General features: G+C 40.1%; 7 protein-coding genes and 1 long non-coding RNA gene across 16 annotated transcripts in view; 3 read left to right on the forward strand and 5 right to left on the reverse strand.

Annotated features, from left to right (window-relative positions):
* The window catches only part of LOC114251368 (pancreatic lipase-related protein 2), a 7,695-nt gene extending 5,136 nt beyond the window's left edge, over nt 1-2,559 (reverse strand). The window contains exons 1-2 of the mRNA XM_028185595.2: nt 2,354-2,559; nt 333-492 (exon numbers count right to left, since the gene is read on the reverse strand). Of these exons, the coding sequence (XP_028041396.2) occupies nt 333-492; nt 2,354-2,384 (191 nt within the window). The 5' untranslated portion in view covers nt 2,385-2,559. The remainder of the gene's footprint in view (nt 1-332; nt 493-2,353) is intronic.
* A 10,724-nt stretch (nt 2,560-13,283) lies between these two features.
* Nucleotides 13,284-17,855, forward strand: LOC114251362 (5'-deoxynucleotidase HDDC2). The gene is made up of 4 exons (XM_028185590.2): nt 13,284-13,623; nt 14,840-14,987; nt 16,233-16,387; nt 17,050-17,855. Exons 1-4 carry the CDS (start codon nt 13,573-13,575, stop codon nt 17,284-17,286), a joined length of 591 nt encoding a protein of 196 aa, XP_028041391.2. The 5' UTR covers nt 13,284-13,572; the 3' UTR covers nt 17,287-17,855.
* Nucleotides 17,856-20,406: 2,551 nt separating this feature from the next.
* Nucleotides 20,407-22,777, reverse strand: LOC114251371 (putative SERF-like protein). Of its 2 annotated transcripts, none has more exons than XM_089727768.1 (3): nt 22,711-22,777; nt 22,111-22,225; nt 20,407-20,878 (listed from the first exon to the last, which is right to left on the reverse strand). In XM_089727768.1, exons 1-3 carry the CDS (start codon nt 22,760-22,762, stop codon nt 20,794-20,796), a joined length of 252 nt encoding a protein of 83 aa, XP_089583894.1. In that variant the 5' UTR covers nt 22,763-22,777; the 3' UTR covers nt 20,407-20,793. The 2 variants fall into 2 exon arrangements, with proteins under 2 accessions (XP_089583894.1, XP_028041402.1); XM_028185601.2 differs by having other exon boundaries at nt 22,505-22,745.
* Nucleotides 22,778-24,176: 1,399 nt separating this feature from the next.
* LOC149502987 (uncharacterized) lies at nt 24,177-26,432 on the reverse strand. Its single transcript, XR_016323160.1, has 2 exons — nt 25,822-26,432; nt 24,177-25,542 (listed from the first exon to the last, which is right to left on the reverse strand). It is a non-coding gene; the product is annotated as an uncharacterized LOC149502987 (long non-coding RNA).
* Nucleotides 26,433-29,097: 2,665 nt separating this feature from the next.
* On the forward strand, nt 29,098-33,088 carry tun (N-terminal glutamine amidase tungus). The gene is made up of 5 exons (XM_028185587.2): nt 29,098-29,277; nt 29,358-29,511; nt 29,778-29,926; nt 30,237-30,361; nt 30,641-33,088. The coding sequence occupies exons 1-5, from the start codon at nt 29,159-29,161 to the stop codon at nt 30,748-30,750; spliced, it is 657 nt and encodes a 218-aa protein (XP_028041388.2). The 5' UTR covers nt 29,098-29,158; the 3' UTR covers nt 30,751-33,088.
* On the reverse strand, nt 33,086-38,759 carry LOC114251359 (methionine aminopeptidase 1D, mitochondrial). 7 transcript variants are annotated; one of them, XM_028185584.2, is made up of 7 exons: nt 38,369-38,759; nt 38,162-38,253; nt 37,650-37,866; nt 36,840-37,031; nt 34,138-34,245; nt 33,898-34,051; nt 33,086-33,519 (listed from the first exon to the last, which is right to left on the reverse strand). In XM_028185584.2, exons 2-7 carry the CDS (start codon nt 38,206-38,208, stop codon nt 33,329-33,331), a joined length of 909 nt encoding a protein of 302 aa, XP_028041385.2. In that variant the 5' UTR covers nt 38,209-38,253; nt 38,369-38,759; the 3' UTR covers nt 33,086-33,328. The 7 variants fall into 7 exon arrangements, with proteins under 7 accessions (XP_028041385.2, XP_089583895.1, XP_089583896.1 ...); XM_089727769.1 differs by having other exon boundaries at nt 38,454-38,625; XM_089727770.1 differs by having other exon boundaries at nt 38,348-38,625.
* Cdc10 (cyclin-dependent kinase 10) lies at nt 38,661-45,540 on the forward strand. Its single transcript, XM_028185598.2, has 8 exons — nt 38,661-39,048; nt 39,135-39,253; nt 39,343-39,415; nt 39,859-40,033; nt 42,077-42,279; nt 42,915-43,142; nt 44,356-44,574; nt 45,276-45,540. The coding sequence occupies exons 1-8, from the start codon at nt 39,039-39,041 to the stop codon at nt 45,461-45,463; spliced, it is 1,215 nt and encodes a 404-aa protein (XP_028041399.1). The 5' UTR covers nt 38,661-39,038; the 3' UTR covers nt 45,464-45,540.
* LOC114251370 (uncharacterized) lies at nt 45,191-48,092 on the reverse strand. Of its 2 annotated transcripts, XM_028185600.2 has the most exons (5): nt 47,837-48,092; nt 46,972-47,720; nt 46,277-46,465; nt 45,820-45,928; nt 45,191-45,748 (listed from the first exon to the last, which is right to left on the reverse strand). In XM_028185600.2, exons 1-5 carry the CDS (start codon nt 47,972-47,974, stop codon nt 45,644-45,646), a joined length of 1,290 nt encoding a protein of 429 aa, XP_028041401.2. In that variant the 5' UTR covers nt 47,975-48,092; the 3' UTR covers nt 45,191-45,643. The 2 variants fall into 2 exon arrangements, with proteins under 2 accessions (XP_028041401.2, XP_028041400.2); XM_028185599.2 differs by lacking the exon at nt 46,277-46,465.
* Between the last annotated feature and the right edge of the window lie 16,804 nt (nt 48,093-64,896).

Consider the following 64,896-nt stretch of genomic DNA (forward strand, 5'->3'; position numbering starts at 1 on the left):
TGTTTTTGTTTTCGCAAAAATACTTTGAGAAAAAGCATGTCAATCGTGTCGTACATTTCTCAATACACGTATTTGAAACTTTTAAAAGAAAACATTTAGAATAATACCATCATAATTGACATTATGTGGATGGTAAAACTAAGCAAATAATAAACAACGCAGTCACGTAAGGAATTATCATTTTGAAGCAATTTAACAGACGGTCCCAGAATGCGTTGTTCAAGGTACATAGGAGTTCCTCTAATTTTAGGTACAGAAAATTTCATTTCACTCTATTATAAGCGTCACAGTAGAGCTTCAGACCAATAAAAATTAGAGTATTAATTTATTACCTAGTAAAAAGTCTGAATTCCACATCTTGCTGGTACACCCAGCCCCATAGTCTAGTGTCGTTCAGTATAGGGGCTGGCGGGAACTTTTGAACACTAGCCAGCCACACAGGATCATAGGGCGATGGAGCATCCCATTTTACAGTTCCACCCGAAGTTATCGCTACGAAAATATTATTCACATTACTTTAGGAAAAATCATTGTTTTCGTAGTTTCAAATTGTAGGCACGATTATTGGTTACGGACAATTATTTAGAATTCAAACAACTCGCGTATTGAAGGGTACTTCACGTTTTTCCAATATATCAATTTTAAGGCACATTTCTTGATCTTCAGACAAATCGGTGGTAGGATCTCTTTTGAGTCCGCACGGAATAGGTACCACCACCCTACCTATTTCTGGCGTGAAGCAGTAATGCGTTTCGGCTTGAAGGGTGGGGCAGCCGTTGTAGCTATACTGAGACGTTAGAACTCATATCTCAAGGTGGAACTCATATCTCATTTACATTATAGATGTCTATGGGCTCCGGTAATCACTTAGCACCAGGTGGGCTGTGAGGTCGTCCACCCATCTAAACAATAAAAAAAATCATATGCTACATTTTTATGTGAAATAAAAGAAAGCTTCCTTATTTATTTAGACTGACAATTTTGAAAGAGAATTCAAGAGAGTTTCTAAGTTCTACAAGAGTCTGTCTATAGTCTGCATAAGGTGAGGGAGCGCGAGGTAGGCCTTTCCGAGATATTATTAATAGTGCGATTTCCTCAACCACCATCAAAGGTATTAATTACTCTCCTTACCATATCTTCCTACCTCACTTTCTCGGTAAAATTTATCACAAAGCAAGGCATATTGTACTGGTTCATACCACCGTTCTGCGCATTTTTGCGCGAAACAGTAATTTTACCGGGCAGTAATCTTTCTGAGGCGGTTAAGAGTTTGACCTCACATTTGAGTAGCATTCGGATTATGCGATCAATGCATTTGGTATTTTTTTTTAAATCACGTGTGTCCTGAATTGTCCTTCTTAGTTAATAAAAAAAAGTAATAAATTATATTAAGCACATATTATAGTATTTAGGGAAAAGTAAATACATACGGAAAAGTATAGATATTTTTCGTCTCATGTAGAGCTACAGGCTCCATGACATTTTATCATACGGAGGCATAGCAGGCAGAAAAAAAATGTTACTAAAAAGTTAGTTTATTACACAATATATCTAATATTTCTTTCATTAATACGATTTTTACAGCTTAATCTCGCATTTTAAAATTATCATTATAGTAAAATATAATTAATAATATTAATATTATTTTTGACTTCTTTTTCCCTTGTAGGCAGACGAGCATACGGCCCACCTGATGGTGAGTGGTTACCGTCGCCCATGGACTTCAGCAATGCCAGGAACAGAGCCAAGCCGCTGCCTACCTTCAAGTACTCTCCACGAGCCTCTTTTGAAGAAGATTTTGTGCGATTTACACGTAAAAGTTCATTATGTTTGCGACTTGCGAAAACCGAAGAAAATACTTTATCTAACTTTATTGTTAAACAAGGTGATGGTAAAGGAGGTGAAGATGTACAGAAATATAAGCGAATCTATTCGAACTAGCAACGTGATTACCTTAATTATTTTGCAAGTCACACACCGTTTTCAAAATAAGCGCTTAAGTAAAAGTCGAGTAATTAACATTCTAGAGGCTTATATTCTCTGTCTTCCAAGACTCCATAGTTAGCTTCGAGTTTAAAAGGATAGGTACTGATGTAGATTTTATCATAATTTTTTTACGAGTCACGTATATCAAGCAAATTGAAATGAAAGATTCAAATGACTAATGAATAATATTAAGGACCTGTACACAATTACAATATTATTTAATTCGACAAATAATACGTTCTAAGAAAAACTTATATACGTTGTAAAAGTCTTACTTAAACATTTAAAGAACAAAGACTGTGTAATGTTCTTAAAATTTAAGGAACAATTAACGGTTAATGACAATCAAACAAAATAATAGACAAACCTGCACAAAAGAAAACGAGCAACGGAATCATACCGTTTCGGTTTCCTGAGAAGAAACACCAGTACACGAACGGGAATAACCAAATTTCGGCACACCGAACGTAACTTGTTCAAACTTTAAACGTGTTAGAATGCTCATTTTGAAGCTAAATACAATTGGAGGACCGTCTGCGAGGACTCCAACATTTTCACTGGTCGAACGGCGCAAAGATAGAATTTAAATTTACGTAGCGGTATATCGCGAAGCATTACGATTCACAGAGCGGTCCACCTGCCTACCATCGATCATATTAATCAAACTGTGTCCCACTAAACTTTCTTGGACATTGTAACACGAGTCCATCTAGTCCATTAATTGGTCGAACTTATGAAGGTTTCTATTTTATAATTAAATCGATTACATTAAAATTCAATACCTAACAATAGAAATACAAAAATCAGTATCAAAGATTTCCGTAGCATTTTATATTAGTTTTCAGCTTATCGTATGTACCAATTACTTATATCACATTAACTTTTATGTTATGCCTCAATTAATGTCTCTTGTCCGGTATTAGTAAAATCGAAAAATTTAAGTGTAAATTGTAATGTAAATTCGTAAATGATCTAATTTAATATTTTCATTTTATAATTTCCGATTTTATTTTGACGCGGATAGGCTCAGGTTGTTTGTTATCAGCTTATTTTAACTTCCTCAAGCCATTTGGAAACGTGAACTCGAAATCATCGTGGTATAATAGATATGTAAAACTAGATAGCAATAAATCCAGAAAAACTCTCAAAATAATTGGTTGGTTTAAAAATGAGAAAATAATAATAATTTTGTGAGAATCCTTTTTTTTTTTTTTATGATTGAAGGATTACTGGTGGCCCGGAGGCCTTTCCAGTTTCACCAGGACAGGTGGGCGAGCAAAGGCTCAGCCAGGAGGGGTGGGATTTGCTAACAGCTACCCGAGCGCCTCCGAAGGAGACCTAACAGCTCAAGAGCAGCTGCTTCGCGAATGAATCTACTACCGGATCGGAATCGCGACCCGCTGAGAAGATCCGGCGAGAAACTCAGCGAGCTGATTCATGGGTTAGGTTGCACGGCGAACTCTTTGTCGAGTTCGACGAGTACGGTTACCGAGTTCCCTAAGCCTGCTCCTAGAGCTGAAGACGTCTAGTGCAAAGGTTATTGGATCTGAGGGATCCGTAAGGACGTGTCTAGGGCGTCGACGGTGACTGGCTCCTGCATGATCAGGATTCGGGGAGTAGTCAGCGGCGGCTACGATAAGGCGATTATCATGACGCATAGCCTTATCGAAGTACCGTTCCGACGCTGACTTCATGTATTTCTGGATAGATTCGAGGCCCAGGTCGTCGTGTAGGTCAACGTTCCTCACGAACCACGGAGCTCCGACGGCTAACCTGCAAAAGCGGGATTGTAGAGATTGAAGGGTGTGTATGTGTGTGCGGGCCGCGTGAGCGAATACCACACTCGCGTAAGTCATGACGGGCCTTATGCAAGTTTTGTAAAGTGTCACCTTGTTCCGAAGGGACATTTTACTCCGCTTACAGATCATGGGGTAGAGTCTACCGAGAATAAACGCGGCACGGTCACGGACTGATTTTATATGCGGGCGGAATGTCATCGATGCATCCAGGGTAACGCCCAGGTACTTGACCTTCCTGGCCCAGGGTATGGATTGACTAAAGAGAGTAATCGGGGGTGTGAGATTCTTCCTCCTAATACGGGAGGAAATCCGTGTGGAGCTTCCCCTCTGAAATAGCACCGCAGTACTTTTCGCTGGGTTGATGTCTATGCGCCATTTTCGGAACCACTGTCCTAGGGCTAGGGCTGCGCTCTGAAGCTTCTTCGCGATTAGGGACTTGTTTCTACTGGAATAGTAAACAGTCGTGTCGTCGGCGAATAAAGCTAAATGGGTCGGCGGCGACCGGGGAATATCGTTAACGAATAAGCTAAATAGGAGGGGTGAGAGGACAGAGCCTTGCTGGACTCCAGCTGTGAGAGGTCGTGGGGAGGAGCGGGTTCCCTCGACTCGATATCGAAAAGAGCGGTTCGACAAGAAGTCCCGTATGATGAGCACGAGACTATCCGGCACGCCCATGTTAAATAGTTTGAAAATCAAACCGTTGTGCCAGACTTTGTCGAACGCTTTTGCGACGTCGAAGAAGAGAGCTCCCGTGTAGAATGTGCTCCGTGAGGCGGTGCACCTGTTGAACGCATGAGTGATTTGTACGGAATCCGAATTGTTCATCGATGAGAATGCCCTTGGATGAGACGAAGTCTCTGAGGCGTTTGTAGAGCAGACGCTCATACAGTTTGCCTAGAGACATGAGGAGGCTAATCGGGCGGTAGCTCGTCGGATGATTTTTTGGTTTACCGGGTTTATGTATGCCGATAACGTCCGCTTCTTTCCACACCGCGGGAAAGATACAGTTCGCCATAGCGGCATTGAAAATAGATGCCAACATCACGATGAGTTGGACGGGTAGAAGTTTAATAACGCGGTTGGATATACCGTCGGAACCGGGAGCCTTGCGAGGACGTAGGTCTTTGATCAAGTCTTTAACTTCCATCGGGGTGACGGGTGGTAACGCGTCCGAGGGTGGCAAGGAGACTCTGCGTTCTACCTCACTGTCTACAAATTCTACATGAACAGGGTCCACGGATTGAGTGCTGGGCGTGCACTGGGTTTGCAATGTATCGGCCAGCAGCTCTGCTTTTTCATCATCATCGAACGCCGCGAGTCGGCCTGAGGGGCCTACGAGGGGGGGCATAGTTACTACCGTATCCGATTTGAGAGTACGAGCTAAGCGGTAGTAAGACCTTTGAGAGGGCGCGAGTCTTTCTAAGAAATCAGACCATCTGGCATCTCGGACTTCGACGATGCGAGACTTTACGTCGCGTTGTAGGGCACGCATTCGAATACGATTTTCCGCGGTAGGATACCTGTCGTAGGCGCGTATCGAGGCGTTCTTAGCTCTAAGGAGTTCCCTAATATCGTCGGACAATTTGAAGCGGTGAAGGAAGTCCTCCGCTACAACTTGTTTCGATGACCTATCTAATGTTGAGGTGATGTGTGACGTTAAGATGTCTATGGCTTCAGCGGTATCCTGAGGAGACGGGGTAGAGTCTGGGTTAAACGGGAGCGATGGTGGATCAGATTCAGCCAGGCTGATGCCCAGCGTCTGCCAATCCACCACAGTCCTCGTGACGGGAACGGAATCGGGAGCGCGACCGAGCTTCATAACGACGGGACGGTGGTCTGAATCTAACTCTGAAACTACTTCGATCGAGTCTAAGCGCAGAGTTACGTTTTTTAATAACGCTATGTCGAGTATATCCGGGCGATGCGCGATATTTAGCGGGTAGTGAGTCGGGGTTAGCGGAGCGACGATATCGAAGGCGAGATCATCGACTAACGCGTCAAGCCGCCTGCCATTCGGGGTTGTAGTGTGTGAGTTCCACCTGATGTGTTTACAATTTAGGTCGCCCGCCAGAATGACAGAGCTCCCCATGCCGAGCAGCGCCTCGATATCACTGCTTAGAACGATCTTATCCGGTGGAAGATAAACGGACGCGATAACGATCGGCGCGTGTCCCGTCAGTGAGATTCGGCACACTGATGCTTCGATATTAGCGAGCGCGGGAGGATCGAGCGGGACGCAATGCAGGGCTCTTCTATAGTAAATGACGGTACCACCACCACGAGCAGAGAGCCTGTCGTTCCTGACCATGTTATAGTTCGCGATTTTAGGGTCACGGCGCGCGGGCTTAAGTAGGGTCTCCTGCACTAAAAAGATATCAATTTGATGGTCACGCAAAAAGTCAGAAACCTGATCACGTTGATTTGCGAGACCGTAAGCGTTAAAAAATCCTATCGTTACGGATAGGGGCTTTATTCTACTTATATACGCCATTGATTACCGGCGGAGTGAGGGGAGGACGTACGTATTTAATGACGCGTATACGTCGGCGTATTCTTGCACAACGGCGATAAAGTGTTGTGCAGTGGAGGCAGCGCGAATGGCGTCGCCCAAAGCGTTAACGCGCTCAAAGTTGATCGACTGAAAGAAGTCGATCGCTAAAGCGAGATTGTCGGACGCGGTCGGAGGGCAAGTCGCGGGAGAGGGACGAGTCGCGGGGGCGGGACGAATCGCGGAGGAGGGAGTTGTAGCCGTGTTCGTGTACGGCAGCGGTTTCGCCCAGGCCGAGACACTGGGCACCGGCGCCGAAACGAACGCTGGCTTAGCCTGCGACACAGAGGGTGCCGAGGCTTTGATGTCTGGGCCGGAAGCTCGGAGGCGGTTTTGGCGGGCGACGCGTCGATTTATTTTAGGGGCTCGGGGGCATCCGCGGTAATTTGCGGGGTGACCCTGTGTTCGACACAGGACGCAGCTAGGCGGTTCCGTCGCGGTTTTTTGATCGCGAGTGCATAGGGCCGTGGCGTGATCGCCTAAGCACTTGACGCATCGGGGGCGCGCGTGACAGTTACGGGAAGAATGCCCGTATAATTGGCAGTTATGGCACTGGCTAGGTGTGCCTTTCTTGTGTGGGGTTTCGACTGCGATTCCGGAAAGGCTACAGACCGTTCGGATGTTGAATATTTGCTTACCCTCGGGGGTAGGCTGGAGGGCGACGAGAACCATATTATACGGCTCCCTTCCGCGGCCTGTATGCATGCGGTGTACGGAGTTAACCGGTAGGCCTTGTTCGAGAAGGTCGGCCTTAACGAGCTCGGCATCTAGCTCCTTCGGGATTCCACGTATAACGGCACGGAGTTCGCGCTCCTCCTGGAGCGTATACGTGTGGAAACTTATACGCTCCTTACGGAGGTAAGAAGAGAGGGCCTTATGGTCGTCGGGTGTTCGAACCTTAATTTGAATGCCGTTCGCGAGGTTACGGGCATTCGTGAAATTGATATTTTTGGCCTTAAGGGCCAGGGAAACTCGTTCCCAAGCTGCCTTCTCTTGAAGGATTACCGGGGGAGGGGTCTGGGTTTTATTTTGTGCCACCGGAAGCGGCGACGGAGTGGCACGGGCTGGAGGCGCAACGGGAGTCTGAGGGCGGGGGCGCGACGCGTTCGCGGCTTTGCTAATTTCAGCGGCCGCGGGAGCTCGAGACTCCGCGGCACGCTTCTTACCCTTTTGCACCAGGGTGAATCCATCCGTCGATGAGGCGGGGGCGAGGTCGACCTCCATCTCCGAGTCAGAGTCGGAGGACGAGGAGGCGGGCGCAGGTGACCTACGAGTAGGTGTTTTGGAGGGTGCGACGGAGGCCGCGGATGATCGCGCTGCTGGAACGGTGACCACGGCGGACGACGCAGCAGTTTTACTCGCCAGTATAGGCGACGCGGGAACGGCAGGCACGACGGAGGCTGCGGTGCTCGATGCAGAAGCTTTGTACGCAGGTACAGGCGACGCAGGAGCAGCGAGCTCGGCGGAGTCCACGAGAGGGCTCGCGGTGTGATCGGCCTTGAAGGCCTGAAACTCGGAAGTGAGCTTTGGGTAGCGAAGCCGGAGAAATTCCGCAAATACAGCGTCCATGATGGCTACGTGCCCAGGTGGGGCTATCCTGGGTCTTAGAAAACACTCGCCTTGCGGCGAGGCCCCAAATTCTCGGACCTGAGCGGTTCTATTGAACACAGGTGGCGATGCGGCACGATTACTACAGGACAAAGAAAAAAACACAACAAAACGGAAATAACAAAAAGAAACAAAACAATTAAACACTTCCAGGAAGACAGTTTGTCGGCAGATGTACCACGAACACAGAAATAACAAAAAGAAACAAAACAATTAAAAACTTCCAGAAAAAACACTTGGTCGGCAGATGTACCACGAACACAGGCCGCGCGAACAATGGCCGGGCTAACAAAAGCCGGGCGAACAAAGGCCGGGCAATCGAGTGGTCGATGAGCACGTCCGCACGTGACGGGTGCCTCTATCGGAATGTGAGAATCCTGTGCGCCGCGGTGCTCATACTTTGAGTGTGAAATTATTTTATAATTTATTATTTGAAAGCCATTTATTTAGATTACGCAACTTTCCTGTTAGAACCAAATAGTCTTACCTCTCTCTTTCTTTCAGCCCACAGACGTCCACTACTGGATAGCCCGCATATCAAAAATGAATTTTGAAGTGAAACTTCTTTAGGTGCGTTGATTGTAAAATTTAACTCGCGACAGATTCGTTACGGCTAAAGAGAAAATATACAATTTAAGAAGAGCGAGAATAAGAAAATACACAGAGCATATCTCGAACCACTCAACCGTGGAGACAGGGAAAGGACAAAGCAAGCTAGGTTGTTACTTTTAAGCACAGCATTCCTTATTAGAAGTGAAATTTGATACAATACTCCACACCGCAAAAGAAGTTTTACTTTTATTACGTGCACAATTTTTTAATATATACTAATATTAGGGATTAAAGTATGAAATTGACGATTTGTACTGAAAAATTTAAATTCATTTTGTAACGTGCGGAACCGAAGTAAAATAATTAATCGTCGCACGCTAAGCGGAACCATATAGTGTCGAACAACGCCGTGGGACCGACGCGACCCCTGCGCAGGATTCGTAAAAATACTGAGGGTCGATAAAAGAGAAATATAATAACGCGCACGCGCCGCGCCGGTCGCTGCACAAAATTATTAATTTTATTTAATTTAAATCATCTTACCTCGTTGTACCTATAATAGTTGTAACGATAAAATAAATGATTAACATTTTTTTTTTCTTTTAACATATTTATTTAACCAAAATATCTATTCATCTATTCTATCATTATTATCTATAACTAGTCAGGTCATAAGTATTGTCACACAGTAAAAACTTTTCTTTTAGAATGCTGGCTACAAAAAAGTTTATTGAATTCGAATTTCGAATTGTTCATGAAAATAAAAATAGTATACATTTAGTATTTTACTCATTTTTAAATATGGAGTGGACGCTTAAAGAAGACCGTGTTGCAGTTATTGCATTGCATCGTTGCGGTTACGCGCCAATTCAAATTTTTAACATACTGAAAAATTTGAATATAACCAAAAGATTCGTTTATCGTACCATCAAACGATACAATGAAGACTCTAGTGTAGATGACAGGTCAAGAAGAGGTCGCCTTCGGTCTGTTAGGACTCCAGCAGTGATAAAAGCTGTGAAGGCGCGAATTCAAAGAAATCCCAAACGTAAGCAGAAACTGTTGGCCCTTCAGATGGGGTTAAGCAGAACCACGGTGAAAAGGGTGTTAAATGAAAACTTAGGGCTTCGGGCATATCGAAGAAAAACAGGACATCGTTTGAATGCTCGTCTAATGGACCTGAGACTGAAGAGATGCCGCGCTTTGTTGAAGCGGTACGCGGGAGAAAAATATCGGGAAATTCTTTTTTCGGATGAAAAATTTTTTACCGTAGAAGAGAGCTACAACAAACAAAATGATAAGGTGTACGCACACAGTAGTGAATAAGCGAGCAACCGTATTCCGCGTGTCCAACGAGGTAATTTTCCATCCTCGCTCATGGTATGGTTGGTAGTTTCTTATTGGGGCTTAACAGAGGTACATTTTTGTGAGAAAGGTGTAAAAACGAATGCAGTTGTGTATCAAAATACAGTCCTGACGAACCTTGTGGAACCTGTTTCTCATACCATGTTCAATAACAGGCACTGGGTATTCCAACAAGATTCGGCGCCAGCTCATAGAGCGAAGAGCACACAAGACTGGCTGGCGGCGCGTGAAATCGTCTTCATCGGCACGAAGACTGACCCTCCTCCAGTCCAGATTTGAATCCGTTAGATTACAAGTTATGGCAACACTTGGAGGAAAAGGCGTGCTCAAAGCCTCATCCCAATTTGGAGTCACTCAAGACATCCTTGATTAAGGCAGCCGCCGATATTGACATGGAACTCGTTCGTGCTGCGATAGACGACTGGCCGCGCAGATTGAAGGCCTGTATTCAAAATCACGGAGGTCATTTTGAATAAACTTTAGTGTCATAAGAATCTATGTTTTGTTAAGTTCATTTTGGTGTATGAATGGTTACATAATGAATAAATTTGTTTCAATTATTTTACATTAAACATGTGACAGAATTTATGACCTGACTAGGTACATTGCTGCCATCTAATGGGAAGGTCATTTATGCCTTTGCGATAGAACTCTGGTGATCTAGATTCTCCAAACTGTGTGAAAGCATTTTGTACTGCCTCCTGGGAAGAAAACTTTTTATCACGTAGAAAATTGTCCAAAACACGCAAAAAATGATAGTCCGATGGAGCAAGGTCTGGCGAATACGGAGGCTGACGAATGGTTTCTAATTGCTGTTCCTGTAGAGTTAAAGCGGTTTCTCGTGCAGTATGAGGTCTCGCGTTATCATGAAGCATAAATCGGAGCTGTTTCACTGCAAGTTTTGCTATCATTGTTCGGAGTTCGGCACAGTAGACATCTGACGTTATTGCTTCACCAGATCGGAGAAAGTTACAGTGAATAACACCATGCTGAGACCAGTTACTATTACCTTTTTATTGGTAATCTTTGCTTTAGGAAACTGTTGCGGCGTCTGACCTGGGGTCAGCCATTGCATTTTTAGCTTACGGTTATCGTAAAGAATCCACTTTTCATTACATGTCACAATTCGATACAATATTCCTTCATTTCTGTAACAATTCAACAATGCAACACAAGTTTCAACACGCGTTTCTTTCTGCAGATCAGTCAAATCATAAGGCACCCATTTTTTTATATTTTTTTATTTTTATTGATTTGACGCAAATGAGTCAATATTGTTGGTAAGGTAACGTTAAACCATGCCGCTGTCCTGGATAGTTTGGCTCTGATCGGCTTCCACCATATCTTTCAATTCATTTTTATTCACATGTGTTGGCGGTCTTCCACGTGGTTCGATATTCAAGTCAAAATTTCCATCTCGAAAGCGTTTAAACCAAATCGCAGGGTGCGTTCATTAGCAGTCCCAAATTTTTTTAAAGAAGAACCTCATTAGTAGGTACCATTTGAAAAAAAGGAATGTGTGGTATCGTGGGACACCGAATAGGAACGAAGTTCCTTATTATAAAAATATTAATTTTAAGTTCTTTTCGAGGTATAAAGATAGTAATTATTCGGGTTCTTACTGGTGGTAGGACCTCTTGTGAGTCCACGCGGGTGGGTACCACCACCCTGCCTATTTCTGCCGCGAAGCAGTAATGCGTTTCGGTTTGAAGGGTGGGGCAGCCGTTGTAACTATACTTGAGACCTTAGAACTTATATCTCAAGATGGGTGGCGCATCTACGTTGTGGATGTCTACGGGCTCCAGTAACCACTTAACACCAGGTGGTCTGTGAGCTCTTCCACCCATCTAAGCAATAAAAAAAAAATTGTCAATTCGAAGTACCTATTTTATTAAAACGGCAATTTCATACTTTATTATTGATATGAAGCTGAAGAGTTTATTTGTTTGTTTGGTTGAACGCACTTATCTCAGGAACTACTTACTGGTCCGATTTGAAAAATTCTTTCAGTATCAGATAGCTCATTTATTGAGGAAGGCTATATAAAGCTATATAACATCACGTTAAGACCAACACAAGCGTGGCACCAATAAAAAATGTTCGAAATCGGGGTTATTTTCCCTTTTAAGAGCTGCCGCTGCGTGCGCTGCGGAAATGGTTAAAGTTTTTCTCTTTTAAAAAAAGTCCGCAACAGCATATGTCTATATTTTAAGGTTAACTCAGTATAACGTTTTTTATGGTAACCAAATATGTTCTAAAATAAAGCATTGTTTGTGAAGGTGTTTTTATGAAGATGATATTAATCCCTATCCAAATAAATACGTTATTCATTACAAGTATTTCATTTTAAAGAAATTTCCCGTCACTTGATTTGAATGAGTAAGTATCTCGCTATGAGTATTTTAATGAGTATGAGAAAATATCGCAGTTTTAAAATAGCATCGCAGCAAAATAATGTTCAAGAGCGTAATATTGATGTACAAGGCGCCGGCCAGCCGGAGCGTAGCGGCACAGAATAAGATGAATAACAATAAACACCCACATCACTTCAAGATAGGCTTTGAAAATTATAGATTTTTCTGGATTTCCAGGATCCCAACATCAGATTTTGATGATTACCGTTCGAGAAGTCTACCCTTTCGAAAAAGAATTAACAGAATCGGTTCAAACATTCAACAACATTTTTTTTAAAAGATTTTATGACCTGGTAACTTGAGACCTTTAAGTCATGTCTTATGAAAAATTATATTATGGAGTGAAATGAAATAAAGATGATTAATTTGAGACACTAATCAACTGGGATGAAATTAAATGAAATGAATTGAAATGATATGGGATGAAATATAATCTCAGTAAAATGGTGGTCATTTACTAAGATTTTTTCAGTGGACTTTTTGGAGGATCCCGAGAAGTTACATCCAGCGGCTTTGTTTCATTTTCCCAAATTTGTGCACTTTCACAGATATTAAACAGTTAATAAACCACCATTATTACACATTTAAACCCGAAGAAACACTAATTAGAAAAAATAAAACAAATCACCCAACTTCACTCCTCGCGTTCCCGCCAAAAAGTCCCCTTCCTGTATTGGAAAAACGACACAAAAGATTATACACTAATATTTACCAATACTAGGCCCTGTGCCTAAACATATCTCTATTTAGTCTCGAGCCACTGATAATGGCCGTTTTCCAATTACAGCACAAGATACAATTAACAATTACAATTACAAGACAATTAACCATTACTTAATGGTAGTTTTCCAATTACAGAGCATAATGCGACTCAGTGACGCACAATGCCGAATTATGCTGAAGCTTAGTTGAGCATTATGCCGCATAATGCGCTCTTGTGCTGTAATTGGAAAACGGCCATTAATACACCTGTCCAAAACAGTGTCTCAAATATATTAAGTGTATAATCTATGATTAAGTGTATAATCTATGGTCCAGTCGTCCCCCGCTGAAATCGCTGAATCGGCCTGATAAGTTAATTCATGTCCTTTAAAAGCGGCATGTTTAATATCAATAACTTCTTCGCATAACTAGTTATTTTATGATCTGAATATACATTTATTTTAGTGTATTTTAAAGTTAACACTAAATATCAATAGGCATTTAATTCATACTCATAGTACTTACCAAGCTGTGAAAGACTAATTTTGATCTAAAACAAACGTGGTGGAATACTGTACATAAAACAACGACATTAACGATGGAAAATTCGAAAATATTGGAATTTTTGGAATTGGTAGGGCGCCTTAAGGTGAGACAGTTTTTTATTCCACACGCAGTCAAGACGAGCGGCCCATTTGTTGTTAAATGGCCATCGTCGCTCGTGGACATCAGCAATTTTGAACCCCATAAATGGCTCATTTTAAAATTTTGTTTGAAGAAAAACGACCATTCAATAAGGTATGTGAACAGCACAGAGGCCAGGTCGTGACAATGGCATTGTCGATGTGCATTAACAGGTGACCATTCACCATTCAGTGGCCGTATGCCCATATGCCTATTAAGATAGTAGAAAACTCAGCCTGATTTGGTATTTGGTTTATTTACTGTCCTAATTATGGTAAAAAATATTTTTGTACCATTCCCAATCAATTCGTTATGTAATTTCTTGTTACAAACATTTACATTATCAAACTTCGTTTATAAATACTTAAAAAAATCATCTTCAATTCCTTTGTAAAAATTTTTATCTACCCTCTGATTTAACCTCTATTGACTGTTATTGATTGTTATCTCTTAACAGATAAAAACAGGAATATAGAATTTATAGAGTAGATATTAATAGTGTCTTAACAGTAAAGTAAGTAAATAATGTATTTCCTAAGATCAATTGTGGAGCCGAAGGCAGGTCGATCTTAGTTTAGTATAAAATTTAGACTGAAAAATAATTATATAAGTATTCTTTCAAGCTATTGATGTAATTCTTAAACCAATATCTACACGGTTCTATCAAAATTCATGTTTAACAATTTGAGGGCTGCCTCTGTAGGCAGTGGTTTGGCTCTGCTCCTGGCATTGCTGAAGTCCATGGGCGACGGTAACCACTCACTATTAGGTGCGCCGTATGCTCGTCTGCCTACAAGAGCAATAAAAATAATAATAATAATTCACCTGGCTGTTGAGTGGTATAAAATCATAGTTAAAACAAATTCACACAGGTATTATAGTGAAGAGCTATCTATCCCATTCTCCCCTTTCCATATCATTTCCATAAAACGGTGGTGAGTATCAGCAATATGTGAGTTTAGTATGTGCATCTAACTTCCAGGGCCATGTACATACTCTTCAGATTTGAAATTGTGTATCGTATATAAATTATATATGGAGATAGCTGCGATTTCTCATTAGCATTAATGCATGTGACTACATAACAAAATCAATTAGTACCAATGAATCAAATTAGCAAAAATTAGTAAAGTAACATTATTTTGTACTATAATCAATACAACCTTATCAATCTGTTTCAGCATGTCAAAAGAACGGGTTGGATCCTCTGTGATATTAATGATTGTGAGACAATAGCCGGCCACATGTACAGGATGGGAATCATGACATTCTTACTAACAGAAGAAAATAATCCTACTAAATTGGACAGAATAAAATGTCTTCAAATAGGTGAATTGCCATTGTGAACAATATTAATTTAACATATTAATGCTCAGCCTACCATTTTAATATATTAGAAATTTATTTAAATAGAATCAGGTGGACCACAGGCATGTATACTTTATGTGACAATCAAAAATTATTTTATGCTGCTAGTTACTTCCATATATCCAGTATTGACTTTACATTATGCTGTTAATATAATTATCTCTCTCCCTTAATGCTAAAAAAATATTTATTTATATATTGTTGTTGCATGCAACCTCTTTGACAGGACATGTGACCTACAATAAGGGAACATACCCATATTACGTGACCCGTTTAGGGGGGGGAGCGGAGTCTTTAAAATACTACGGTCAGTCACAGGAGCAGGGGGGTGGCTCAGGTTTTTGTCACGTAGTCGATTTTAGTGAGAGAATGTTGTTCTTTTTTATAATACATAATTCACTAGTAATTTAAGTGTGCATGCAGTCTTATGCCATAAAGACGAGTATGAAACACTTTTTTTTTTTCAATTTTTGCCTGTGCAATGTTTAAAAATCATAATTATGAATACTACGTGAAAACTAAAGGGGGAGAGGGGGGGGTTTGGCATATACTACGAGTGATCACCGAGGGGAGGGAGAGGTCGAAAAAACTAAAAAAATAGGTCACGTAGTATGGGTACGTTCCCTAACAAGAAGACATCGACTGGAGACTTGGCATTGTGACTTTTTTTAGACTTAACAAGACCACAGAAAAAAAAATTAAAATGGTTGATTCTATTATTTCTAAAAACAAGTATTAGAACCTTATTACCTTAATGGAGGACAAACAAATGAACTGACTGTTCATATACAATTATAGTGAAGTGCTAATTGCTGTTTCGAAGCTATTATTTGTGGTGAGGTATCATATGAGCTCCATTCCAGCATCCTCATTCTAATTTGAGGTGTCAAGGCCACTCCATTTGAATGAACTCCATTGTGAATAAGTTTTCACCAATTGACTGGCAAGCCAGTTATTACTATTACTCTAAGCTGTACATTAAGAGAGAATAGTAATTAATATTACATGTAGCAATATCAATTATATCAGGTAGAGTTTCTTCCTTTTGTATGGTAAATCTCATCTGTTGTTTTTACAAGCTTATAGTATTATGAGTTTCTGTATGGTTTAAGTGATGAATTATAGTCATTAGTGCCTAGTAACATAGTTTACAACCAATAGTCTAAATAGCTTATCATATAATTATCATACTTTTGTGATTTACAGCTCTCATTCACGACTTGGCTGAGTGCATTGTTGGAGACCTCACACCTCACTGTGGAGTGAGTCCTGAAGAAAAACACAGAAGAGAAGATGAGGCCATGAAGACAATTTCAGGACTAACTGGAATTGCTGGTGATAGAATGTATGAATTATACAAAGTAAGAGAACAATTTATATGATATATGTAGAAGGACATATTTCTTTTTTAATGGCACATTTTTGCGACTATAAATAATGATTTTACTATGCTACAACAGGATGTGTATATTTTAAAGTACAGTCGACAAGAAGGGTAATTGAGATAGCAAAATAATAAGAACAGTGTTTATTTTACTGTTTTGACAAAATTATTTTTAATGACCTTTTCAGTTACTTAAAATTTATGTAATTTGCTTAAAATATTATATAATGAAAAGAAAGCCTTGCCAGATGGCAACTTGGTTGTGCCCATAGCAATACTGATGTTTATGAGTGACAGTGACTCCTTAACATCACTTGGACCTTATACTTATTTACCTATGTTGGCAATGAAATACTAAAAGATATCTTAATTTTGCCAACACAAGGATCCATGAATATAGGAAGATAAGATTGAATTCCGCCCACACTTCACTGTAAATGTCAAGAAATATATTAATACATATTTACTCGTCCACCTCTTATCGTATGTTGTAGTATATAAGAACTTTCGACGAAATGCTAGTAACGACTGCTTAAAATGTACTGCGTCATTTTACACGGTAACAACAACACAAAACATCAAAAAATATATAAAAAGATATTTGTCTCAGTCTGTCATTAATTATTATTTTATTTTTAGGAATACGAAGACCAAAGTTCACCTGAGGCTAAATTTGCAAAAGACTTGGACCGTTATGATATGATCCTACAAGCATTTGAGTACGAAAAACGTGAAAATACTCCAAAGAAATGTGAAGAGTTCTTCACTGCAACAGAGGGAAAATTTGACCACCCGTTTATACAAGATTTAGTCAAAGAACTGTACTTGCAAAGAGAAATCTTTGAGAAACATACCATTGTCAATGGTCATGTATAAATGCATAATTATAGTACATAACTAATATGAAATATGATTCCTCAATGCATAATATAATTTTGTCTAGCATGGCTAGATGTGATGGCTATAGGCTGCCTATGTATTATTTTTTATCTATTATTCTTTTCTAAATGTAGGAAATTATTATTGTTATAAAGGCTAACCTATTTAAGTTTCTCAGAAACTGATGCTTTCATAATAAAAACTTTCGTTGCTAAGCACATCATATTAATTGTATTTAATTACAAATATTTAAATGTTACCTTCAAAAGTAAATGACAAAGTTATTGTAATGTTATTAATTATAAGTTATTAATACATTTTACTCTCGACATTAAATAAAAATGTACATAAGGACGTCTATTTAATTTAGAATCTAATTTACATAAATATTATTTTCGTCAAACTTAGCTTTCGGTGTAATTTCTATGTGAAATACCAATTAAGAGCTGTGTATCATTATATCGTAAAGTAGTTTGAAGGGAACCAATTTAAGAAAACAGCATATTAACAGCATTGGCACCAATGATAATGAACTAAATGAAAATAAAAAAATAAAATTATTTGTCCTTTGCTGTTTTATTTCTTAAAAGAATAGTCAGGAGTTCATTTTAAATATATCAATTCTGCTTACTAAACCGTAGGCATCAAACAATTTTATGTTCGTTCTGTGACATTTTAATTGTTAATCTATGAAGTAAGTCGTGACATCGCAACGACACTGCGTAATATATATCAGTCTTGTTTACGGTCTTGCTAGTTAGCATGCTATCTTTTTCACACATTACAACCTTGTCAAGTTAACTCTGCTCACGCGGCTATATGATATTATCATCAACTAATTGTCGATTTAATTCGTCCGCATAATATCGTATAGCTTAGTGTGTTTATAAATATATATAGGTACATACGCCACGGACAAGCTTGACTTCGTATTAGTACTAATTTAACGTATCTACCTCTTTTTACTATAACATCATTGATTGGCACATAAAAAAATATCAATTTTATCTTTGAAAATTATTCGATTCGATCAATTATTTCGAATTTATTACTACTCTGTTATTTATAGGATTTATGCGTATAAGTTGTTCTCTTAAACGAATATAGGTTCTGATGATTCTTAATACTTCTTACTTCTAGACGCTTCTAGTATTCACGATTGATAATATTCATAAAAGATAAAAACTCGTTTTCGTTTAAAAGTGTACGGCATGAAGCTAACTTATGCGGGATTTACATTACGAAATTAGTGTCATGCATGCTGAGCTCAGTTTTACGAAAGTAATTTCGTTAAAAAATTAGTGTCTCGAAATCCACAGTATCGCAGTAACCATGGCGCCTTCAGCATCAAAGCTATAATTTGCTATATTCAATGTAGCTAAAGAAATGCATAAATAACTATAAAAACTTAAAAAAATACTATCAAGAAAAAAAAAGTTGGTAGATTCGAGGATGGTCAACAAGACGGCATTTAGGGGCAATGAAGTTAGTCTCTGAATTGGCAGATGAAGATCTTGAGAGTTATAAAAACTATTTTCGAATGAGTGAAGATAATTTTGATTTTTTACTGTAGGTGTTTCGGATCCCAGACACCCTTGTCGCTGATATTCATTAAATAAGATCATTTTTTTTTTCTGTACTCCATCGTTGGTTTGCCATTTTCAAGGCTTGAAGTGCGTCCGAACTAACAATACACACATCCGCACAGTGCAGGCCCTTTCGCGACATTAGTTCACGTCGCGTCTACACTATGAAATTAGTTGCATGAAACTAATTTCACCAAAAAATCGCGCAGGGCACGAAACTAATTTGCATGCGTGAAATTAATGCATGCATTACGAAAGTATTAAATTACACGTGAAACTGTTGGTAAAACTAATGTCACGAAATTAATTTCATGCCACTAATTTCGTAATGTAAATTCGCCATAACAAATGCCAACCGACTAAACAAGCTGTAGAGATGTTTCAATTTCATACCAGAAAGAGCGCATTATTGATCAAGACTTATTAACTATTGTATTAATTATTGTATTTCAATTTATTCATTCATTTATCAATTCGTGTATTTCTAATTGTATTAATCAATAAACTTGAGCTTAATAAACACCTTTGTTAGCTACCTAGTAGTTTGGCTTTTTAATCATTTCCATTTTAGGTTCTGTAATATAGGTATCACATTAATTTTCAAAACTGCTTGAACAGTAAATAATATTCGTTTACTGGGTATAATAAGTACCTATACAGTTACGGTGGTGATTTTTTTTATATTGCGTCAAGTATAGCCAGGTGTATCTTGGTTTTTGGGAACAATACCCGTATCCATGGACTAGTGGGTATTGTTCACTGAAGTAGGACTATATAGGTCTATGGTCCCTACTATATAGGTTGGTTAACAAAAGTTTGACAATTGACAATAAACAAAGAGTATAATTATATGTATGTGTATGCGTCAAATACATGGTGTGTGTGTAATGTTTTTTTATTTGATATAATGTGTTTGATGCATAATAAAAAAAAATTGCATTATGCATTCCTCCTCTGTATTCTCTATAAGTGTGGGAAATTTTTTAATCCTTCGTCAATTTTCGTAAAAAGTGGTACAGTTTTTGCTTCACGTATTAACATAAAGATAATGGCTATGTGCACGACAGTGGCGCCCTCTAGACTGAATATGAAATCGTGTCAGTTTTTTTGTTCAAAGTAAATAAATATACCTAGCTATATTAGTAATAGTCGTTAGAAGATATATAAATAAAAAAGTAAAACTATACATATATATTTATATACATCATAACTAACGAGTTCCTAATGCTGTCCCCACCAAATACTTCACATGTAGCCAATATTAAAATTGACTAATGTTTAAGTCTGTGGTCAAATTCCGAATAGATTAATATTGTTTGTCTTTAATGTTATTTATATAAGTATAAGTTTTGGCGAAATCTGTGATTATATTATAGAAATATAATAGTATTTGACAATAGAACCATAATAATGTTTAAACATACAATTTCCATTAACATTATAGTCGAATTTTGACTACTGCAGGACCAATAGTACAGTCTAAAAGCTCAATTAATTACTATGTGCATTCTTTAATAATTAAAAACGTATCTCATATTTTTAAGATTTTATTATAAAAAAGGATTATGGGTTGCACAATTCTATACATACAAACCTATTCAGTCAAAATCAACATTCAAGATTTGCATAAATACTAATACATATATGATTGTGACAATCCTCACACCACTTTTTGATATTCAGATCATTCTCAGTTTCAACTCAGCTCAGCTTTCATAACATGTAGTTTAATACTAAAGAAAACTTGTTAATCCATAAATTAGGCTTTATTTAACTGAATATTTGTGAATTACTATTAAATTTTAGAATTGCTTACAACATATCACTTGATTAAATTTTTCACTCTTGACGAACAAGCTCAATTTTAATGTTGACACATAATAAAAATAGAGCAGTCAAGAATTTCTTAAATATGAGATTAATTTGCTGCTTGCTTATGATGTTTCTTTGCTGCTAACTCTTCCTCTTTTTTTCGTTGTTTTTCTCGCATTAATTCAGCATCCCTGAAATTAACAGAAAGGTTTAATACACTGTCGCTATCAAAGAGATATTGTTGATAAATGTTTTTGTAAGGCAAACTATTTTTCTCTAAAAAGTATATAATACTATTCATCTATATTTTTGTATTGTAATGTATATATATGCCTGATAAAAAAAGTAATGAGACAATATTATCAAGTTATAAATATCATCAAACTCGATTGAAATTAGTAGACGTTTTTAGCCTTACTGCAGGTTTCAGCCTGAAATCCCGATACAACACAAATGAAGGATGCTCCAGAGAATGGGTAGTAACATTCTCAGATCATTAAGCCAAGAGTACTGCCAATCACCAAACAGTGTTTATTGGTGGTAGGGCCTATTCTAACAATCACAAGTAAATTCCAATGCCATTTCAGCCTTATATAATACAATTGAGACTTGGACCTCATGCTCAAGATGAATGGCAGCATCCATGTTGTCATGGGATGCGGTAACCACTTTACACTAAGTAGACCATGAGTTTGTTGACCCTTATCAGAATGTATAAACTTCTAAGAGTCTAAAACACTATTTGTTGATAATGTGCAAGGATTTAAGCAACTTTTCTGTCACCTTACGTCTAATAATTTGATTCCAGGTACAAAGTTGGAACTTAGCCACATTCTGGGCTTCAAAGCTCAGTCTTTCATTTGCTTTCTGTGAAACTATCAATTACCCAAGGAATTGCTTATCAAGTCCCTCCCACCCAAACATAAAATAAACGAAACTTAAGAGCATCAATTTGCAGCCTGGGCCAGATTATCTGAATATTAAATGAACTAGAATACACAATCCATCCACAAATTTGTTTGCAACATAACAATGTTCAATAAGCACTATTCAGCTATAAGTAGCCTTTGGTAATATAGCAAAGTGTAATTGTTAATTTAATCAAATAATGCCATTTATTGTACTGTTTCTACCTCTAAAAATAATGTAGCACCCATAGAATTTGGTTCAATATTTAATTTATTATATACCATTTTCTTCTGATTTGCTGTGTGATTCAGTGAACTACTAAAAACCATTTAATTAATAGCAAAATGTTTCATTTACCATTTTCCTTATAATGTGAAATATAAATGCCTGTATTTAGGGTGAGTTATTACATTACTTGAGGTACGATATACTGGTTTGCTGTATACTTCAAGGCATAAATTAAATGTCCATTAAAACCAACTGACAGTTTTTTTTTTATAATTAATCACATCACCTGTGTTTTCTTTCTTGTAGGGATAAACCAGTCTTTTCACTGGCATTTTTCTTTTTTTGCATTTCTACCTGTTTCTTTTGGTTTTTGGCGCGGGCCAAGTCCCTCTGATTACCACCTGAAAAAGTCACAAAACAAAAAAAAACAAAAATAGATCTGATTAAACCAACTCTAACTCTGTAAAAAATGCATTCAATTTCAACCTTGTATTCGGATCAAATAAATTTTAAAGTTAGCCGTTGCAAAACTATTGCAGTACGCCGTATTCTAGAATTTTCTCTGGAATTTGATCTCATTAGGATTTACGCTATTAAGACACCGAAAGGAATCAGCAAATAATAACTTGTTTTAAAATTCCACTATATTATTATATTAATAGAAAAATATATGTACTAACGAGTCATTCTGATTAGATAATTTCACAAAAGAAAAGTTCACGTTTGTTGCAACTTAAAATTATTTTAAAAACACAGTAAAGGCCGGACGATACGCTAGCCCGGTCGAGACCTAGGACAACGCACCGCCCTCCATTTCACCAATAGGAGTAAAATTGGAAAAAAACTTTTAGCAATAATTAGCGTATACAACACAAAGGCCACACACCGTCGTCAACCAGCTGGCCATAACCAAAAACAAAATTACGACATTTTGGCATAGTCCTCTCAGTAATAGTTCCGTTTTTCTAACATAAAAGGCGAAGGTATAATACCATACTGCCTATTCGTTTCTTATAAATTCTGATACATAAAAAAGGATGGATCCAAAAATGATACTTAAGGATGTTGAGGCCTGTAGCCATTATACAACACAAGATATTTGACAGATGCCTGAATCTCGCGACATTTTCATAAGTTTAAATATGTACTAGTTCCGAACAACAGCTCTAAGCACGTCATTACGGATTCTCACGATCCTTTAACGGTGCTTTTAGCTCAAGCATCGGTCACCGACCTCGCCAAATCCGTCGCTTGCGACGAACGGCTCGACGAGTAAATTAACCCATAGACACAGCCCACTGAGTTTCTCGCCGGATCTTCTCAGTGGGTCGCGTTTACAATCCGGTGGTAGATTCTACGAAGCGCTGCTCCCTGTGAGCCCACCTACATGTCAAGGAGAAGTTGAAATATCCTCTAAAGGCTATCAGCGTGGGTAGGAAAAAAAAGATAGAGATGGCTAGCGATGTTAGTGTTATATATATACAAAATTTAATTAATTGCATAATTGTGTAAAGTTGAAAATGTAAACTATATACCAAGAACCTTTTTTTACGTTGGGGATCCAGTTCATGGATACCCAACCCATAGGGATCAGTCCATGTCAGACTCCAAAACGACGACCGACTAAACCCCATAGATCATTATCTCCTGACGTCCGATACCACCCGAGACGGAACTTGGGCTAGGGTAGGTACCTAGTTAGTTAGTTAGTAGGGGCCGGAGGCGGGAATACGCCCGAACGTCCCGGCTCCTGTAGGTAACGGCCTCCCTCCGGTGAAAGTCAAGGGGCGACCTGAGGGGGTAGAGGCCGCGCGGCGTGCTACCAGCATTCTAGCGCGCTGCCAAGGAGTAATAGAGCGACCGGTCGACGGTGTATCGCGTCTTGACCCGGCAGGCTGGTTCTGGTCCAGCGAGGTATTCCGGGACACCAACGGCACCGTCTGGGTGGTCTGACGGGCTGCCGTACCGAGACGGCCGACGTTTCAGAGCCTTCGATTCACCTCGAAGGCTCCGTCGCACAGTGGGTCGATACTATGATTTTAGTGACTTAGGGACCAACTTTGTTTTTTAAGATTTTTCTTCACGTAGATAGATAGAGCTCGTTAATCTCAATAATAATTGTTTTGGGCAAAAATTACAAAAACTTTATAGTTTGGACAGAAAAATGTGTTTTATGATTTTTTTGTATGGAGCGGGTCACATTAAATTAAATTCCTGCTAAGTACCGTGAGGTCCCGCTTTGAAACTTTATTTTTCTTACACCTTGTCTAGTCTACTATCATTTGGTGCTATGAACATGTGCATAAAGTTGCAACTCTGCCAAATAAATGGATCGAAAAAAATGAATAAATACATAGAATAAAAACCTTTATTTTTATTTTCGTAAGTGCTTTTAAGTTAAATTTGATATGGATTAGTAAGTACAAGCACGCAACAATACCCATAATTACATAATACCTAACAAAAATACATTTAGTAGGTCTCTAATTAATCAATCTCTGTAATTATTAGGATAGTTAACATTAGTTACTGAGGATAATTAGTTAAGCAGCCATTACTGGGTAGTAGAAAATATAGTACACATTTGTGTCTCTCTGGAAGTATAAAGTGACCATATTTATTATATACTAACTAGTGTTCGTTTATTCGTACTACTACTAACATCTTGTGATTGTCGTCGTGATCTTCCTTTTTCCGTTATAATGGATAATTTTATTAACAATTTAGGATTATTTATGATTTTAAGAGAGCAACTACAGTCGCTGTCTGATAATAAAAAACTTTCAATTCCTACAAAATCAAATGAACGTGACCGAAGAGAAAAGTGTTGAGCCCCAAAAATTCTGTACGCGCTTTTGTTCAAATATAAGTGCAATATGGAAACGAAGTAGTCGCATGTTAGCACAGTTTATAAGAAAAAAATGTGATTAGTTCAAATGTGCAATAAACTGGCCCGAAGGCATGATACCTGAAGATATCAACACTGTACACGAAAGGCTCGAGATTTCTAATACTGAAGATGTTGAAAATGTACCACGCTCTAATGTACTACAGAAGCCTCGACATCTACTTTTACACCTCGAAAACTTTTTGAAGAATTGGGATCCAGGCACATTGAACAAATTTACCAATCGCTTTCGTTAACCCCGGATTAAATGAAAGCTACTACAGTTGCTAGTTTGAGAAACACTGGAAATGAAGATGTAGGAGAAATAATGAACCATTTGTCAAATCACCCCGAAGATCTAGAAAAAGTTAAGGAGTGTTTAAGTACAAGTAAAGTGAAAAGTAGTACATATTCTCCCGATAAGGCACTATTAGTTTCACTTAAATTAAGTAAGTGGCAGTATATAAATCTAAGAGAAGCAGCAAATGAAAATGGGTCCGATTTATACCCTTCTTAATATAAAATTAAGCAAGAAAAGACCAAATGTTATCCAGGGAAAGACGAGGTAGTTATTAATGAAGAAAGAGCTGCTATTAAAATGCAAGCATTACTAAGCTTGGCGGTATATAGGCTTTTAGATGTGATTACTTCGGATTTCGACTCGGCAAGAGAGCTACTGCTTATAAGCAAATAGGCTTTGATAGAGCCCCAGGTCAAAGTAATTATAAACAAAAGACTGAAACAGAGTTTGATGATTCATCTATTTTCTTGACCAGTCTAGTTCCTATAAGGCTTCAGAAATTTGATGGAACAATTGTTTGGGAAAACGACCTTTTTTTTTTTTTTTTTTCGGGTAGAGGGCCGAACCTCCTACGAGGTCCCCGCGCAAAAGGGGCGCGCGGGGTATGTGAGACTCAACGATCTGCATGGTGTTGTGAGCAGACCGCGGGCCCAAGGATTTTAGGACCCACCCACTAAACGACTCCCCTGCACTCTTACACCCGACGTCCGATCCCCTCCGAGGTCAGAACCCGGATGAGGTAGGGGGGCTACCGCGGTCAACACTACAACCAGACGGCGAACACGAAAACAATTGTTTGGGAAAACGACCTACCCTCATCAACTTTTTGTTGCCGTCCAATAATGTTTAAATTTATAAAAGAAACGCAGTCAACAGTGGCAATTATAAAAGTTAGCATAACAGAAGAAATAGGAAGACTTCAGCCATCAAAAATCAAACAAGTTGAAGTTAAGCATCAATTGCACATGACGATGATAGACGGCAAAATAACCTCATATTTGTCAGAAACATTTTCTGCTGTCTGTGATATTTGCAAAGCAAAACCGTCAGACTTTTTTGGAGTCACTTGCTTATCAAAGAGAAAATAATGAAGGAATATTCCAGTATGGAATGCCATCTTTACATGCCTGGATAAGACGCATGGAGTGCTTACTTCAAATCGGTAAATATAATTTTATTACTTCACAATTTTTTCATCCCATGTAGTTTCCTGTGAGATTATTTTTTAAATGACATTTTTTTGTTTGCGTCTTTTCGTTTGGACTTCAAGAAATGGAGTTGCAAGGGGAGATGACTAAGAAAAAATATCAATCAGAAAGAGCGCTATACCTTAAGCGTTTAAAAAGGAATACGGTTTACTTATAGATGTTGTCAAGCAAGAAGCAGGAACAACCAATGATGGCAATACTGCCAGAAGATTTTTCAGAATGCAGAAGGAACAGCCCGCATAACAGGAATACGTAAAGATTTAATAGAGAGGTTTCACGTGATTCTTCAGACTGTTGCATCTGGAGAGCGCGTGGACCTTTCCACTTTTTCCGAGTTTTGTAGATATACTGCAGAATTGTATATTAATTTATATCCCTAGTATTATATGCCTTCCAGTATCCATAAATTGTTGGCACATGGTAGTGATATACAATAATAAAAAGCTTTGCCTTTCGTGCCATTCCTATAGGTAAACTGTCGGAAGAGGCAGCGGAAGCTCGCAATAAAGATTTTCGGAAATATACAGAGAGTTGTTATTTTAGAAAGATAAGTAGACTGCTGACTAATGAGGATATTTTACACAATCTTCTTTTGTCTTCTGATCTAAAGATCGAATGGTGAAACAAAATATATAATACTTAGAGAGATTGATTAATTAAGACCTACTAAATGTATTTTTGTTAGGTATTATGTAATTATGGGTATTGTTGCGTGCTTGTACTTACTAATCCATATCAAATTTAACTTAAAAGGACTTACGAAAATAAAAATAAAGGTTTTTACTCTATGTATTTTTTCATTTTTTTCGATCCATTTATTTGGCAGAGTTGCAACTTTATGCACATGTTCATAGCATCAAATGATAGTAGACTAGACAAGGTGTAAGAAAAATAAAGTTTCAAAGCGGGACCTCACGGTACTTAGCAGGAATTTAATTTAATGTGACCCGCTCCATACAAAAAAAACACAAAACACATTTTTCTGACCAAACTATAAAGTTTTTGTAATTTTTGCCCAAAACAATTATTATTGAGATTAACGAGCTCTATCTATCTACGTAAAATTTTTGTTAAAAAACAAAGTTGGTCCCTAAGTCACTCAAATCATAGTATCGACCCACTGTGCGTCGGCTGGGCGTCTTTGGGGTGAGCCGCGCCGTTTGGTTGTAGTGTTGACCGGGGGACCTCATCCGGGTTCTGACTCGGAGGGGATCGGACGTCGGGTGTAAGTGTGCAGGGGAGTCGTTTAGTGGGTGGGCCCTAAAATTCCTTGGGCCCGCGGTCTGCTCCCAACACCTTGCAGATCGTTGAGTCACACATACCCCGCGCGCCCCCTAGGCGCGGGGACCTCGTAGGAGGTTCAGCCCCCGACACGAAAAAAAAAGAAGAAAAAAGGTAGTTAGCCCTACGGGCGATGGACCGTCAAGGCGATCCGCCCAGTTCTCTCGAACTGGGTGAATCCCGAAGACGTCTCACCTTCCGAGCGACGCATGTACTTACGGAACACGGCTATTTCGGTCGCTACCTGCACCTCGTCGCCCGGAGGGAGCCAATGTCGAAGTGCCACCACTGCAGTGGCTGTAAGGAGGACACGGCGGAGCACACACTCACGTACTGTCCTGCTTTCGCGGAGTGGCGCCGCTTCCTCGTTGCAAAAATAGGACCAGACTTGTCGCTTCCGAACGTCGTGGCTACAATGCTCGGCAGCGACGAGTCTTGGCAGGCGATGCTCGGCTTTGCGAGTCAACCATCTCACAGAAGGAGGCGGCGGAACGGGAGAGGGAGAGCTCTTCTTCGTGTGCCCGCGCACCATGCCACCCTCGCCAAGCTGGGGTTCGGAGGAGGGCGTTCGTCCAGCTCCAGCCCCTGTAGGGAGGCAGTCTCCTCCCGGTGACGGTCACAGGGTGACCTGAGGGGGTTGAGGCTGCGCTGCACGCTACCACGCCGTCACTCTAGCACGCTGGCACCAGGTCGCGTTGTCGTCGTCGCTGTCGTCCCCGAATATACTGTGGAAGAGCAACCCGATCGGCGGTGTATCGCGTTTCGACCCGGCAGGCTGGTTCTGACCCAGCAAGTTATCACGAAACACCTGTGGCAACGCCTGGACGGCCTGGCAGGGCCGCCGTAGGTTGGAGATCGGCCGTCCTGGAGGTGGCGGCGTCGCGAGTATGGTTATAGTGTTGACCGCAGGAACCCCCTACTCTAACCGGGTTCTGACCCCGGATGATGATCGGACGTCGGGTATAAATATGCAGGGGAGTCGTTTAATGCGGTAGGGCCCTGAAACTCTTTGAGTTCGCTTTCTGCTCCCAACATCTGCAGATCCTCAAGTCCCACGTACCCGCGTGCCCCCTAGGCGCAGTGATCTTGTAGGAGTATTTTAGAAGTAGAAATTCAACAGAGATATTAGGTAGTAGATACCTATCTCTATATAAGCTGTGACACGACTACAACACACAGTGTGGGAATGGGTTAAATTTGGCTCTCAAATATTAAGTGTTTAATCTAAATTTGGCTCCACACGTTCTGCAATGAACTTTTTGGCGGTAACGCGAAGAGTGAAGTTGTGTGATTTGTTTTATTTTGTTATTTAGTGTTTTTTTAGGTTTAAATGTGTAATAACGGTGGTTTATTAACTATTAAGTATCTGTGATAGTGCACAAATGTGGGAAAATGAAACATTTCATTTAGTTTCATCCCAGTTGATTAATGTCTCAAATTAATCATCTTCATTTCATTTCATATCATTTGATTCCATGTTATCATTTTTCATAAAAATAAGAATAAAAACTAAAATAAGACTTGGCCTAAAGGTCTTAGTTACCAGGTCATAAAATCCCTTAAAAAACGTTCTCCAATAGTCTCTGTCTCTAGAATCTAGATTATGTTTGTTTGAAACCTTCGTTGAAGTTCGTTGCATAGCTATTATACTGTCAAAATGTCAGTAAATGCACAAATGCATTTAAACAGCAATGCAAATATTATAAAGAGTGATAAAACTATAATAAAACCTTTATTCCCTAAACGTGAGGAATGTTCTCATGTGTCCTGTTATTGGTATGTAGTAATTTCCGCACACTTTCTGAAAATTCTTTGTTGAAATTTGCAATAATGTCTCTGTTTATTCAATTGTTTAGTGAGGAAAACGTTTGGAAACTTTGCCAAGACGTTTCATTGAGAGTACCCGAGGAATTGGATAGATGCTATGTCGTTTTCATTTCGAACCCTTGCCGCACAGTGCCTCTTTGGAAACAAAGGGCCGGGCGTGAAGAAGATCGTCTCGTCATATGGGTGTGTACCAATACATCGTTTTTGGTTTTTGTTTTGTTGTTACTTAGCTTACAATCAATAAATCTATTAACAAGATTAACAGGTAATTCATGAATTTTACAAATTGTTGACATACATACATATTATATATAATATTTTTTTACGATGTTAAAAATAAAAAAATAAATTTTGCAACATTTTAAAATGGAAAATAATCTAAGAAAATAGATCTAAAGTATATGAATATTGTTCAACCTTATTTATTTAACTTATTTTTCTGGTTTCAGGATTATCATGTGATATTCCTGTATTCTGTGGATGTCAAGTCTTGCCTTGTATATGATCTTGATTCAGAATTACCATTTCCAACATTTTTCCACAAATATGTAACAGAAACTTTTCGCACAGACCAAGTCCTCAAATCAGATTTCCACAGGTAAGATTTACTGATTTAATTAAAATATAGATACCTAGCAGTTTGTTGTTTTGTGTTTAGTTTTTTGCACCCCTGGCATGATTGGTACCACTTACAATCGAAGGGGCTATAGGTATGCTTGTTGTGGCAAAAATACACTCAAACTATGGTTTAAGTAATTTAATAAAGTGTCCCTTTAAAAGAAATGTATAGAATATAGTAAAAATCTGAATTTTCATTAAATTTAAAACTTAGTGAAAAAATATTAATATTATAATTTAAAAATTTTAAATTGGTGGTTGGGTGTTTAATAAAAAAAAATATGTTTTAGGTTCTTTCGTGTTGTGACTGCAAAACAATTTCTGCAACTTTTTTCATCAGATAGACGTCATATGAAAAGACCAGATGGTTCATGGATTAAACCCCCACCACCCTACCCAGCAATAAGCACTTCAGGTTAGTGAGCCACACCCATTGTTGCATGATAAAGTATAATTATTAAAATGAATGAGGTCAACTTTTGTTGTATGCTAAAGTAGCCATGGCAACATTTGATACCTTCTAGCTACATGGGCTTTGATAGTTTGTATTTAATATCAGCTATTTTAATGTTAAATAATTTAGTAAATTGATTAAATATAATTGAATCAACCTTTGCTTGCATCTCATACTTTGCTCGAAAATAAAGTATGTTATCACAAAATCTTAAGGTTTTATTAAAATCTGACCTTTCAGTCTCAACACACAACTTGGATGAGTACATCAATATGGATGTAGACACAGGACCTGGGCAGGTCTACAACTTGACAGATTTTGTGCAACGTTTCTACAAAATTAACAAGTAGTACAAAAATGAAGCCACTAGATAGTCCTAAATATAATTTAGTTTAAATTATCTTTATAATTGGTTTTTGTTGATTATGTTTTAGTAATCTGTTAGTAATTGTTTTTGTACATCCCTAAAAAATAAATCTGTGATTCGATTGCCATTTAGTAAATATTAATTTTAGTACAGTTTGACAACATTACACTTTATTTGATAATGATTTATTTATGTGTGAATTTTTAAATATTTTTCCATACTTATTTTAATTGACATAAAAGGACTTGAAAAAATGATTTTGAGTAAACACATAAATCACATTCACTTTTATCTTTTAATAAAATGATAAAGCACACATTGATTTAATTAAAATCACTCACTACTAATAATTAAGAACCCATGACATACAAGTTCGAGGTATTTTGACATTAAACACAACTATAATGAAAAAAAAATTACTTACCTTTATTACTTACTTGTTAAGTGCTTTCTATCGTCATGTTAGTATATTATCTAATATAAAAAGATTATCCTTTTAATAATAAGCAAATGGCAAGTTAGATAGATAACTAATACTTATAATAAAATTTGTAAGTATATAATCAAGAGGCTAGTGCTATAATTTCTAATATTGAATTGTAAGTAAGTAGAGTTTTAAAATTTTATTTATTATTAGGATCGCCAAAGGAATTTACAACATTGCATGACTGTACTTCAAACAATGAAATGTGGGCTAATTGCAATTCTCATAACATGCTACCATAAATTATAAAAGAATTCAATGTTAATTTTGGTGAGTAACTATAAAACATAAGAAAGATTATTTGATACTTGTTATGACTGAATTAAACTTTATTTACTAAATTTATGTTATCTTGAGTGATAATATAAAATTGAAGTAATTTTTATTAAAATGTATATTGTTGTGAGTAGCTTTTGTATGTTGTTAAATCTATTTCAAAATTTTGTAACAACTTTTATACACTTCTTTATTCTTCCCTAGCACCCTTAGTAAATATAAATTTACCTTCATGTTAATCCAGAAATTAAAACAATTTTATTGGAATGAAAATACTTGTTATATTCTTAAATATTTATTAAAAATTTATTAATATATAACTGGTTATAAGGTTTTAATTGTATCGCTTAGATTTTTAACTATATTGCTGTTATAATTGGCGCAATTTTAAAGCATCAACAAAATGAGCAAATCAAGAATATATAAAATTTATTACAATAACCTACTATATTGTGATTATTGTTAGTTTAATTTACTCGACATTTATTCTTCAAAGAACCTAAAATGCATTAATTATTGTGCCCATACGTTAACTCAAAAATTAAAGTAGCATACTAGATTTAAGAAGAAAGCAGCACAAATTTTAAAATACCCATAAATTTTACTTAATCTTAAAAATGTACTTTATCAATGAGAGCATTTAAAGCACTTATCATTTTACATTTCGTATTTTCTGCAGGGTTTGATGATCTGTGTTCATAACTACCGATTTACTAGTCAATGTTTTAATGTTAATATTGTTATTCACGCTTTTGTTTCGTGACAATTTGTTGTTTTAGTGTTTTTAAGTGTGATAAGGCCAGCAAATATGAATAAAATTTACTAAGTACTACCATTACGATAATGAAATCAAAGTTAGGTACCTATATAAATTTACCAATAATACCTACCTAATGCTTCATATGGGTTACAACAAATAAATAACTTTATCTTAACACTTATTACCTGTTTAAATTACGTAATAAAAGAAAATCAAAATATCTTAACTAATCGCTCGCAATCAATTTTTACAAATTGCTAATGTTTTTTCCTGTTAGTAGGTATTCACTTTTCATCTTAGTATAATATTATTCGAGGCGTAGCTGTAAACTTTACGGGACCAATATGTGGATGTAATGATCAACCCATACGAGTGAATAATAAGTAATAGATTAGAAGAATGTGTAATCGTCCCACGGTTGCGCCTTTTATAGAAGAAAAATATATTTTCACTTTATAATTCGATACCTTCCTTCTGCTTACGTTTTCTCTAATTAGGTACTGATAATCTCAACTGATAAAAATGCGCTTTGCTTTAAGTGTACCAAAGTTACATTTTTATAATTTACGGGTAGACTGAGGTATGCGACAGATCGCGTAGGCGAGGCAATAACAAGATCGCGACATGCAACGGCGTACGATGATACAACTGTAGAAATTGTAGTCTCGTGTGTTTTTTTCATCGTCGCATTCACAATAGCGAAGCAATACGCTGTAATGCCATTAGTCTCGCGTGCCGCGCTCTGTCTTGAACTGCAATTTCTTAAGATTTGATGTGCATAAAATAAAACACTACACGCTACTCTATTTGTTTTATTCGTATCGTAATTTATCTCTATTAATATGGTAACTACCAAAAAATTTTTTTTTTTTTTTTTATAGATTTTTACTTCAATATTAATTTGGCCTATTCTACTAGGGCCTTTCTCAATTATTATTCATCTTCGTTTAAATTATCATTCCGATATTGAATTATATTATTTTGTGCTACACTGTTAACAATAAATAATCTGTATAATTTAATCTTCAAAACGTTAATAATTCATTTCGTTAAGATTTCTACTCCATCATCAGTAATTAATACGGTATGTTCGATCTGAGATGTTCTCGATCCGTCCTCTGTTAAAATCGTCCAGCCATCATCTAATAAGACAGTATTTTGAGTCCCATGTGAAACGACTGGTTCTATTGTAAATGTCATTCCTGCTTTCATTACTCCTGGATAACGGTTTCCTAGAACAAAGTTTGCAAATTATTTGCAAGTGTTAAGACCTATTGCAGCACTGCAGGTATTGTTGGATTTCTATCGCAAAGCACTTATGCAAACTATGTAGAACGCAGCGGGAACTACAATACGACAATGAAATTTCAACCGCGTCATAGTCGCAAAATGTTTCGGTCCAGGTTATGATGTCTAACGACCTCAGTAACCATTTAAAATCAGATGAGGGACTAATGCATTAAATATAATAATAAAAATTTTAACAATCTTTAGGTAATAATTGAAATCTTTTGAGCACCATCACAAACTGATCGATGCCACAATGGAGTGGACGTCACATAAAATCGTGTAAGTTGAAATCTTGAAAGATAATTTGTGGAAAAAATTACTTATGTGATAAATATCTGGTGGCCCATGAAAATACTGTCCAATTCCATGACCCACAATCGATGGTATAACAGTGAGGCCATTTTTACGTGCGTGCCTTTGAATGCTGGCGCCGATTTCACTGAATGGTACTCCTGGCCCGCATGTTCCGATTCCCTGAAAAGTTGCAATATTAACATAATTACAAGAAAAATAAAGAACACGACCAATATAGAACAATTGTAATTTTATTATTTTCTTACGATTCCAAGACATTGCTCGGTGATTTCAACTAGTTGTAGACCTCTGTCGTCTACATTACCAACTTTGAAAGTTTTTGAGCAATCGCCATGAAAACCATGTAAAAATACCTGTCAACGTTAATAAAATTTAAAGTAGTTATAATTGTAATTGGATTAAACGTACAATCGTTGGACACAAGCTTTATGTTAACTGGATTTTTTAGTTTGATTTGCAATGACAATAATATTTAACATTCTGGTGTTATACTCAAAGAACAAATTTAAAGAAACGCAAAAAAGCGTTTTATTTTTCACCTGTATAAATAATCATGAAAATTTTGATTGCTTTAAACTGCAGAAAATTTCCTTTTTTTTATTTGGGATTACATTTAGGTTTTTATACAGTGACGAAGTTGAAATCGGCCGCAATAACTTTTGGCTTGACTTGACCAGAGGTTCATGGAATATTCTCGAATAATTTTTTCTCCAGACTTAAACCGAGAAAACGGAATGACGAAGCTTGGAATTGTTTTAATCATAGATGAGGCGATGTCTTTCCTGAAGCCGGATGATGGAAGGTTTCGTGTGGTATAAGCACAGTGCATCTTAAGAAAAGAGGTTTTTGTGTTGTCCAGTTAGTGCACCGGGTAATGAATACTCCAGAGTTTGGGTTGCAATAAGGTGTAGGTATTTTATCGCGGAGGATCAGTTATATTACCGAGTAAACATTTGGGGTAGAGGCATGAGTGGAACTAGAGAATTTCCAGATTTCTGATCGGTTTCGCATGATAATATGAGCCCATACAGTATGTATGGGATACGTTTAGACGACCAATTAAAGAAATAAATTCTGCCCAGTTAATTTGAGAATTTTAAAAGATAAATACTAGAAGAAAAATGCAATCTTTAAAATCTTAAATAAAATAAATGTAAATTTTATTAGGGATATCGCAAAGAGACTGATAGAAAGCAGTTCGAAGAGTTGGAGGGGAAACACTAAGTATTAATTACCATAAACTACATAATAGCATTTCATATGTAGAAAATAATTAATAAAATGTGACATGTAGAAATGTTCTATCCTTATTTAATTAATTTTGTTTTTTGTTAATTAGTTTTTTTTTACATTTTCAATTTTAACTAATAGGTACTAGGCAAATTTACAAAGCAATAAACTTATTTGTCAAAATTATCCACAGCATTTTATTTTTTTCCCATTCCTCTATATTTGTCCACGCATGTAAACATATTTTAGATCATATTTATTCAGGGAGTAAGAGAGCTAAAACTAAAGCAGCCATATCAACAAACATTACAAAAAAATACACTAGATTCCTATACCATTCCACCTCGAAGCTAGTATATAGTATAGTTTCTTTTATTCTCCTAGAAACCTTTTCGTGGAAACGAAGTTTGGAAAAATAGGCATTTTTAATACAGGGTGTCTCAAAATTAAGTTCATATTTATTGGATCGAAAAAAAGTAAGCTTTGTATTGAAATATTGTTAATTAATTATTAAAGTACCTACACAATTTGGGAATTTAAGTCTTGAAAATTATATCATCCAAACGTAGACCCTCGCGTTCACGGCACATAATTAATCGAACAGTAAAATTAGTTATGACGGCTCGGCAGGTAGATTCAGTAATGGCTGTCATTTCGTTACGTATTTTCTTTCAAATGCGCCATAGGAAAAATTCCATAGTGGTTAAATCAGGACTGCGTGGAGGCTTATTTATGTCACCTCTTCTGGGGATTAATTTGCCTGAGAAAATTTCATGAACTCGTGGCAGACTTATTGGACTTTGTTTTCCTATCTAAGCTGATGGTCTTGAGAGACCATTTTAGCGTAGCCCTAACAAGTAGGTGAGCTCACGGCTCAAACCCGACGTCGTTGCTAACACTAACCCTAGCCAAGAGCAGTGCTTCGCAGTGAGAAGAGCCAGCGAGAAATTCGGTGGGCTATGTCTGTGGGTTAATTTACTCGGCGAGCCCTTCGTCGCAAGCGATAGGTTCGACTAGAATTGGACGTGTGTGCGTTGTTGTGACATTGACACTGCAGCCCATACGGTCACTTTAAAGTTTAAACGAATGGAGGGGTTTCTGATGCCTGCGTTTCGGTTCATTGAAAAGCGCGCAATTGTCTGATTTACGAAGTCAAGCCTCTGACTGGCTTCTGGGGGCTTTAATTCTTGCACTAATTAAATTTTATAGGGGTGCAGTTTTAGGTCTTTGTCCAAAACTGATGATCTATGCACATTTAAAATACTGGCGCGCTTACGAATTAAAAGGTTCAGCTCGTCACAAACAGACTAATTAAGACTCTCCACGTTTTCTACCATTTTTGATGACCTTGATCACCCGGATTTTGGTTTGTCCAGTGTTGTAACAGTTTCTTCAAATATTCAAATAAGAGAAATGCTTGGCGCATCATTTAAGTGACGAAAACCTCGAATACAGTAATATTTTCTACATGCTAGCCGCCGAATCACGGTTTTTATAAAACTCTCACACGCACAACGCGCGGTCTACTCCCGAGAAACGCTCCATAGCGACTGAATACCCTAGAGCCAGGCTACTGCTTAACATACCCCTGCTGCCCCACAGATTCGTAGCGTTCTCGCAGTAAGCTACATAAATATCAAATTTATTTTGAGACACCTTGTATAATCTGTAATGAATCATCTAAAGCCTTACTAAGAAAAATTACAAACATAAATACTGTTATATCAACATTGACAATATCCCCGTCAGACATTGGCCTTAGATCAGGAATACCATGCACAGCCACATTGTTGACAGATGTACAAATACTTTTTGGGAATCCCTTATAATGAAGTGGTGAAGGGTATGCTCCAGCTTTAATTATTAACGAATGGACTAGTTGATCAATGTCATCTGTTGTAACTCCTGGCTGAAAAATATTTATCATAGTTAAAATATTTGCGTTAGATTTAAAAAAAGGTTTAATTACTAATTATTATCAAAATTAGTACAGGAGAGAATTGGTTTGAGAAATAAAATGAATGTCTTACACATTGGAAAATTTGGTATAAAGTTTCAAAAGTTAATTCACAGCCTATTGACTGCTGCCTGCCATATCATGTCTAAAACCATAAATTATCTTCATTTATATTAAACATTCACATAATATTTCTGATTATGTTGGGGTTATAGATTATTAATTACAGTTATGGGAAATGGCCCGCAAATTTCAGTAGGCAGCGACTTGGCTCTGCCCTTAGCATTGCTGAAGTCCATGGGCGACGGTAACCACTCATTATCAGGAGAGCCGTGTGCCTAAAAGGACAATAAAAAAAGGCCACTATGAGAACAGCTTCATAACATCCTATTTATAAATTTTTACATTGAATAGTTAATTTAAGATTTAAATGGATTTTAACAAGAATTCAAAATTTGTCTACTTATGCCTCTGAAAAATTCACAAGCTCAGTTAATTTACAGAGTGCTAGTTATTTTAATGATAATATCAATTTTATAAAATAACATTTCACATTTATTAATTTCTCACCTTTATAAAATTTTGCACTTGTGATAGAATAGTAGAAGCCAATTTACAGCTAGTTCTCATTCCTTTCAATTGATTATCATCTTTAATCTCCGGTAAACATGGTAAGGTCAATTGTTTTCCTCTAGCTAAATAATCAGGTCTTTCAATGGTATCTGGTACAACTCGACTTGGAGTTGTTTCTACAGGTAAAACTTTTTCATAAATACCAAACTTTTTCCTGGGAAAAAAATTGGTATTTACGAAATATATTCATTAATTATATTAAATAAATTACAAATAGAAGAGTAAATGAGGACCACAATATTATTATATTTTTTAAACCTACTACTTACTACTCATGCAAAACGCAACAAAATATGGTGCATTCTAAATAACATCCATGTATAACAATCACTATCATTAAATGTGTGGTAAATTTTGATGAATTTATTCATACAGGTGTGTAAAATTAAGCATTAATTATATTGCTGAAATCCTATTTGGTTAAGTACATAATATGAAAAGTGACTTACAACAACTGAAGCCGTTTCCTGGGATTAACGGCTTTCGGCACCCTCATTTCAGCCTTTTTATTGCAATGTAATGATTTTATTGCTAAGTGAATCTAGGATAGTAAAAAAGAAAACCAGTGCAGTTAAAACAGTTTTCACAATTTATACAATTATTAGTAAACAATGTAACAAGCAAGGATTACAAACAAATTTTAATGGTGTTCTTACACGTTACTCCTCCAAGATCTGCCTATAGATTTTATTATTTTAGTTGAGAGCCCCATCAGTACCGTACCATAAATTACCTACCTACCTACTTAGATTTTTACATAATTTTTAAAACATTCGGTATTTTTTTGTTACAATCTTCTATCACAAAAAGGCGAGAAAAACTTAGCTCATAATGCCAAAGAATTTTAAAACAACACGATAAGTTTTCAGTGGAATGATTAAAAGCAACCTCATATCTATTTCTATAGGGCTTCCGTCCGGATATATTATGTGTTTAATGTATGCGTCCGGGCGTAGTTTAATAGTTAGAATAGAGTAGGTACCTAGAGCTACATAATCCCATAAGCTACCAGTCCAGGTTGCTTTTATTTAAATTATAGGCTTAGGCAGTTAATAAACCACTATTATTACACATCTAAACCCGAAGAAACACTAAATAGACAAAATAAAACAAATCACACAACTTTACTCTTCGCGTTCCCGCCAAAAAGTCCCAAAGCAAAGATTAGCACCTCCAAGCATAGATAAAATACGATTAATATTTTAGACCTGCAAGTGATTTTTGTTTGTGTTCGAGATATTCGAACTGCGTGATAGTTTATAGTAGTTTAAACTCTAAATATAAATACTCTTTCGTTACTATTCAGATTTATTTGAATTAAAAAGAATGTCTCAAGGTAAATAAATGAGTTGCAGCTATAATAAATATAATAACATCTTTATTGTTTTGTGGTGATTATGTTCCGAAAATTAAAATTTTCAGGTTCGGAAAAATCTGCATCTAATCATGACGTGGTGGATCCTACAGGTCCTGGGACGAGAAAAGGTGTTCTTATATCTTTCAGAACGGGAAAAACAATGGAAATACCAGAAAAAGACATAGTAAGAAAATCGTAAATATAACCTAAAAATGCCGGAATATTGTTGAATTCATAAATACATTTCTTATCATAACGTTTTGTTACTTTCAGTTAGGAAAATGTCGTTTTGTGGGAGAATTCGAAAAATTAAATCGCATTGGTGAAGGCACATACGGAATAGTCTGTAAGTTATTTGATTTGCTTCAATAACCTTGCAAAATTTTAGTAGGAGTTTGAAAATTCCTAGTAGTCATTTTTTTTAGCATAATGCTGATCGGTTAAAATATAAATGAAACAAAATTGTCAAAGATTGTTTCAAGAGCACCACAAACTTCAAGTGCTTGATTAAGACCCATCCATTTCTTAAGATTAATGTAATACATGAAAATGAAAAATACAATCTGTCAGAGGCTTTTACTGAAGGAATCTGTGCTTGTTTATGTTTTTTTCTTATGTTTTTTTTTGGTTTATTTTATGAATTTTTGATGGTTTTGATTGGTGTTGTTTCATATCTAGAATAACAAATCTCCGTATGCAATCGAGATTCCATCTGCATGAACATTGTTATAGTATTCGGAGAACAGTGAGCTCTACCTATTAAATAAACTATATATAAATATTAAACAGACCGGGCTAAGAACAAGGCAAATGGCAGCATAGTTGCTTTGAAAAAGGTCAGAATGGATGTGGAGAAGGATGGTCTACCGCTGAGTGGCCTTCGTGAGATTCAAGTGCTAATGTCATGTCGACATGAGAACATTGTGCAACTCAAAGAGGTGTTAGTTGGTCGTTCACTTGAGAGGCAAGTATGAATAAGCTATACTACTATTGTAATTTGGACACAGTAAAGTTACAGTTTGTTTCTACAAATTCTGATAAGTTAAGGGTCACCCTCCGATCACCCTCTTTGGCCAACATATTCCCTGGACCAGGAAGGTCAAGTACCTGGAAGTCACTCTGGATGTATCTATGACATTCCGCCCGCATATTAAAACAGTCCGCCATCATGCCGCGTTTATTCTCGGCAGACTCTCGATGACTCGGGACATTTTACTCTGTTTATATATGATGGGGTCATCATATATAAACGGAGTAAAATGTCCCTTTGGAAGAGGAGAGGTAACACTTTACAAAACTTGCATAAGACCCGTTATGACTTATGCGAGTGTGGTGTTCGCTCACGCGGCTCGCACACACATAGACACCCCCCAATTCCTGCAATCCCGCTTTTGCAGGTTAGCCGTCGGGGCTCCGTGGTAAGTAAGGAATGTCGACCTACACGATGACCTGGGCCTCGAATCGTTCCGCAAACACATGAAGGCAGTGTCGGAACGTTACTTCGATAAAGCTATGCGTCATGATCGCCTTATCGTTGCCGCCGCTGACTACTCCCCGAATCCTGATCACGCAAGTCACCGTCGTCGCCCTAGAGACGTCCTTACGGATCCATCAGATCCAATAACTCTTGCATTAGATACCTGATTTCGAAAACTAACGTAAAACAAATTTAAACTGATATCTAATTTTTAAAAGGATTGTTAAAAGGATTGCTATTAAAAAAATATACAAAATAGACATTGTCATCAGTTGTGGAATCTTTTGTGGACTTTGGCAAAATGAGTGCCTAAGGAGTTGGAGTCAATTTAAAGAAAAATAACTAAAGGGCTATTTACCCCTGACTTTTTATTTTTTTTTATTGCCTTTGTAGGCAGACGGGCATACGGCCCACCTGATGGTGAGTGGTTACCGTCGCCGTAATCGTAGTAGTGTAGCCTGATTAGAAGCACTATCTGTAGGTTGGGGATCCCCAACTTAGATCCCCAATTTAGATCCCCAATTTAGATCCCCAATTTAGATCTAAATTACCAACTGCATCTATTTAGCTCAAAAAAATAACAAAATATTATAAAAAATGTTAATCCCCATATTACGAGCTTTAGGATCGTTAAGGACTTTTTAGGACTTATTGTGTTCTAATGGAAATTCTCTTAGATCTGAGATATTTGTTAGATTGCGTAAAGAAGAAATATATTTGCAAAGATTATAAGTTTCTTTATATTTTTAATTATAAATACTAATACTAATAGTAATACTAATACTAATACTAATAATATTATAAAGAGGAAAGATTTGTTTGTTTGTTTGTTTCGAATAGGCTCCGAAACTACTGGACCGGTTTGAAAAATTCTTTTTCCATTAGAAGCCGACATTGTCCCTGATGAACATAGGCTACTTTTTTAATTTTTTTTTAATTTTATTTTTTTGGTTTCATGTGTATTTTAATGTTTCCGAAGCGAAGCGAGGGCGGGTCGTTAGTCTATACTCTATACTAATATTTTAAAGAGGAAAGATTTGTTTGTTTGTTTGTTTCGAATAGGCTTCCAAACTACTGAACCGATTTGAAAAATTCTTTCACTGTTTAGGAGCTACAGTATTTCCGAGTGACATAGGCTATAATATTTTTTGAAAAAAGTTAGGGATCCTTACTAAAACTTCAATAATGTAACCCAAGGTGTAAGAAAATCACCTAAAATATTCTTTACATCGCATGCCTTGCGAAAACTATTGACGATAGAATAAAGTAATCTATATCTATATCTATACTAATATTATAAAGAGGAAAGATTTGTTTGTTTGTTTGTTTCAAATAGGCTCCGAAACTACTGGACCGATTTGAAAAATTCTTTTTCCATTAGAAGCCGACATTGTCCCTGATGAACATAGGCTACTTTTTTTTCATTTTTTTTATTTGATTTTTTTGGTTTCATGTGTGTTTTAATGTTTCCGAAGCGAAGCGAGGGCGGGTCGCTAGTTAATTATAAATATATTGATGTTGTTCTTTCAGCATTTTTCTCTCAATGGAGTACTGCGAACAAGATTTAGCATCATTACTTGATAATATGTCTTCACCTTTTACGGAATCTCAAGTCAAATGTTTGATGCTGCAAGTATTGAAGGGTCTAAAGTATTTGCATTCCAACTTCATTGTGCATAGGGACTTGAAGGTGTCCAATCTTCTTTTAACTGATAAAGGCTGCGTCAAAATAGGTAATATATAATTTTTTTATCTGACTAAAAAAAACGGGTTGCTGTAGCTTTTTCTGTTCGTCAAATGATTTTCATTTTGTTTAGTAGTTATAGACGATTGCATTCGCAAGTCATATATATTTCTTTAAATTTGTTTAATCAAAATGTTAATAACAAAACAAAAATGATAATATAATACAAAAGATGAATTTAATTCTTGAGTCATCAGTAATTATAATAATGGGTGAACTCTTGTGTATATTATTATACCAAATTATAATAACAATTTGAAATTTTATAAAAGAAAAAAGGAACGTAAGTTTTAGTTACTTGTTCTGATTAGTTCAAATTTGTTTTTATTTTTTTATTTTTCTTGAAATTGTTTGTAACCCTTCACCATTATTTCTCAAATATTATTTCTGAACTTTTTTAGTTCCAGAGCTGAAATAAATAACGAAAGTTAAAAATTTGTGTCTAATGTGAATCGTGGTTATCAATGTTTTACAAGCACATTATTCAATCAATGTTGGTTCTTGTAAACTAACTAGGCCTATGAACATACAGCTCATCTATGTTAATTGCATGTTTCTGAACGCAATCCTAAGATTAAGAAACAATGTTCGAGATTTGTTTTCAACCTATGAATTATATTTCAGCTGATTTCGGTCTAGCTCGTTGGTTAGGTGCTCCGGCCAGAAGTGCAACGCCTCGTGTTGTTACCTTATGGTACAGGGCGCCCGAATTACTTCTGCAGTCACCACGACAGACACCTGCACTGGATATGTGGGCAGCTGGATGTATTCTTGGAGAACTTCTTGCCAACAAACCATTGCTCCCCGGAAGAACCGAGATAGAACAGCTTGAACTTATCGTGGATTTACTTGGTAAAAATCATATTGCATAAATTACACAATCAGATACATAAAAAAGTGACGTGTATGACTGATTTATTAAGAATTAGATGACACTGATGTATCTATCTTGAATTTTGAAAGCCCTACCTAGTCTCTGTATCTCAAAGATAACACGTTTCTATATGCTGGCTATGATGGGAATTTGCTAGGAATTTAATCAACTATTAAATCTAACTAATTAACTCTAGGAAGTTACTTTGAGCTAAAGTATCTTTCTGTGTAGTCTGTCACACTGCAGCATGCCCTGCAGCATGCCTTGCATAGAAGTCATCTACAACAAATAGATGTTTGTTTTTATGAGTACTAGTGGTCGCCCAGTAGTCGAAATTCGACTATAATTATTGAAATTAAAAGTTTGTGCACTATTATGATTCTATTTTCAAAGACTATTATACTTCTATAATCACACATTTCGCCAAGACTACACTATAAGAAAAATATTAATAAAGACAAACAATATTTAATCTATTCTCAATTTGACCACAGACGTCAAGAACAAAAGTTTGACAATAAATAAATAGTATGCGTAGTGTGTAATGTTTTTTTATTGATTTAATGTATTTTTTAGGCATAATTAAAAAAAAAAACATTCTGCACTCCTTTATATTCTCTATAGGTGTGGAAAATTTCATACTCCTCTGTCCGCGCAATTTTCGTAAAAAGGGATACAAAGTTTTTGCTTCACGTATTAATATTAGATAATTTAAATTATTTAGTGAAGGAAAAACTTTGTATCCCTTTTTACGAAAATTGCGCGGACGGAGGAGTACGAAAATTTCCACACTTATAGAGAATATAGAGAAGAAGTGCACAATGCTAATTTTTTTTTTAAATAATCCGTAAAATATACATTGAATCAATAAAGAAAACATTACACACACTACATACCATGTATTTGACGCACACACTCATGCATACTATTTATTGTCAAACTTTTGTTCTTGAAGTCTGTTGTCAAATTGAGAATAGATTAAATATTGTTTGTCTTTGTTAATATTTTTTATATTGTAGTCTTGGCGAAATTTGTAATTATAGAAGTATAAAATAAAATCATAATAGTGTACAAACTTACAATATCAATTAATTATAGTCGAATTTCGACTACTGCGGGACCTCTTGTATATAATATATAGATAATTGTATATATTGTGCTTAGCATCTTGATAACATCCTATGTTTACAGGCACCCCATCGGATGCCATTTGGCCAGAGTTTAGTGCACTGCCAGCGTTGCAGAACTTCACTTTGAAACAGCAGCCATACAATAATTTGAAGCAGAGGTTCCCGTGGCTCTCGGCTGCCGGCTTACGGTTGCTGAACTTCCTATTCATGTACGATCCCAATAAACGTGCAACGGCCGAAGAGTGCCTACAGAGTTCATACTTTAAGGAAGAACCTTTACGTAAGTAAAAATACTGAAATAAATAAATAAAATTAAATGTGCTCTGAGGAATTGTTCGAGATGATACCGTCATCTCGTTTTTACCATCGCACCACCCGCCAGCGGAGTAGAGTTCATCCATACTACCTGGAGCCACTGCGGTCATCCACAGTGCGTTTTCAGAGGCATTTTTTGTCACGTACCATCCGGCTATGGAATGAGCTCCCCTCCACGGTGTTTCCCGAGCGTTATGACATGTCCTTCTTCAAACGAGGCTTGTGGAGAGTATTGAGGTAGGCAGCGGCTCGGTTCTGCCTCTGGCATTGCTGAAGTCCATGGGTGACGGTAACCACTCACCATCAGGTGGGCCGTCAGCTCGTCTGCCTACAAGGGCAATAAAAAAAAAAAGGATTTTTTTATCAGCTCTGATGAAAAATACCTGCGCTCGAAGCTTTGGTCAGGCAACGTAGTTTTAATACGCTTTTATGAGCTTAACCTATACCATATCACAGTATCTTTTAACGTAAATTTCATAAACTACAAGACTTCAATTTGAGAATTTACGCACGCACGAAGGACAGATAAAACAATATAGGATGAAGGAAAAATAAGTTAAAAATAATAATAATAAAGCACGTTTTTTTTATAGTTTTTTACTTTTAATTATATTTAGTTGTTTTAGTGGAACATTTACTATAAACGATTTGTTGTTTCATTTGCAGCGTGCGATCCGAAATTAATGCCCAGCTTCCCACAACATAGAAATATGAAAGGACAAACAAAGGCGACGTCAAATCAATTGAATATACCACTGTCCAATCTTAACACGGGAGCGAACGACCAAACAAACAATCTACCAGCTATTTCAGATTTGTTAGGGTCGCTGGTCAAGAAACGCAGACTAGAGTAGATAGATGTATTGATAAGTTGCGGAGTACTAATTAGGTTAAGAATTTACTGATATTTGAAATAAAGATTTAATAGGTACGCTAAATTGTTTCATTTGTGGAATGCCTCTAAAACGCGTGAAAATCTAAATAACCCATTTTAATATGCATGAAAAGTGTTGGTAATTAACAGGCCAAAAGTTCTAGTCGGTAGATCCGTCTTCGTCACCAGAGAGTCCCATTGCTTGTCTGAACTTTTGATACTTTTGCAACGTTGCTTCACTGATTTTTGCTTTCGTTTTATCTTTCTACAAACAAGATTAAAATTAAGGTTATGATTTATTTTATTTAATAGAAATTCAACAGTGGCGTCTCTTACATTTTCTTTTTCCTGTTTATCAATGTTTTTCAGTGATCGTGTGCACTGCGAACACAATATTACGTCTTCCATGTGATTTATAGTCTTTTTGCGGTGGTGATGTTTTAAACTGAAAATAAGTTCAGTACAGTATTTATTAATGACTGAATATATTTGAAGTTGTATGTCGGGGGGATATGTCGCTCTGCGCTTTGCTATATATGGCCGTTAAGTCAAAATCTTTTTTATCCAGCTGATCTTAATGAAAGGGAATTTAACCACGACTTTGATGACTGCCAATATTCTTTCATATCGCTTAAACCTACGTAATAACTAAAGTAGTCATAACAGTCAATGTCAAATTTCTGTGAATCAATTATGTTTCTGCAACTTTAACAAAGCAATAACAAACCTTGGCTAATAAATAAAAACTTGTCGATGTAAAGTTTAAAATTATTGACATTCAAAACAAACTAACAATTTGCCACAATAATCGCACTGCAATCTCTCAGTCCTGTGTGTGATTATATGACATCCTAATTCGCGGTAAGTAGGGTACCGTTCCGTACATCTTGGGCATATTATTTTTCCTTCAGATCGACCGCCGTTGCTTTGATGTTCTGAGAGTTCTTGTGACGTTTGAAAATTATGGTGGCAACTTGGACACCTGTGACATAAAATCAATGAAGTTTTAGACTGCAATCTGTGCGAGGCTATTAAATTATTGAAAACTAATTTTTAATGGCACCGAGAAGGCGCCATAGCATGGTTTCACATGGCGGTCGCTCACCGTCGGCCATCAGAAGGCCTAAGTCATCCAAAGAGCAATGGAGAAGTTTCCCTGCGAGATTAAATCAGGAATGAGAAGATTCGCAGGAAAACCATGGTAACCAACATAACCCAGTTGAAGTGGCAGCAGGCAGGGCACATTGCTCGTAGAACAGATGGCTGCTGGGGTTGAAAGTTCTCGAGTGGCGACCGCCTACCGGAAGACTTAGAGTGGGCAGGCCTCCCACAAGGTGGATCGACGACCTATTGAGGCTCGCGGCAATCTGCTGGATGCAGGGAGCGCAGGGACGGTCGTTGTGGCAAGGTTTGGGGGAGAACTATATCCAGCAGTGAACGTCTGTGGGCTGAAAGTTAGACGAAGAAGATAGATAGTTTTTCCCTTACATAAAAATGTTTGGCTGTAGATGATAAGCCATGTGCTCGATAATTTTCTTGGGATAAAAGTAGTGGAATTTCTTTTCACAACATGTAACATAACCGGGAACACCATGTCTATCTTTATAATGTTTCATCAGAGATCTAAAATTGAAACCACTCTCATGACACACACAGCACTCCATTTTGTAAAAGAGCGTTATTTGTTTATCCAAAGCGGAACCTTGTTTGGCAGGTTTTCCATCTATTAGAACCACAGGGTCTAATGTGCTATTGCCGATTTCAAGATGTTCAGCTTTCGGACTATTTTGTTTGACTATTTTAGTTCTTATGACGGGAGAAAGTCTGTTTTTTGGACTTGTGCCTAAGAGATTTTTATCAAGTTTTTCAGTAATCGCAAATTCATCGAGCGACATGGCTTCCATTAGCTTCATGTCCAAAGGAGATTTTTTGAGAACAGGCTGAACAGGTTTTTGTTTAGATATTTTTGTATCTCCATGCTGTCGTTCTGGCGAGGGACTTGATTTAGCTGTCTCGGAGTTTTTATTAGATCGTTTTAAATCTTCGACTGAGAGTGCTCCTATTAATGGTGTCATTTTATTTGTTGTGCCATCTTGTTTTTCACCTTTTGATTTTTGTTTGTGAAACTCTAAGAATTTTTGGGTTTTTTCTACTTTCACGGCATATAAATGTAGACTTGACACTTGTTGCAGGCAATCGTGGCATATTGCCTTGGGTAGGTTGTCGTCTGCTCTAACCTGTAACATTTAAGAAGCTTCTCAAATCATATGACACTTAAGTTATAAAAGAACAATATATTATGAGTTCACTGTGCAACGTTAATGTTTAATAGCGACTACAAAACGATACATACTGTTATATCGAATAACCTCTTGAGTTTTCTCTTTACTTCATTGCTGAGAGGTTTGAGTTTCACTACATCAGTACAAAGACACAAACGGCAGGACAGTTCACGTACAATGATTTTCTCCAGATTTCCGAAATCGTTCATTCTGTTCTTGAACTACGTGGCATTACAAAAGTTAAAGTTATGTTAAATTGTACATGACCGAATTTTAGATGTTTTTTTTCTGTGTAAATCTAATATCCAAATAACCAAACTGACTCAAACGACATGACACTTTGATAGGTACGTAAAGACTTAGGTATTATTTATTCGTAGCGTAAAAGCAATGTAAAACCTACTGATCATATTCTCTTTGGCTAAGTAGGTACTAAAGTTTCATTCTGAGCTTGATATTTAAATAGTCGAATAATAATCAAGAAAATAAAATGTATTTATGTATATACACTGAAATTAATTTGAAGTAATCTAGCTTTTGTTAAAGGATTGAAAATTGTGCGATACGTTTTAAATAAATCTGTATCTTGCCACAATAATTCAAAGGTACATTAACAAGATTGCTCTTTCGATTCGATTTTCGGTTATTATCTCAGGAGTACTTACTTCACAATATCACGACCATGTGTTCAAAAAAAATTTAAGGCGGCTTGAATATTTCAGTACACTACATTTTCATCAATTTTTGTTGTGGTGAAATTTGCCTTTAGTTATGTTCGAGAGATTGATTCGGATTTGACTACCGTAGATTTTTCGGAAATAAATAGGTACTACGTTACTATGAAGTGGGCAACAGAGTACATTTACTCCACATTGACACCGCCTATCTTGAGACAAGAGGTATGAGTTTAAACTATGGCTATATCAACTTGACTTGAGCGCATGACTGCTTAATGGAAGAAATAGGCAGATTGAAATAGTTTTACCCAACTATGCGGGGTTATTACCTTATACCCTACCGCACCTTATGTTCTACCGTATCATAATGTCCAATATGTTAAAGGATCTATCGAAATGAATATAGCCAAATAAGTAAAACCTTCATTTAAATAATGCTTTTCGATATGTGCCATCGGCCTTTTTTTATTGCCCTTGAAGGTGCACTAAGTCACGATACAAAACACAGAGAGCCAGTCCAGAGATGGGAACTGTAATTTACGTGTGGCTGGACCTGTGCTTTGTAAAGCAAAACTCTTAATCCAGCGAAGTACTGCATCACTCTGTTGAGGACTCCCAGCATTTTTGATGACGACATGGCTTCATACTCCAAATGACTACGATACTGATATCGCGCGAAATGTCAGTCCCAAGAATTGCAACATTGTAAGAAGGTTGCAGGGATAGTACTTGGAACTGAATATGAAAATTAAAATTTTAGGAAGGTTAACGTTTCAACTACCGACAAACCGCAATGCTTTAAGGCTCATATATACTAAGCTTGAGGTTTTCTTACTCGTGTTCCGTATTCGACTTCTGACTGTAGTATTGTAAACAAAAATGTTCTACGTAGCCCATACGTTTGTTAATCTCCGGTATAGAGATATTTGCTAGCATTCATTTCGCATATCCATGGAAGAGTTTTACTGAAGTTTTTTCAGACAACATTTCCTGTAGGTACATATTTCCAAACGCACATATCACTGAAATATAGAGTACATTTAAATTTATTTTCGGTAATAAAACTATTTCTCATGTTAATTTTGAAACCAGTCGGCCTATTTCGTCATAATAATATGTCGTAATGAATTTCATATGTCATAATGAATTTCTAACATGCAAAACATTTTGATGTATTAACTTAGTATCAATTGGTATGAATTCATTGGGCTATGTATCCACACCGTCTTCAATATAGTTACTAGCTTGAATTTGCCCCAGTTCAACCTCCATGAGCGACAGCGATCAACCACCTTAAGGTGGGCTGTATGCTACGTCTATCTATAAAAACAACAAAAATAGTAAACACTTGCTATGCATACATTTGTATTGTTATTGAGGCTTTTTGTTTTTTATAACGACGACACTTGGCGTTCAGTACAAATCACTGCACACTGAATATCAGTTGATTTTTGATGTGAAACATCTATAGCCGCACGTAAAACCGATTTCTGGCGTGGCGACGCATGCCGTGGCGACGCCATGCGCAATCGACTGTGCGAATCTCTCCCACTCGATCCGGCGTTAAGCCATCTCTCTCGTTACACTGAGCTCGGATACCTATAGTGTATACTCCGTAGTGTATGCAGTGTTTTTTACTACAGTACACATAACCTGTGTTTTACATAGGCGGCACTGAAAATTTCGGGAATTAACGAAGTGACACAACATTACTATTTAAAAATGTATTTATTGCTTTTCGGAGTATTCTCCGCGAAATTTGACACATTTTTCCATACGATGGAACCAATCATTGAAGCAACCATTCCATTCGGAAGTTTGGGTCTCCAAAATGGCCGTTTTGTAGGCGTTCACAGCTTCTTCAGGTGATGAAAATCTCTGTCCACGCAATTTATTCTTTATTTTAGGTCGGGGCTGTACGGCGGATGGTCTAATAATTCTATGTTTTCTTGCTCTAAAAATTCTTTTGTTCTGTGCGCGGTGTGAGAACTCGCATTGTCGTGATGGAGGATGATGCAGCGGTTGCAGTTCTCTTTACGGAGTTCAGAAACGACCAGTGGCAAACAAATGCTAGCATACCATTCTGCATTAACCGTTCTTTGTCCCTCAAGAGGATTAGTCGTAACATGGCCGGTTTTGGAGACAAACGTGGCTACCATTTTTTTGCAACACTCCGTGAACGAACAATTTTTGTTGGCTTTAACTCATTTTCGAACACCCAAACTCGTGACTGGTTTTTTGTTTCGGGTTCGTACGCGTATATCCAGGATTCGTCACCTGATACAATGTTGTATACAGCATTTGAGGATCCTGCGTGGAATCTTTCGAGAGTTCTGACGCACCAAGTAACGCGAGCCGCTTTTTGCTCTTTACAGAGCGAATGCGGTATCCATCGGGAAAACAACTTTTTTACACCTAATTGTTCATGCAAGATGATTTGTATTTGACTCATGCCAATGTCTAAAGTTGCCTGAATTTCGAGGTATGTCACATGTCGATCTTCCTCAATCAGCTTACGCACAGCATCAACGTTTTCTTGGGTGCCTGCAGTTTTTGGACGACCTTGACGGGGATCATCACTGAGCTTGACACGTCCACGTTGAAACTCAGCAAACCAGCGATAAATTGTGGTTTTCGATGGGGCTTCATCACCAAATGCAGAAATCATCCGGGCAACACACTGTTTTTGTGTTAAACCACTTCGAAAGTCATAATAAATCATCGCTCTTGAATTTTCTCGAGTCAATTCCATTTTCTCAACGACTAAACAAGTTTGACAAAACCTCGTGACAAGACCGAGAATCTTTTTTTAAATAAATAAATGGTATTTGATTTTTAAAACCAAGGAACCAATTAAAAATATTTTAATATGACAGGAACAGTGGAAATATTCCATTCCCGATACTTTTAGTGCAGCCCTCGTACTTGAAAACAAATTATTTTTTCGTAATATTTTATTTTATCATTATGACATATTTAGTTCCTATCACAATCTGTTCTTTTCTGCATATTACTTTTGCAAAATAATGTCGATGTTTCACATCTGCCAGGCGTCCCGTGACGGCTCACATTTTTTTTAAATTCTATAATGTAACCTAGTCTGACCACCGTAAATAATATATTATATATGTATTCATATGTGTTCGGTATATACATATATGTACACTTCGAACAAATAATAGCATTATATTTTCTTAAAAGGTTGTTTTATCAGTGAGGGAGCCGCCTGGGTCGCTCGTATCTCCACTCAATACAATGGCATTCTCCTTTACTATATAAAATAACTTTACTATATATCAAAATAATCATTATATTTTTTTGGAACCATCAAAAACTGTAACTGTGATGATTATCACAAAACGTGTCTACTTCTATTGTTAACTTGTTTTGGGTATTGATTCAGTCGACAAAAATAATTACAGAATTAAAACAATGAAACAAAAACAAAATAATGAAAAATACTACACAATTTAATTGTAATTCTACATCAACTTTCATAACAATACGGAATATATGTACAAAAGCATTTAACAGGCACGTTGGATAAATTACTATTAATTTCACACGCCCAGCAGTAGTAAATTAGTTTGTAGTAGACGGAAATTGTGTTTAGATTTTGACCTTCACGACTCTTCTAAATAATCACGGAGCGGGTAACTTTAGTTGGATTAGGCGTTCCTTAAGTTCCCGGGACCTGGGCGGGCCCCCCGGTGCGCACTCTGCGTGGCCGGGGGCTCCGTCTGTGGGGGAGTTTTGCTGGACTTCCACCGTGGCGCGTCCGTAGGTGGCGGATAACGGGATCCTCTGGGCGACATTCCCAGAGGTATCGTCCGATCTTTTTCGTTGCAAGGATTCTTAGGTTTAGGTCCTAGGTTTAGGGTTAGGTTTAGATGTAGATTAAGGTCCTAGGTATAGGGTTAGGTTAGATGTAGGTTAAGGTCCCAGGTATAGGGTTAGGTTTAGATGTAGGTTAAGGTCCTAGGTTTAGGGTTAGGCTTAGGATAGCTTAGATAGGCTTTGCAACGAAAGAGATCGGATGACGCGGACCAAAATCAGCACTAGGAGGAGCGGAAGGAGTGCGCTCTCCACACTCTTCACCAAGTGAAGAGTGCTCCTTCTGGAGATCGCAGCTTCCGACGGCACTGGTTGCCGTGAGCGGTGGCACCCTGTGCCCCGTAGTCGTGGAAGTGAGTCAGCGCTGCATTTTCGCAGCTGCTGACCGCTGGTTGCTATGTCCCCGGCTTCGGCTACAGGGGAACGCCCCCCAGATATGGGGGGTACCGGTTCGCCGGCGTGGCTTCGTGGTTGCTCGTTTCGAGCGTGGGGCGGTGGTCTGCCGAGTTGTCCTGTGCACCCGGTGGGCTGCCGACCAACCCGTAATCCTCACTGAGTGGGGGGCGGTGGCCGCTGCCGAAAGGCACGGGGTCGCGAGGACGTAAACCTCTATAAAAAATACCCCAATCCCAAGCTCCGATGCCCGGTGAAGGGATGAATGGCTGGAGGGAGTCCAGTCCCGAGGGCATCACCTGATCCCAGGGGACCTCACCCCTGGTTAAATAAGAAAGGAAAAAAAAAAATGAATATGGACAATTGTAAAACAGTATTACCCCAGGAGGGTACCTCCCGCTCAGCGGGAGGAGAATCCCTCCGTGCCTCCGAGCAATCGGAGGCACGCTGCCCCTCGTATTCTGGGGGGGGCAACAATTGCCTAGAGGAAGGAGGCGGCAGCACGAGCCGCGAAAAAGATCTATTCGTGGATCCTGAGCGTTGCGACAGTGCACTCTCACTGCGCTCGACGCGAAGCTCTGCGAGGAGCTACGCGTCGAGTGGTCGAGAGTCGCCGCTTTTGCTTCGGAATACTACCGGACGGTTCGCCAGCAGAGCCAACGCTGATGCGAAAACTCGGAGGAAGCGGAAGACGGTCAAGAGACCGGTGACTTCCGCTCCCTCCGACTCCTCGGAAATTGAACCCGCGCCCGCCAAGTTTTTGGCGGTCGAGGAAAGAACGGCGACTATTGCAGCGTCGTCTGCCAAAGAACAGGATGTTCGGATAACCTGCGGCGGATTGGCAGCCGGCTCGCTGCGAGGCGGGAGAACCCGTTGTGGGAAGGCCGAACGAATCAGGGAGGGAGAGGTTGAGCGGTTGTGCCGCTCCCTTATGGAGATTGAACCCACTGACCTCCACAAAACTTTCGAAACCTCTCTGGATATTGTCTCCAAGGTGGCGACCAAATCAGGCTCCTTAAAGGGCACGTATGTGCATGCCCTGAATTGCGTGGTCACTGCCATGGGTAGGCTCTTAGAGGCATTTCTCCAGCGCACTGCCACGGAGGAAACAGCTGGCCTGCGGTCGCAGCTGGAGAGCCTACAGGCTTTGTACGCCTGCGTTCAGAGTGAGAATGCAGAGCTTCGGGCGGAAAGTGTAAAGTTGCGGGAGGAGATGGCCGCAATGCGTGTGGCCATTGATGGTGTAAGGAGACAGCGGGGCAGTTCAGTTTCCCCACCACCACCATCCCAAGTGCAAGAGGCCATAGTGGCGGAAAAAGATAAGGAGATCGAAGACCTCAAGAGGCGCCTAGCCATTCTTGAGGCTCGCACCTCTACAGTAGTGCGCGCGAGGCCACCGCTGGCACACGAGCGGCCAGCGCAAGCATCACTAACGCCTAAGACCGCGGCTGCACCGGCGCCCGCGAACGCCACTGCGGCCAAACTGACTACACGGTCCAAGACTGCTGGGCGACGAACACCCGCCCAACCTGAGAGGCCTCAGGCTGCTGCTTCTGCCACTTTTTTTTTTTTTTTTTTTTTTCGGGCCGGGGGCCGAACCTCCTACGAGGTCCCCGCGCCTAGGGGGCGCGCGGGGTATGTGAGACTCAACGATCTGCAGGTGTTGGGAGCAGATCGCGGGCCCAAGGATTTTAGGGCCCACCCACTAAACGACTCCCCTGCACTCTTACACCCGACGTCCGATCTCCGTCCGGGGTCAGAACCCGTTCAGAGTAGGGGGGTTCCCGCGGTCAACACTACAACCAGACACGCGGCGCCACCCCGAGGACGCCCGACCGACGGGTCGTCGAGGCGATAGTCGACGACCAACGACGTCAGTCTCCGCGGTACGGCGGCCCTACCAGGCCGCCCGGGCGGTGCCGCTGGTGTTCCGGGATACCCCGCTGGGCCAGAACCAGCCTGCCGGGTCGGAACGCGATACACCGCCGACCGGGTTGCTCTTCAACAGTATGTTCGGCGACGACAGCGACGACGAAAATGCGGACCGCATCGCAGTCCGCAGCCGCCGACGCGCCGTCCCGTCCTCCTGGTGCCAGCGCGCTAGAGTGACGGTAGCGTGCGGCGCAGCCTCAACCCCCTTAGGTCGCCCCGTGACCATCACCGGGAGGAGACTGCCTCCTCATAGGGGCTGGAGCTGGACAAACGCCCTCCTCCGAACCCCGGCTCGACGGCGGCGGCACGGCAGAAGCCGCAACAATCCAAAGGGGTGTGTGAATGCCGCCCAGCCAGCGCAACCCCCCCAGCCCCGTCCATTGCCTCCCGCCCCGTCCAACATGGACGCAGCCTGGACGACGGTAGTGAAGCGGGGTCGAAGGAGGGCGCAAGACGTACCTAACCCCCGTCCCGTTCCGACAGTCAAGGCTCCCCAGGTAGTGGGTCGAGCAGCAACTGAAGGGAAAAGAAAGGGAGGGCGCAAGGCAAGAAAACCGCGCGCCCCGCGGTCGGCGGCTGTCGTATTGGAGCTGCTGCCGGCTGCCAAGGAAAAGGGCCTCACCTATGGGGAGGTGATGGCCCGGGCGCGCACTAGCGTCGACGTGGATGCCATGGGCGTGGAGGGTGGCCTCCGAGTCCGGCACACCGCCAACGGGGCCCGGTTGCTGGAGTGTCCTGGTGCCAACACCAGTGCGGCCGCGGACAAGCTAGCAACCCGGCTCCGTGAAATCCTGCCGGACCCAGAAGTGGTGCGTATAGACAGGCCCGTCAAAATGGCAGAAGTCAAAGTGACGGGCCTGGATGAATGCGCCACAAAGGAGGAAGTGGCCGCCGCCATTGCATCGCAGGGCAATTGCGCCCTCACGCAGGTCAGAGTGGGAGAGCTGCGAAGCTCTTACTCTGGAGCCTTCACTGCGTGGGCGCGTTGCCCTATGCAGGCGGCCACGCTCCTGGCTACGCCTCCACAAGGTCGGCCTGCCGACTCACCAGGGAGGCTGCGCGTGGGCTGGGTGATGGCCCACGTGCAGTTACAGAAGGCCCGCCCCTGGCGATGCCTCCGGTGCTTCGGCACCGGGCACGGCCTCGCCAGGTGCCCATCGGCCGTGGACCGCAGCGGGCTTTGTTTCCGCTGCGGCCAGCCCGGACACAAAGCGGTCTCCTGCACAGCCGCCGCGCCACACTGCGTGCTATGCGACGCGGCGAAGCGGGGGCCGATCATCGGGCTGGGGGCCCGGCCTGTCTTTCCGCCCCCTCCTCCACAAAGAGGAGGCGTGGCGGGAAAAAGAAGAAAATAGCAGAGGAAGAGCCGGCTGCGTGTAAAGCAGCCGGCCAGTCAGTTCCCGCCGCGGCCGTCGGGCCGCAAGGTGGGACGGAAGACGAGGGAGCGATGGACGTGACACCTCAATAATGGATCACGTCCATCGCTTCCTCCAAGCGAACGTGAACCACTCCGCCAGGGCGCAGGATCTCCTCGTCCACACCATGGCGGAGTGGTTCATCGACATCGCGATCGTTGCGGAGCCATACTTCGTACCTCCCGACCGGGAGGATTCCTGGGCCGGAGATGTTGATGGCTCCGTGGCGATCGTGATGCGGCAGTCAGCGGCGTTACCCCCCCTTGGAATGGTGGCCAGGGGATCCGGGTACGTCGTAGTTAGGGTCAACGAAACCGTCGTGATCGGGGTGTACTTCTCTCCGAACAGGAGTCTCGCTGAGTTCGAACGGTTCCTGGGTGGGCTCGAGGCGTTGGTTCATCGCTTCGAGTCTCGCCCGGTGATACTGGCGGGGGACCTCAACGCTAAATGTACAGCGTGGGGCTCCCCCCGCACGGACTCGCGCGGCGAGTTCCTGTCGGAGTGGGCTTTCGCGACCGGTCTCTGTCTTCTGAACAGAGGTTCGGTCGCGACCTGCGTGCGGTGGAACGGGGAATCACACGTGGACGTGTCGTTCGCGTCTCCGTCCGCCGCACGCCGTGTCCGTGGCTGGCGTGTTCTCGAGGGGGCGGAGACGCTCTCGGACCATCGGTTTGTCCGATTTGAGCTCTCCGTTTCCACTTCGTTGAATACGCCGGCCGAAGACGCCCGCGGCGAGGAGGAGCTCCCGCGTAGCGCTCCCCGATCATTCCCACGATGGGCACTGAAGCGTCTGAATAAGGTGCTCGCGGTGGAGGCGGCCACAGTGGCCGCGTGGGCGCCGATGCCCGCGCGTCTAGTGGACGTGGAGTCGGAGGCCGATTGGTTCCGGGGTACGATGCGTCGCGTCTGCGATGCTGCGATGCCCCGGGTCAGCGGCCGCGCTCCACGTGGCGGTGCGTATTGGTGGACGCCCGAGATCGCACTCCTCAGAGAGGAGTGCGTGCGGGCACGCCGCCGAAGCGCCCGCCACCGCCGTCGCCGTCTTCGCGGTATGGATTTCGCGGAGGTGGCGGCCCGCTTACATGCCGACTGCCGTGAGAAGCAGGAGGTTCTGCGGCGGGCCATCGGCGAGGCCAAGTCTCAGAGCATGAAGACGCTCCTGGAGACGCTCGATCAGGTTCCTTGGGGGCGCCCGTACCAGACGGTACGCAAGAAATTGCGACCGTGGGCGCTCCCGGTGACGGAGCGTCTCCAGCCTCAGCAGCTGCGGGATATTGTCTCCGGGCTATTCCCGCGGATGGAGAGGGACTTTGAGCCCCCCTTCATGGGCGTGCCGCCACGCCTTGACGTGAGCGGTGATGCCCCTGCTGAGGTGGTTCCTCCGAGCATATCGGAGCAGGAGATTCGTGCGGCCGTGTCGAGGATGCGGAGGAAAGACGCGGCCCCCGGCCCTGACGGTGTTCACGGTCGGGTTTGGGATTTGGCCTTCGGTGCCCTTGGGGACCGGCTCGTGCGGCTCTTTGAAGCCTGCCTCGAGTCGGGGCGGTTTCCAAAGCAGTGGAAGACGGGCAGACTTGTTCTGCTAAGGAAGGAGGGACGCCCTGCGGACTCACCTGCGGGGTATCGTCCCATCGTGTTGCTGGACGAAGCGGGAAAACTGCTCGAGCGGGTGGTGGCCGCCCGCATCGTCCAGCACCTGACGGGAGTGGGTCCTGATCTGTCAGCGGAGCAGTTCGGATTCAGGGAGGGCCGTTCGACCATCGACGCGGTGATGCGCGTGCGCGCCCTCTCTGATGAGGCTGTCGGCCGGGGTGGGGTTGCACTGGCGGTGTCCCTGGACATCGCCAATGCGTTCAACACCCTGCCCTGGTCGGTAATCGCGGGGGCGCTGCAGTATCATGGCGTCCCTGCGTATCTCCGTCGGCTGATCGGGTCCTACCTCGAGGATAGGTCGGTCGTGTGCACCGGGCACGGTGGGACGGTGCTCCGCTTCCCCGTTGAGCGCGGTGTTCCACAGGGGTCGGTCCTTGGCCCTCTCTTGTGGAACATCGGCTATGATTGGGTCCTGCGGAGCGCCCTTAGCGCTCCTCTCCCGGGTCTAAGCATAGTTTGCTACGCGGACGACACTTTGGTCGTGGCCCGGGGGAAGGATTTGTGCGAGTCTGCTCGTCTTTCCTGCGCGGGGGTGGCCTTCGTCATCGGCAGGATCCGACGGTTGGGTCTGGAGGTGGTGCTTGATAAATCCCAGGCCCTGTTGTTTCACGGGGCCCGGAGAGCGCCGCCTCAGGGGGCCCACCTCGTGATCGGAGGCGTTCGCGTCGAGATCGAGGAAACCGGGTTGCGGTACCTCGGTCTCGTACTGGACGGTCGTTGGAGCTTCCGCGCTCACTTTGAAAGATTAGGTCCCCGACTGATGGCGGCTGCCGGCTCGCTGAGTCGGCTGTTGCCGAACGTCGGGGGGCCTGACGTGGTAGTGCGCCGCCTCTACGCGGGGGTGGTGCGGTCGATGGCACTGTACGGGGCTCCCGTGTGGTGCCACGCCCTGACCCGTGACAACGTTGCGGCGTTGCGACGTCCGCAGCGCGCGATTGCGGTCAGGGCGGTTCGTGGATACCGCACCGTCTCGTTTGAGGCGGCGTGCGTGCTAGCTGGGACGCCTCCCTGGGACCTGGAAGCGGAGGCGCTCGCTGCGGATTACGCGTGGCGATGCGATCTCCGCTCAAGGGGGGAGCCGCGTCCCGGCGCGGCGGAAGTTCGAGCGCGGAAACTTCAATCTCGGCGTGCCGTGCTCGAGGCGTGGTCTCGCCGCCTGGCGGACCCCGCCTACGGGCGACGGACTGTCGAGGCGATCCGCCCGGTCCTCTCGGACTGGGTGAATCGCGACCGAGGACGTCTCACCTTCCGAGCGACGCAGGTGCTCACGGGACACGGCTGTTTCGGTCGCTACCTACACCTCGTCGCCCGGAGGGAGCCGACGCCGAAGTGCCACCACTGCAGTGGCTGCAACGAGGACACGGCGGAGCACACGCTCGCGTACTGCACCGCTTTCGCGGAGCAGCGCCGCGTCCTCGTTGCAAAAATAGGACCGGACTTGTCGCTTCCGACCGTCGTGGCTACGATGCTTGGCAGCGACGAGTCCTGGCAGGCGATGCTCGACTTCTGCGAGTCCACCATCTCGCAGAAGGAGGCGGCGGAACGGGAGAGGGAGAGCTCTTCTTCCCTCTCGGCGCCGTGCCGCCGCCGTCGAGCTGGGGTTCGGAGGAGGGCGTTTGTCCAGCTCCAGCCCCTATGAGGAGGCAGTCTCCTCCCGGTGATGGTCACGGGGCGACCTAAGGGGGTTGAGGCTGCGCCGCACGCTACCGTCACTCTAGCGCGCTGGCACCAGGAGGACGGGACGGCGCGTCGGCGGCTGCGGACCGCGATGCGGTCCGCATTTTCGTCGTCGCTGTCGTCGCCGAACATACTGTTGAAGAGCAACCCGGTCGGCGGTGTATCGCGTTCCGACCCGGCAGGCTGGTTCTGGCCCAGCGGGGTATCCCGGAACACCAGCGGCACCGCCCGGGCGGCCTGGTAGGGCCGCCGTACCGCGGAGACCGACGTCGTTGGTCGTCGACTATCGCCTCGACGACCCGTCGGTCGGGCGTCCTCGGGGTGGCGCCGCGTGTCTGGTTGTAGTGTTGACCGCGGGAACCCCCCTACTCTGAACGGGTTCTGACCCCGGACGGAGATCGGACGTCGGGTGTAAGAGTGCAGGGGAGTCGTTTAGTGGGTGGGCCCTAAAATCCTTGGGCCCGCGATCTGCTCTCAACACCTGCAGATCGTTGAGTCTCACATACCCCGCGCGCCCCCTAGGCGCGGGGACCTCGTAGGAGGTTCGGCCCCCGGCCCGAAAAAAAAAAAAAAAAAAAAAAGGCGTTCCTTAAGTTGGAATTGTCCAATAGTGAAATTTGCAGGATCCTGCGGATAAATTAAAGGGAGTCCCGTCGTATGGGAAATCAACCTCTTGGAGCGGTAACTAAGTGGATTCGTGATTGCACAAAAGCCAAGTTTCGGCTAAAGACGTTATATATTTGAGGAGATTGTAATGAACAAAGGACTGTAGTCTGATGAATATGTGACCCCTTTACCTGTTATTTAATGGAAGGACATAAATAATATTTGTAAAAAGCATTTTATTCAACATAAATAAAAAAAATAGTATTTGCACTGTTGATAGGTAAGTTGTGTGAATATTTCTCACATTTCTACCTATTTCTGACGCGTATCTGTTCTGAAGCTCCGTTTTTCCAACTTAAGACTGGATTTAACGATCACATAGTCTAGAAATTAGTATTCACGTGCACGTTCATAAAACAGCTCCGGTGATAGCTTTAGATGAGATGAACCACATACTCGGCAGCCTATGTATGGGAGGAATAATTATACATATTATATAACCGAACAAAAAAGAAATATCATAGAATAATGTTCAACTTTGTTTATTGCTAATAATTTAAAGTGTAAGCCGGGGTTTTATTTGTTTTCTCAGTAATACCTTCCTTTACCATTTGTCTGGTAAAGGAAAGTATTACTGAAGTAAGAAAATATTATTCATAATAATATTGCATTTAAATAAATATCAAACGTAATTTAACAAAAACGATATCTCCGTAAAAATATATTTCATTAGTGCTAAAACGAATTGAATGTTTGACGAACTGGAATCAAAATCAGCCTGTGAAAATGATTGATGGCAATAAATGAAAAAGCACTGTTAAATTAGCTCAAGTCTGTGCACGAAAGCCGGATTTCTTTTAATTTTATTCCGGGTTCGCCTTATCTTTATGAAAGTAATAAAGACAAGAAGAAGACAAAGTATTCACGTGAGCTGTGCATAGATGTACTTATCGTGGCTAAATTTTATTTCAATGAATTTACGAGAGATTAACTTTGAAACATATTTCATGTTTCCGATAATAATATTATTTTATATCATTATAATGTTACATTCAAATTATTCTACTTAATATTTTTTCACACCGCATTCTACATATTTTGTAAACATCTGATCGAATTATCTAGAATAAATATCACGTAATATCCTTCTCATTGAACGCATTCTCGATCAACCATTACAGCGTGTTTACAAAGTACTGAACGATATTTTTGTTAAAGAATGAACATGAGAAATTGTTCGAGTAAATAAGAAATCATTGTTCAATAATACAGCTACATCACGTCCATAAAATTTCAAGGAGCTTGTGAATGAATACAACAAAATGCACAACACAAGACGCCTAAGCGTTGAAATAAATAAAAGTAACAGCGCGAACGTCTTTGAGTTTGTTCAAGTTCAGTAAGCTCTCGAAGCCCTTTCACATAATAGATTTGTCTGATACGTTGCCGCCACACGAACTTACTTCTTGGATGGCGGTCACAACTTTATACTTCACTACTCACGGATGCTGTTTGTTTATTTCTAAAGCTCGGGCCTGCGTTTTAATTTCTTGTTCTACGGATGAAGAAAATAATTAAAATTATTATGGATAATATCATGGTTTATCTACGTGATTATCATAGTAAAATAAAAATTACTTTTAAACCAGGAACGCGACATGCCGTCGCGGCATAAATATACAAGATAATTGTGAATTTACTTAGAAATTTGGATCATTCGATAGGAATCCACTATAACACTGTTACAATCTTAGTTTTACTGTGTGGAGCCAGCGTTAAAAATCTGATTTACAAAATGTAATTGTCTAAGCCCGTCTAATACTATGTATAAGAGCCTCGTTATGTCTGAAAATAAGAGAGAAAAAAATTTACTATTACGATAAAACCTTTCTAGACAGTGAAATAGCGAATATATATTTTAGAGTGTAATATAATTAAGTCTGTGATCTGTAATTAATGCTCTCGATACATCACTGCTACTTGCCTTTAAGATAAATACTTTCACCGTTAATATCCGTAGAAGCACCACAGTTGGAGATGAGTTGTCTCGCTCACATGTTATGTCGGTAACAGGGATAGCGAAGCTATTATTCTTCTTAAGCTGACTGCCTACGAATTCAGTGTGCAAGTTAAGATTCAAGGTAAAAAGTGATTCGAAAATGTTCCCCTTGTAATTGACAATCTGATTCAGATTAAATCTCTTTTATTGTTGAAGAAATGTATTTTAGGCTCAAGTAGAAATTACACAAATTTAGCAACATCGGTATCCATTTAATACGTTGATTGTAGGGACGTCTAGTTTGTTTTTTATTGCATGGTAAATGTAATAACTACACATATAATGACTTGTTGTAAAAAAAAATTAAAATTTAGGAATTTTCTGAATTTAATTAAATAGCATTAATTTTGAGTGTGATTTTCTGCAGCTCTGTATAATCATACGTTTATTTACGGTGCATTTTCAGAAGATAGATATTTTTAGTTGTTTGTTTACATAAAAACGATCCCGCCGACGGATTAATTAAATATTTTCCGTGTCAAGGAGCACAACCCGTGTAGGTTTCAAAGAGTACTGATTAATTTATTTTATGAATCGCTTCGTAGCTTGATACAAGAATGGAAAATCTTAAAAAATAACCTGTTCACAATACAATGCTTTTAAAAAATATGCAACGTAGTATTTTTTTGCTTTTTCGCGAATCTTAGACAGTAAACTACTTTTACTATTTAATCTCGAGTTTTTTATGCAACGGGGAAAAAGTAAAAAAATAAACGTGCTGTTTTAATAAAGCTTTCAGAGTACTAGTGCCTCTCGGCAATTATGATCATCCTATCTATGGGCCAAAAATTTACATTTTGGAAAGGCCCTCTAGGTAAAGTAGGTAAAAGGAACAGAGGTAGACCATTGACTCGTTGGGAAGTTGAGATTATAAGGACAGACGGTCCAAACTGGAAAGAAATTGCATAGGACAGAGACAATTGGGAATCTTTGGAGGAGGTCTTTACCCAATACGGGTTTCTACATAAAACTACCAAAGTGTATTAAATTAGTACTTAACTAATATCTTAACTAATCATACTTGTTAATAACTGTAAAATATTTACTAGGAAATAAAAGGCTTATTATTATTATAAGTATGGACCCCACGAAACAGTCATTCGCGTTGCTTTGAAGGGTGAACCAACAGTTATATAATGCAATTAAGGTCTCAATGTCTCAAAGGCCTCATCTCTCAAAGGGAGTCACGGTATATAAGTCGTTATTTCTATGGATATCTATTTAGCACTAACCAGGCAATGAGTTCGGCGGTTCACCTAGAGCATTAATAAAGCAAAGAAGAAATCGGCTTTGTTACAGCTCGCCTCAGCTACAAGAATATCTTCCGTGCACATAAAACAATGAGTTCATTTAAAAAAAGCACAGATATTATGTTTGCCTGAAATACAAGCCCTACGTTGAATATAACATGTGAGTTCACAAGTTTTTTCTATTATTTACAATGGTCAATGAAAAGTTTACAAAGTTTTTTACTGGTGGTAGGGCCTCTTGTGAGTCTGCGCGGTTAAGTATATAGGTATCAGCACCCTGCTTATTTCTGCCGTGAAGCAGTAATGCGGTTCGGTTTGAAGGGTGGGGCAGCCGTTATAACTATACTGAGACCTTAGAACTTATATCTCGAGGTGGGTGGCGCATTTGCGTCGTAGTTTTCTATGGGCTCCAGTAACCACTTAACACCAGGTGGGTTGTGAACTGGTCCACCCATCTAAGCAATAAAAAAAATCATTTTTTCAGCTCGATAATGCCCACGATTTTTCGCAACCTAGTCAAGCTAGCAATGTATTTAATCTAAATATGATTTTTCGATTTGTAATACATTGAATGTTTCACTGGTTCTTAAGACGAGCCTAGGATTAGGACGATCGGTATTCTCACCTGTGAGGCTATTACGGGCTTATAATCACGATAGACCTGTTGGTTTGAGAGGTATTTAGAAATTGAACGAGTTTTATTGATCCCAGTCGGAGCTAATGTGTGTCGATTGACTGATTCCAGTTCACGGTTGAGTTAGTTTCGTGCTCATGTTGATGCTTAGAGCGATTAAAATTTTTTGAACACGTAATTTTCTAAACCGTTTTAAAGGTGTATAATTAAGTACATATGTGCCATTGTTAGACGTATATTTGCCACAAATCGAGTTATTTTGATATTTGAAATAAAACAAAAATGTACTTTTTGCATAGGACGTAGGTGGTAGGACCTCTTGTGAGTTCGCACGGGTAGGTACTACCGCCTTGCCTATTTCTGCCGTGAAGCAGTAATGCGTTTCGATTTGAAGGGTGGGGCAGTCGTTGTAATTATACTGAGATCTTAGAATTATATCTTAAGGTGGGTGGCGGCATTTACGTTGTAGATGTCTATGGGCCCCAGTAACCACTGAACAACCAGGTGGGCTATGAGCTCGTCCACCCAATAAATAAATGAAAAATAATACGTCCTTTTAATGAATACAAAAAAATTCAAAAACTTATGCTTAATTACGTACCTAATTAATAAAAAAGTTATGCTAAAAATGCAACGCAAAACTAACTGTGGACACCCCTATTAATTAAAAATAAAACATTCGAACGAAAAAATTACAAATCTAAAATCTTGCAAATAAGATCTTCAACTAATAAGGTAAACTTTTACTATTCTGAATTTTCAGTCAAAATCTGGCTTGGTCCCATTATGAATGACAATGGTCGCTTGTACTCGTAGTAGGAGATACAATATACGATATTGAAGGCTCAACAATGTTACTAAAGGTTTTATTACTACTTTAAAATGTATTGATTAAGCGTCTATCGAAGTTCTAAATAATCGCAGAATGAATGTAGTGATTCAATCTTGATGTTGCGGTCAAAATTTCAGTGAAATTCTGAAGATCGTCAAGTCCCATAAAC

The sequence above is a fragment of the Bombyx mandarina genome, chromosome 05 (genome assembly GCF_030267445.1).
Source record: "Bombyx mandarina strain Sakado chromosome 05, ASM3026744v2".
Lineage (NCBI taxonomy): Eukaryota > Metazoa > Arthropoda > Insecta > Lepidoptera > Bombycidae > Bombyx > Bombyx mandarina.

Excerpts from the sequence above, each read along its gene's own strand:
- LOC114251362 (XM_028185590.2), top strand. The coding sequence starts at position 13,573 with ATGGAAAATTCGAAAATATTGGAATTTTTGGAATTGGTAGGGCGCCTT. Across the intron at positions 13,624-14,839 it reads AATTGGTAGGGCGCCTTAAG|CATGTCAAAAGAACGGGTTG; the intron begins GTGAGACAGTTT and ends AATCTGTTTCAG. Across the intron at positions 14,988-16,232 it reads AATAAAATGTCTTCAAATAG|CTCTCATTCACGACTTGGCT; the intron begins GTGAATTGCCAT and ends TGTGATTTACAG.
- LOC114251371 (XM_089727768.1), bottom strand. The coding sequence starts at position 22,762 with ATGCCAAAATGTCGTAATTTTGTTTTTGGTTATGGCCAGCTGGTTGAC. Across the intron at positions 22,226-22,710 it reads TGGCCAGCTGGTTGACGACG|GTGGTAATCAGAGGGACTTG; the intron begins GTGTGTGGCCTT and ends TGACTTTTTCAG. Across the intron at positions 20,879-22,110 it reads CTACAAGAAAGAAAACACAG|GGATGCTGAATTAATGCGAG; the intron begins GTGATGTGATTA and ends TGTTAATTTCAG.
- tun (XM_028185587.2), top strand. The coding sequence starts at position 29,159 with ATGTCAGTAAATGCACAAATGCATTTAAACAGCAATGCAAATATTATA. Across the intron at positions 29,512-29,777 it reads AAGATCGTCTCGTCATATGG|GATTATCATGTGATATTCCT; the intron begins GTGTGTACCAAT and ends TTCTGGTTTCAG. Across the intron at positions 30,362-30,640 it reads CCCAGCAATAAGCACTTCAG|TCTCAACACACAACTTGGAT; the intron begins GTTAGTGAGCCA and ends CTGACCTTTCAG.
- LOC114251359 (XM_028185583.2), bottom strand. The coding sequence starts at position 38,424 with ATGGGGCTCTCAACTAAAATAATAAAATCTATAGGCAGATCTTGGAGG. Across the intron at positions 34,246-36,839 it reads TTGTCAATGTTGATATAACA|GTATTTTTACATGGTTTTCA; the intron begins GTATTTATGTTT and ends TAACGTTGACAG. Across the intron at positions 34,052-34,137 it reads CCGAGCAATGTCTTGGAATC|GGAATCGGAACATGCGGGCC; the intron begins GTAAGAAAATAA and ends GCAACTTTTCAG.
- Cdc10 (XM_028185598.2), top strand. Across the intron at positions 40,034-42,076 it reads GTTGGTCGTTCACTTGAGAG|CATTTTTCTCTCAATGGAGT; the intron begins GCAAGTATGAAT and ends TTGTTCTTTCAG. Across the intron at positions 44,575-45,275 it reads CTTTAAGGAAGAACCTTTAC|CGTGCGATCCGAAATTAATG; the intron begins GTAAGTAAAAAT and ends TTTCATTTGCAG.
- LOC114251370 (XM_028185600.2), bottom strand. The coding sequence starts at position 47,974 with ATGAACGATTTCGGAAATCTGGAGAAAATCATTGTACGTGAACTGTCC. Across the intron at positions 46,466-46,971 it reads CTACAGCCAAACATTTTTAT|GTGTCCAAGTTGCCACCATA; the intron begins GTAAGGGAAAAA and ends TTTATGTCACAG. Across the intron at positions 45,929-46,276 it reads TGCGATTATTGTGGCAAATT|TTTAAAACATCACCACCGCA; the intron begins GTTAGTTTGTTT and ends ACTTATTTTCAG.